The sequence below is a fragment of the Mesoplodon mirus genome (assembly GCF_964341445.2).
Source record: "Mesoplodon mirus genome assembly, chromosome: 7".
Taxonomy (NCBI): Eukaryota; Metazoa; Chordata; class Mammalia; order Artiodactyla; family Ziphiidae; genus Mesoplodon; species Mesoplodon mirus.
In genome coordinates this window covers 1,034,378-1,090,074 of record NC_138983.1, presented here as the reverse complement: position 1 = coordinate 1,090,074, position 55,697 = coordinate 1,034,378, and the positions used below count along the sequence as shown (strand labels likewise).

Sequence of the window (55,697 nt, the reverse complement as noted above, 5' to 3'; positions counted from 1 at the left end):
CTGCCCGGGCCCCACGCCCTCGGCCCATCACGAATCGCACAGGAGCTGCCCCCGACGAGCCTGGCAGCAGAGCTGGGTCCACCCAAGCTGCAGAAGCCCATGCGGGGTCCAGGCGGGCCGCGACACCAAGCAGAGGATGAGGGCACCCGGCGTCCGCTCTGATGGGTCAGGGAGCCCAAGTTCTGGGTGGGGTGGCACAGTGGGACCCCAGTCAGGGCCCTGAACTCAGGGCTGGACCTGGCTGACCAGCGGTGAGCCTTGCCTGGAGCAAGATGAGAGCACAGAGCCGCCCAGGGCTGAGAGGCAGCACCTGTTGGTCCCAGGGTCCCATGTCTCAGCCCCCCTCAGTGACTGTGGGGTTGTGGCCTCTGGAGGGAGGTGGGGTTGCAGCTTGTCCAGCATCGACTTCAATGATAACATAGAGAGTTGTTTCACCAGCAAAAGTGAGTTTATTCGGGAATAGCAGAGGAATTGCAGTTCAGTATCTGTGAACCATGGTGGCCCACAGGCACATCCAGAGAACAAGGAGGGGGATCTTGCTTTTATGGGGAAAAGGGGGAGCTGGGAGGGGCTGTGATAACCAGAGCCCATTGGAGGAGCTGGGGGTCCGGAGTAAGGAAGCTTCCTGTGGGCTGGGCTGCTGTGGGAGGAGAGAAGTTTCCTTCCTCCTGCTGGGTGGTCAGGTAGAGATACCTTCCTGTTGGGGGCGTGCAGGGGGACGTCTCTTCCTGTTTGGAGTAGTTGATGATGCACTGAGGGCGTGAGAGCTTCCCCTGCAGGCCTGTCCCGACTCCAACTTTAGCTCAGTTTCCTTAATTAATTCCACACCAGGCAGAGAGCGAGCCTGCAAAGAGCATATCTGGGCACTGCTCTCCAAAGTGAGCTCTAGTCTGTGACAGGTGAAAACACTTCACACACGTGAGCTCTGGTCTGTGGAGACGGACACTCATTTTACAGGTACCTTGGAAACATGCTTAGTTTTGTAAGAGGTACGTGGGTTTAAGGAAGCAGTCGTGCCCTGAGAATGACTGAGGTTTAGGAAATGCTGTTGTTTTACACGTGGGTTAACAAAGACTAAGGCTGGGGCATGACTTGGCCACAGCCCCCCACCCCCACCCCAGGAAATCAGACTGTGAGACACAGCAAGTTTACAGTTGACTCCAGTGGTGACCAAGGGGGGCAGCCAGACTCACCTGCAGTGTGTCTGTAACCTTGTCAGCCCTCCTGGACCATCTCCGGCCCAGTCCCAGGGTGGCCTGCCCTGACCAGACCTCGGTGACATGAGTAGGAAAGGCCACTAAAGAGCCCACAGGCCCCGCCTTCCCTGGGAGCTGAGGACCCCAGCCCATGGGGGACAATGTAAATCACTGTGGCTACCGTTCCCTGGGTGGGCAGGCGCACACAGAGCGCAGAGGCAGGTCACGTGATGCAGGAGGCCCCAAAAGCCCCCCGCCCCGCACACGCTCTCCAGGCTTCCTTGGCCCTGGCCAGCACCGCCTTTGCCTCCCCGGTGGAAGCCCCGCCCTCTCGTAGCTGCCCCCCGCCCATGTGGACACTCAAGCCGGGGCACCACCCCACTCTTGCCCCCAGCTCGTCCCACCCCATCCTGTGCTGACAGTGTTCCCTCTGGATGGGGCAGCAGAAGAGAAAGGCGGCAATTCCTGCCCTTGGTGGAGAGAGAAGCGAAGGTCAGATACACGGCAAGTTGACGTGTGACAAGTGCCTGAAGGAGGTGCCCCGCAGAGGCGCAGGGAGTGCTTCCCACACTGATGACCTCTGTGTCCCCCCGTGGGCCTCCCCTCATTGGCTCGTCCGGTCTTTCTGCAGCTGTGAACCAACTTCCTTATAAAACCCGCGTGTTTGAACCTTCGGATGACCCCTGACTCTGGCCAGTACTCCCACAGCCCAAGACTGACCCTGGGGGCCTCTTGCCTCCTGCCCCGCCTGTCCCTCCCGGGGGTCCAGCAGGGGTGTGGCTCTGGACAGCCGGGCCCACACATGGAGGGGAGAGCCGCCAGGACCAGGAAGTGTATGTGATGCTCGGTGTTTATTTTCAAAGACTGGGGCTGGGTGAGCAGAGGGGGTGCTGTGGGGTGCCGACCCCACCGGGGCCCGTCCCTTGGCCCTCGTAGCCTCAGGCCGGGGTCCAGACGTGGGCAGGTAGCCGGCCTTGCCTGGACAGGCCTCAGTCTGCGCTCAGCTGCAGGAGGTGTCACCAGCGGGCACCTGTGCGCCACGGGGCTTCGAGGGGCAGTGGGGGGCACACAGGCCCGCCGTGGGAGCAGCACAGTGGTGGGTGTGCAGTTTTCTCTGGGGCATCCCTCTGACACCAGGACGGGGGTGAGCCTGGGTGGAGTGGGTGCTTGTGTTTCAGATGAGGGTCAGGTCCCGAAGGCCAGGCAGGTGGCCAAAACAGGCAGGAGGGGCTCTGAGGGCAGCCCCCCCCTCACCTGGGGTCCTCCTCAAGCCGACCCTCACTACGCTGTCACCCTCCAGGGCCTGGGTTTCACCTGGGGCAGGTGTAAAGTGGGCGGGGACAGTGGTATCCACGGAAGGTGTGCGTGGGCTCCCGCGGTTTCCGTGGTTGGGTGGTGGGTGTTCTGGCTCCAGGTGGGGCAGGTAGGGTGGGCGTGCGGGGGGGGGGGTGCGTCAGACAGTGGTGGAACCATAGATCGGGAAGCTGGGGGTGCTGTCCTCGGGAGCCTGGGCCGAGGAGACGCAGGATGGGCCACAGCTGCACTCGTCCACGTGGGTGTAGGTGTGCTGGAAGGCCGTCCCGTTGGGACACTGCATGGTCACCACCTCCTGGTGGGCCCTGGTCTCCTGGCAGCAGAAGCACGGGCACTGCGTGGCCCGGGCCCCCGTGGAGTACCTGCAGATGCACGGCCCTCAGGACCTGCCCACTCAGCCACAACCGCCCGGACTGCCCGGCTCCTGGTTTCTCGGGGGTCGGGAGGCAGCGGCCCCGTGCCTGTTCCCTGAGTGCTCGGGGCTTCTCTGTACTGGCCCGGGCAGCACTCTCGGTCACTTTGAACCCCGACCTTCCCCAGCCAGGCCCCCTTTCTTTCCCAAAGCAACTCCTCTGACTTGCTGACCCCTCCTCCAGGAACCTGCCCGGGGCCCTCCAGCCAGGCCTGGACCCATCCTCCTGCCTCTTCCAGCCCGTCTGCTCACAGCTGGCTGCAGCCCGGGCATCGGGGGTGGGGCGGGGCTCTGCCAGCAGCTCTTCCCTGACAGTCTGGTCCCCCTGGGTTCTGTCCGTCCTGCACGTGGGCTCTGACCTTTGGGTGGCAGCCCTGGTGCCCTGCCCCACGTGGCCCTGCCAAGCTCTCCCAGGCCGGGCTCTGGGGGTCAGGGAAGGCCCCGGGGTTGGTGCAGCCCTGTTGGGGCGGCGCTTCTTTCCTTCCTGTAGCAAGCTGGGCCATCCAGCCCCAGCCCAGTGCCAGGTGTCCGGCCAGGGACACGGACACGTGGGGCACCGGGTGGTGTCCCCGTGTGTCCCGGGGGTGGGGGGAGGCGCGGGCCGCTCACCGGGACGCTCCCGGGCAGAAGCCCTCGCAGAAGGGGACGCTGACGGCGGCCTGGGTGGCGCAGCCCCGGTGTCGCAGGACCGTCATGCTGGCGCGTACCTGGCAGGAGTCTGGGCAGACGAAAGGCGGTGGAGGCGCATCTCTGAGGTCCCCGCCCGCGCCGCACCCCCACGTAACCTCCCGCTCAGGGTCGGGTTCTGGCGGCGGGATTGGCTTCGGGAGGAGTCAGTGGGCGGGGCGGGGCGGGGCTGGGGGGCGCGAAGGCGGGCGTCGACTTACCCACTTCCTCACAGGAGTAGCAGCAGCCGATTTTCTTAAGGATGCCCTGCGGGGGAAGGGGGACAGAGGGCGAGCTGGGGCAGGCGGGGCCTCCTGGGGTGGGTGTGGGCGGGGCTCCCCGGTGGGTGGGGCTCTGGGCGTGGGCGGGGCCTCCGGGGCGGTCCTGGGCCCCAGACACACACCCTGCAGCTGGACACGTCCGGGCACGCGACGGGCGTCGGGGTCAGCATAGGGGACCCGTTTTGAGCCTGGCAGTGGTACAACGTGCAGTTGTCCACGAGGCTGTTGACCCAGGTCTCGTTGGGCTGAAATAAAAGGGGGAGAGTGGGGGCCGGGTTGAGGATTATCTGGTGGGCCTAGAGGAGCTGGTGGGGAGGGTCTCTGGGGCGTGGGGGTTGAGACTGAGCCCCCCTTACCTGAACCAGCCGGCCGTCGGACGTGAGGCAAGCCGTCTGCACGCACTCCCCGCAGCACTGCCCGGCCACCCTCGAGTACTGGAAGCCCTGGGGGCGGGGGGGGGGGTCACGTCCCTCAGCCCCAGCCTGGCTCGTCAGCCCTCCTGCTCTCCTGCCCATATCCCAGGGGCCCAGGGCCTCCCTAGCAGCACCTTTCCTCTGTGAGGCAGTGTCCCTGCCCTGCCCCAGTGTCCCCTCTTAGCCTCACCCCTGCTTCCAGCACCTTCTGCACTTGTGCCCTCCAGGAACCTGATCCCAGCAGCCTGCAGGTCCTGCCCCTTGCCCAAGACCCCTTACACCATCCTCCTGCTTCACTCCCTCCCTTGGGAAGAAAAAAAACCCAGTGAAGCCTGAGCTGGAGACCCTTCCTGGACCCTAGGGTATGGTGACTGGGGGCTGCCCCAGGGGCCTGGGTCTGCCCAGGAGGCCGGCCTCACCTGGGGACAAGTGGTGTTGCAGGCATCCTCCTCACACTGCACGGTCGGGTCATGGGTGTCCACGGACAGGCAGGTGCACGTGTGGCAGGGAATGACCGCTGGGAAGGTTGCACCGACCTGCAGTGGAGAGGGTGAGGGGAGGTGACACTGAGGACCCTGAAGGGGCACCAGGGCCAGGACCTCTCCCCGTGTCGGTGAGGCCCACAGAGCAGTCTCTGTCCTCTTCACATGGGATTATGGATGTGCCCCCTGGCTGAGCACAGACCAGGGCAGGCAGGGGCCCCGGGCAGGCAGGAGGGGTGGGAGGGTGCAGTCCTGCCCCGAAGCTCTTGCTGGGAGAGCTAAGCTCCCAGAGGCTCTCTACAGAAGGTGCGTGTAAAGGGCCCAGAGCCTCGACTCACCTGCTGTCATGGCGAGAGGGGCTGGATAGGGCTGGGCGTGGGGAGACAAGGAGTGGACACGGGGCATCCCTCGGCGGATGTGCCAGGCCCGGACCCACTCTCCGCCCTCCCCCGACCGCCTAGCTGAGCCCTTACCCCGTAGACGGTGCCGTTGTAGGTGCACAGCTGAGGCCCTGGAAGGAAAGAGAGGGCTGAGGACCTGCCCAGGCAGCGGAAGGAAGTGTTCAGAGCCCCCGGCCCCACCCCCACCCCAGAGACTCACGGCAGCTGAAGGTGGGGCAGCAGCTGTCCTCCGCCTGGGTGCAGGCCAGCTCCTCTCCCGGCCTACATTTGGGTGGGCTCTGGGGGCACGTGCTTGTGTTGCAGACTGTGGGAAAGTTGGGGGGCTGCCTAGGGTGTCCCTGCCCTCTGCCCTCTGGCTATTCTGGTTCCCAGGGTAACATCTACCCACACTGGACCAAAGAGATCCCCCTTCCATGGGAGCTGACGGCTCTCTGTTGCCCTTCTGGGTCCCCACGCTTTGTCACCTCCCCGGTCTTCCCCAAGACCCTGGGTGGTACCAGGGCACACCAGAAGTCATCAGCTTCATTTTTAGGTGGAAAAATGAAGGCCCAAGAGGCCTCCCCACCTCGTGGTCCAGCCAAGTCCAGCTAGGACCCTGCAACCCTCCTCTGCCCTGCAGGCCTGCCGGCCAGGTGGCCTGTACCCAACACCGTCCTCTGCTGTCTCTCCGCTCCACCCGGCCCCCTGGGGTGCAGGCCTCACCACACAGAGTTTCCATGCAGCAAGGGTTGTCGGCCAGGGGCCTGGTCTGGGCCACGAAGCCGGCCCCGCCACATTCCTGTGGCTGGTCCCGGGCCTCGCACTGCACAGGGGCGCACTGCACCGACACGGAGCCTTCATCACACACGCAGGACTGGCAGTTGCTGATCCACCGCTCTCCGGGCTGGAACAGACCAGGTCGGGGTCCCCCAGGGCTCCTGGGTGGTGCCCGGCCTCTGGGGCTGCGTCCAGCAGCGGGTCAGGCCCCAGCCCTCAGCATGCGGGCTCCGCCCTCAGCCTCCCCCTCTCTGAAGCAGGCGTGTGACGGTGATGCAGCTCACGCTGGGGTGCCCACAACAGCCCCTCCCTGGCCCGGGTAGAGCTGCCGCCCTGAGATGGAGACCCCCTCCCTCCTTCTGCTCAAGCAAGGAGTCAGGCAGCTGTGGGCGGAACACTCACGAATTTGGGAAACCCATCTGGTCCCACGCAGGCTGGGAGGGAAGGATGGGGAGAAAGGGGGTCACTGGGAGTGCTGGGGTTGGGGCCCAGCAGGCCTGGCCACCCCCTCCCCCCAACAGAGGCCTCTTCTTCCTGCTGGGGACAGAAGCCCCCGGAGAACTCGAGGGTGGTGGTCACTTAGGAGGGGGCTCAGGAACGCTCAAGCCCACCCTGCACCGCTGGCAGAACTGGGTGGGACGGGCCCAGGCCAGGGTCTGCCCGCCCCGTGGCCCTCCCCATCCCGCTCTGCGGGGCTGGGGAGGGCCCAGGTGTGGGGTTGCTTACGGCACTCGGGCACACAGATGTCCGTGTGTGAGTTGAACAGGATGTGGCCGTCGGGACAGAAGCACCCCTCTGCCTGCCCCCCGCTCGCCGGGCTCTGGCTCCTGCAAGGCGACCAGGGCAGTCCAAGGAGGAGTGCAGTGGGCATGGTGGGGGGCTGGGGTCACTCCTGAAGTCCAGGGTCGGAGGTCAGGGCGGGGGAAGGGCACCCTGAGATCTGGGGCTTGGGGTCCCGGACCCTCTGTGGGTCTCCTCCTGGGTTCCCCCAGACCATTCAGGCAGGCCTGGGAGGCCTGCTGTCCCCACCGTCCTATCCCGTCCCTGTCTGCTGGGCTCACCTGGAGTCACAGGACTTGGGCTGCACGGGGCCACACGGCTTATACACCTTGGTGGGCGGGCAGGTGAGGTCTGCGAGCACACAGAAGGGTGTCAGGTGGGCCAAGGAAGCCAGGGCCCCCGGCGGCCACACCCGACTCACCACACAGCCCGCTGGTGGCGTTGCGCCAGTCGGGGCACACGCCCCGGGCACGGCAGAGCACAGAGTAGGCCTCCAGGCTCTGGCAGAGCACGTCAGGGCGGTCAGGGCGGCTGGGCCTGCAGCTGTCGCTGACACAGGTACTGAAGAACGGGCCGGGCGGGATGAGGCCGTGGCACCCGGCGAAGACCCTGCAGGCAGGGCCGGTCAGAGGCCAGGGTGGATGCCCTGGGGGGTGGCTGCCCCTGACCGCCCAGGCCGTGCAGAGGACTCACGGGCTCAGCATCAGCTCGCAGAGGGGTTCCGGGGGGCACGGAGTGGAGGTGGGTGTGCTGAGTGCCGGCGAGCTGGAGCTGGTGGTCGGGGGCAGGCCGGTCGGTGCCCAGCAGCCCTCCCCGCTGCTGTTGGGGACCAGCCAGTACCGGGCCATGTCCTGGCAGGTGGGGGCCGTGGTGCCGTCGGGCCGGCGACAGTCATCCCTGCGGTTGTTGGTGCAGGTGCCTGGGGAGGGCGGGGCAGGCGCATCACTGTGGGGGGGGGCACTGGACCATCCTCTTCTCCCCTTCCATCCCCCCGACTTCCCTGGCAGACAGTCAGCTATGAAACACTGCTTCCTGCCCGGAGCAGGTGGCAGGGGGAGCAGGTGGGAATCTGTGGCGGGGGCAGGTGGTCAAGAGCCAGGGCCGCCTGGGGGCGTGTGCCCGCAGCGCTGGTGCCCGGCCCCTCGCTCCCCCAGCAGGTGTCCTGCGGGTCCCTGCTTACCACACTGGCCCTCGGTGTTGTAGCTGAAGCGGCTGTAGGACAGCTGGACCTGGAAGACTCGCCCACTGAAGACGATGCTCACGCCGATGGCGGGAATCTTGAGGCTCATCGCCGTGGCCCCCGTCTCCGTCACGGTCAGGCCGTTCTTGCTGAAGCTCTGGCTCACCCGCGTTTGGCCAAACAGGATCTGGGACGTGACCGGAGAACCCGTGACTTGGGCCGAGGGGCACGGGCTGGCCTTTGGGGCTTTGCCTGTCAGACGCTGGGCCCCCTCCTCGGCATCTGCACCCCGAAGCGCAGATGCCCCCTCGGGCCTGGGTCACAGTCGGCGCATTTGGGTCCCAGGGTGCTCTTGGCCGCGGGCACCTCCCACGCTCCTTCCTTGCTCAGGAGTCACTGTGCTTGGGGCCCCAGGTCGCCGTGTGCCCTTTGCCTCCCCTGAGGCCCCATGGGAGCTGCCCTCTGCGCGGGGGAAATGCTCTCTGTGTGCACCAGGGCTCCTGGGCCTCTGCCGGCCCCTGCCTTCCCTAACCAGGTTGGGACGGGCCAGTGCCGCTCTGCTGCCTGCACTCACCAGGCTTTCCTCCTGCCCGTCGGCGCCAGGGGTGGTGGTGAGAATGATGTCCATGGTCTCATAGTGGACGCTGAGGGCGCGGGGGCAGCTGGCGGCGGCCTCACAGTAGTGGTTGTGTAGGAGGATGCTGAGGTTCCCGTGGCGCGGCTGGATCTCCCGCATGAGGACGTGGGTGCAGTTGTCCAGGAAAGAGTAGGAGGTGCCGTCGAAGGTCTCGTAGTGGGTGTCCCCCCAGCCGCTGCAGGAGCCTGGGGGGTGTGGACGGGCCTTACCCAGTGCCACCCAGAGCTGCCACCTTGGGGAGTCACTCAGCCCCCAGGGCCTCAGTCCTCTCGCTTATGACATGGGTATAGCAGGTTGGATGGGGGCCCCGAAGACGCATCCACCCAGAGCCTGCGAATGTGACCTCCTTTGGGAAAAGGGTCTTTGCAACTGTGATTAAGGATCACGGGGTGAGGTCATCCTGAGTTACCAGGGTGGCCCTAAATCCAATGACAGGTGTCCTTCTAAGAGACAGAAGAGACACGGCGAGGAAGCCGTGTGATGACTGGGGCAGAGGTGGGAGGGACGCGGCCACAGCCCGGGGTGCCTGAGGCCCCAAGTCTGGAAGGGGCGGACAGGACCCTCCTTTAAAGTTCTGGGGGGAGCTCAGTCCTGCAGACACCTTGATCTTGGATTTCTGGTCTCCAGGACTGGGAGAGAATCACTTTCTGTTGTTTTGAACCACTCAAGTTTGTGGTCCTTCATTTTAGCTGCCCCAGGCCCCCCGGGGGTTGTAAGATCGCCCGCTCCTACGTGCTGCTGCATGGGGAAATCTGCTCAGGACCCCTCAGGTTACGATCCCCTCCTCTCCCTGATCTCAGAAACCCCCGGCTTCCCTTCAAACCGCCAAGCCTGATGGGGGGGTGGGCTCAGCGATCCCGGGCATCGGGCATGGGGGACATGTGCGTGTCCCAAATGCCTGGCGGCGCATCCCCTCCCCCCCCCCCCGCCCCCAGCGGCAGGCTCTCACACTCGCACTCGTAGCTGTAGTCACAGGGCCCATCCCCGTTCTGCACTCTCACGGGCAGGTGCCCGTTCACGCAGACGACGTGGCCCATTGGCTTCGGCCCCAGCAGGGCGATACGGTTGTCACCCTCACACCGAGCCACCATGCAGTCCTCCAGGGTCCAGGACTCATTCACCTGGAGAGAAGGGCAGAGCGCTCAACAGGTGGGCTTGTGAGACCCCCCCCATCGCCGCTGCCTCAGGGCCCCCTCGGCCTGGGCAGGGCTGCCCCCGCCTCCTGGCCGGGCCGGTGCTAACCAGGCCCAGACCCCGCGTGCCTCCCTCCAGCCAAGCTAGCTGTGGAGCGGTCACCGAGGGGCTGGGGGTTGTGCCGTCACCCTGATGGGCACCCGAGGCCCTGTGCACACAGAAGGGCCTGGCGCTTCAGGGAGGAGGCGGGAGGCACACCTGTCGGGGAGGGATGGTGCGATTGCAGCCGGGAACTGGGGTGGATGGGGGAACAGAGGCCGAGGTCCCCGAGGGTGAGGAGGTGGGGCAGGTGCCCTGGAAGCGGTCGATGCCGCAGCGCTGGTTGCAGATGGCTAAGAAGTGGCAGCCTGCTCCGTCGGTCTCGTTGTAGATCATGTCCCCTACGAATACAGAGACACTGGGTCAGCCAGGGAGGGGGGACAGGAGGGCGTCCCCAGACAGGCAGGCACATGGACACGGCCCGCGGGACCCAGCGTCCAGGCTGCAGGTCTCCACTCACCTGGTAGGAAGAGCTTTCCGAAGGCGTGGCAAAGGCAGGCTGTGGTGGGGCTGGGAGAGGCGGTGGAGATAGAGAAGGTCCCTGGGCTGCCAGAGGTCACCCCGGACCAGGAAGGGGTGGTGGGTGGGGACCCGGGGGCGGTCGATGTGGGGGAAGTCAAAAGGGGACCCGTAGGAGAGACACTGGGCAAGCCTGGCTTGGTGGTCATGGGTGGGGACCCCGGGAAGGCAGAGGGACTAGGTGTGGAGACGCTCTCGGTGGTCCCAGGGGAGAAGGGACCTGTCACACTGGTGGAGGTGTAGACACTCTGCGTAGTCCCCGTAGAGGAGGGACCTGTCACACTGGTGGAGGCATAGACCCTCTTGGTGGTCCCCGTGGAGAAGGGACCTGTCACACTGGTAGAGGTGTAGACAGTCTGCGTAGTCCCCGTAGAGGAGGGACCTGTCACACTGGTGGAGGCATAGACCCTCTGGGTTGTCCCCGTGGAGAAGGAAGCTGTCACACTAGTGGGGGTGGAGTCCCTCTTGATCGTCCCTGGGGAGGAGAGGTGCGTCTGGGTGGTGACCTTCGATGACAGCCTGCCAGTGCTGGTGCTGATGGTGGAGGGTGAGGGGGCCGGCGTGGTGGACGTGGGACCGGCGGGGCTGGGGCAGTGGCTGTGGTCGCAGCAGAACACGCGGATCTGGTAGTTGAGGCACATTAGGCTACTCTGGTCTCGGTTCCGGCACACCAGGCCCTCCTCCAGCCGGCACTGCACCACCTGGCCCAGATCCTGCAGGGCCTTCTCAGGCAGGGCCTCGGCCCGACACTGCAGCTGCAGAGGCTGCTGGCAGATGGCCCCACCAGCCGCCTGGATATTAGCATAGGTCTCGAAGTCCCCCCCAGTGGCCCCTGGCATCGGGTAGCTCTGGTCCAGCCAGTCTGTCCAGGCACAGCGAGGCTGACAGGCTGTGGACGTGATATCTGAGGCTGTGGACCTGGTCTCTGGGGACGTGGTGACCGACAGCGTATGGGTCTTCTGCGAGGACACCGTGGCTGTGGAGGTGGCCATGGAGGAGCCGAGGGTGGTGCCTAGTGAGGAGGTGCTGGGCTCATGCGTGGGGGTGGAGAGGGAGGCTCTGGTGCCTGCCCCTGTGCTGGAGGTGGCCTGGCCTGTGCTGGGTGTGGTGATGGGGGGTCCAGGTTTGGTCTCGGAGGGCCTGGTGGGGAGCTCTGTGACCTGAGGAGAGGCCGTGGGGTGCAGGGAGCGGGTGTAGGTGGTAGCTCTAGTGTTGGGCGTCACGGGAGTGGGGAGCAGGGTGGTCCCGAAGGTGGTGTTGTGCACGTCCACACTTGAAGGGGCCGTGGTGGGGGCACCCGTCTGGGTCGTGGCAGAGGTCGAGGGCCATGGCACCGTGGCTGTGGAGCTGCTGGTGGCGGGCAGTGTGGTGGAGGTGAGGTGGGGGGTAGCCGTGGGGAGGCAGTGCCGGACATCATCGCAGCAGTACACACGGATGTTGTAGTTGAAGCACGTGGTGAACTGCCCCCTCTGGTCTTCGTTCCTGCAGACCAGCCCGACCTCCAGGCTGCAGCTGAGCACCTGCCCGATCTGATCGATGCTCACCTCGGGGTTGCTCTCCGCCCGGCATTCAATCTTCTGCGGCTGCTGACACATCTTGCCACCCGCGGCCCGGATGTTCTCATAGGTCTCCATGTCTCCGCCCCTGACCCCCGAGGTGGGGAAGTCCACATCAAACCACTCTGTCCATTGGCACTTGGGTTGACAACTGGTTGTGCCCTGGCTGGTGGTGGCCCCAGTGGTGGTCGTCGACCCTATGATTCCCATCATGCTGGTCTCAGGGTGCGAGGTGGACAGCGGGCCCGTGGAGGTGGTGCCCGTTGTGCCCACTGCTGTTCCCGTCAGCAGCTGAGACGTGGAGGTTTGCATCATCATCGATGTCGGGGTGGGCCCCCTTGAGGCTGTGTGGGTCGGGAGGACCGACGTGGCCGACACTGGGAGCGTGCCTGTGTGGCTGGGCCATGAGGATGTTACTTGGGCTGTCAGTCCCGTGGAAAGGGAAGGTGCTGGTGTGGCACTGCTGGCGGGGGACCTGGTCACTCCTGTGCTCCCTGGCCGTGTCGTGGACTGCGTGGCTGGTGACACAGCAGCGGTGGTGCTGGAGGCAGTGGGGGATGTGGGGGCTGTGGGGGCTGTGGCAGTGGATGCGGTGGCGGTGGAGGTGGTGGCAGTGGGGGCTGTGGCAGTGGAGGTGGCTGCAGTGGGGGCTGTGGCAGTGGAGGTGGCTGCAGTGGTGACTGTGGCGGTGGAGGTTGTGGCAGTGGTGGCTGTGGCAGTGACGGTGGAGGACGTGGGGGCTATGGGGGTGGGGACTGTAGCAGTGGATGTGGTGGCAGTGGAGGTGGTGACAGTGGGGGCTGTGGCAGTGGATGTGGTGGCAGTGGGGGCTGTGGCAGTGGAGGTGGTGGCAGTGGGGACTGTGGCAGTGGAGGTGGTGGCAGTGGGGACTGTGGCAGTGGAGGTGGCTGCAGTGGTGACTGTAGCGGTGGAGGTTGTGGCAGTGGTGGCTGTGGCAGTGACGGTGGAGGACGTGGGGGCTATGGGGGTGGGGACTGTAGCAGTGGATGTGGTGGCAGTGGAGGTGGTGACAGTGGGGGCTGTGGCAGTGGATGTGGTGGCAGTGGGGGCTGTGGCAGTGGATGTGGTGGCAGTGGGGGCTGTGGCAGTGGATGTGGTGGCAGTGGGGGCTGTGGCAGTGGAGGTGGTGGCAGTGGGGACTGTGGCAGTTGATGTGGTGGCAGTGGGGGCTGTAGAGGTGGCCACAGTGGTGACTGTAGCAGTGAATGTGGTGGCAGTGGAGGCTGTGGCAGTGGAGGTGGTGGCAGTGGGGGCTGTTGCAGTGGGTGTGGTGGCAGTGGGGGCTGTGGCAGTGGATGTGGTGGCAGTGGGGGCTGTAGAGGTGGCCACAGTGGTGACTGTGGCAGTGGATGCAGTGGCAGTGGGAGCTGCAGAGGTGGGAGTGGTGGCTGTGGCAGTGGATGTGGTGGCAGTGGGGGTGGTGGCAGTGGAGGTGGTGGCAGTGGGGGCTGTGGCAGTGGATGTGGTGGCAGTGGGAGCTGCAGAGGTGGGAGTGGTGGCTGTGGCAGTGGATGTGATGGCAGTGGGGGCGGTGGCAGTGGAGGTGGTGGCAGTGGGGGCTGTGGCAGTGGATGTGGTGGCAGTGGGAGCTGTAGAGGTGGCCACAGTGGTGACTGTGGCAGTGGATGCGGTGGCAGTGGGGGCTGTGGCAGTTGATGTGGTGGCAGTGGGGGCTGTAGAGGTGGCCACAGTGGTGACTGTGGCAGTGGATGCAGTGAAAGTGGGGGCTGTGGCAGTGGATGCGGTGGCAGTGGGAGCTGCAGAGGTGGGAGTGGTGGCTGTGGCAGTTGATGTGGTGGCAGTGGGGGCTGTAGAGGTGGCCACAGTGGTGACTGTGGCAGTGGATGCAGTGGAAGTGGGGGCTGTGGCAGTGGATGCGGTGGCAGTGGGAGCTGCAGAGGTGGGAGTGGTGGCTGTGGCAGTGGAGGTGGTGGCCGTGGAGGCGGTGGCAGTGGAGGTGGTGGCAGTGGGGGCTGTGGCAGTGGATGTGATGGCAGTGGGGGCAGTGGCAGTGGAGGTGGTGGCAGTGGGGGCTGTGGCAGTGGATTTGGTGGCAGTGGGAGCTGTAGACGTGGCCACAGTGGTGGCTGTGGCAGTGGAGGTTGTGGCCGTAGTGGATGTAGTGGCAGTGGCAGTGGAGGACGTCGGCTCCCCGCAGTGGCTGTACCCACAGCACAGCACGCGGATTTTGTAGTTGTAGCACATCTTGAACAGGCCCACCTGCTCGTCGTTCCTGCAGACCAGGCCGAAGCTGACGTCACAGTGCACGTGCTGATTCAGCTCCTCCAGCCTCATGTTGGGGAAGTTTTCGGCCTGGCACTCTATGCCCTGGGGCTGCTCGCACACGGCCCCTCCTGCACGCTTGATCTTGTCGTAGGACTCGACGTCCCCCCCGGACTCCTCGGACTTGGGGTAGTCCTCGTCAAACCACTCTGTCCACTGACAGCGGGGCTCACAGGTGGTGGTGGCAGTTGACCCCAGGGTTCCTGGCGTGCTGGTCTCAGGGTGCGAGGTGGACAGCGGGCCCGTGGAGGTGGTGCCCATTGTGCCCACTGCTGTTCCCGTCAGCAGCTGAGACGTGGATGTTTGCGTCGTCACTGACTCTGGGGTGGGCCCCCTTGAGGCTGTGTGAGTCGGGAGGACCAACGTGGGCCTCCCCGGGATGGTGGGCTCTGTGGACGCTGGGGGAGATGTGAGGAATCCCGTGGCAGATGTTGGGAGCGTGCCTGTGTGGCTGGGCCTTGAGGATGTCACTCGGACTGTCAGTCCCGTGGAAAGGGAAGGCGCTGGTGTGGCACTGCTGGCAGGGGACCTGGTCACCCCTGTGCTCCCCAGCCGTGTCGTGGACTGCGTGGTTGTTGGCACAGTGGTGGTGGTGCTGGAGGCAGTGGGGGACGTGGTGGCTGTGGCAGCAGAGGTGGCCACTGGGGCAGTGGCAGCAGTGGAGGTGGCTGCAGTGGTGACTGTAGCGGTGGAGGTTGTGGCAGTGGATGTGGTGGCAGTGGGAGCTGTAGAGGTGGCCAGAGTGGTGGCTGTGGCAGTGGAGGTGGTTGCCGTGGGGGCTGTGGCATTGGATGCAGTGGCAGTGGTGACTGTAGCAGTGGATGTGGTGGCAGTGGTGGCTGTGGCAGTGGATGCGGTGGCAGTGGTGACTGTAGCAGTGGATGCGGTGGCAGTGGTGGCTGTGGCAGTGGATGTGGTGGCATTTGGGGCTGTGGCAATGGATGCGGTGGTAGTGGGGGCTATGGCAGTTGATGTGGTGGCAGTGGGGGCTGTAGAGGTGGCCACAGTGGTGACTGTAGCAGTGGATGCGGTGGCAGTTGGGGCTGTGGCAATGGATGCGGTGGGAGTGGGGGCTATGGCAGTTGATGTGGTGGCAGTGGGGGCTGTAGAGGTGGCCACAGTGGTGACTGTAGCAGTGGATGCAGTGATAGTGGGGGCTGTGGCAGTGGATGCGGTGGCAGTGGGAGCTGCAGAGGTGGGAGTGGTGGCTGTGGCAGTGGATGTGATGGCAGTGGGGGCGGTGGCAGTGGAGGTGGTGGCAGTGGGGGCTGTGGCAGTGGATGCAGTGGCAGTGGGAGCTGCAGAGGTGGGAGTGGTGGCTGTGGCAGTGGATGTGATGGCAGTGGGGGCGGTGGCAGTGGAGGTGGTGGCAGTGGGGGCTGCAGAGGTGGGAGTGGTGGCTGTGGCAGTGGAGGTGGTGGCCGTGGGGGCGGTGGCAGTGGAGGTGGTGGCAGTGGGGGCTGTGGCAGTGGATGTGATGGCAGTGGGGGCAGTGGCAGTGGAGGTGGTGGCAGTGGGGGCTGTGGCAGTGGATGTGGTGGCAGTGGGAGCTGTAGACGTGGCCACAGTGGTGGCTGTGGCAGTGGAGGTTGTGGCCGTAGTGGCTGTGGCAGTGGATGTGGTGGCAGTGGCGGTGGAGGACGTCGGCTCCCCGCAGTGGCTGTACCCACAGCACAGCACGCGGATTTTGTAGTTGTAGCACATCTTGAACAGGCCCACCTGCTCGTCGTTCCTGCAGACCAGGCCGAAGCTGATGTCACAGTGCACGTGCTGATTCAGCTCCTCCAGCCTCACGTTGGGGAAGTTTTCGGCCTGGCACTCTATGCCCTGGGGCTGCTCGCACACGGCCCCTCCTGCACGCTTGATCTTGTCGTAGGACTCGACGTCCCCCCCGGACTCCTCGGACTTGGGGTAGTCCTCGTCAAACCACTCTGTCCACTGACAGCGGGGCTCACAGGTGGTGGTGGCCATTGACCCCAGGGTTACTGGCGTGCTGGTCTCAGGGTGCGAGGTGGACAGCGGGCCCGTGGAGGTGGTGCCCATTGTGCCCACTGCTGTTCCCGTCAGCAGCTGAGACGTGGATGTTTGCGTCGTCACTGACTCTGGGGTGGGCCCCCTTGAGGCTGTGTGAGTCGGGAGGACCAACGTGGGCCTCCCCGGGATGGTGGGCTCTGTGGACGCTGGGGGAGATATGAGGAATCCCGTGGCAGATGTTGGGAGCGTGCCTGTGTGGCTGGGCCTTGAGGATGTCACTCGGACTGTCAGTCCCGTGGAAAGGGAAGGCGCTGGTGTGGCACTGCTGGCAGGGGACCTGGTCACCCCTGTGCTCCCCAGCCGTGTCGTGGACTGCGTGGTTGTTGGCACAGTGGTGGTGGTGCTGGAGGCAGTGGGGGACGTGGTGGCTGTGGCAGCAGAGGTGGCCACTGGGGCAGTGGCAGCAGTGGAGGTGGCTGCAGTGGTGACTGTAGCGGTGGAGGTTGTGGCAGTGGATGTGGTGGCAGTGGGAGCTGTAGAGGTGGCCAGAGTGGTGGCTGTGGCAGTGGAGGTGGTTGCCGTGGGGGCTGTGGCATTGGATGCAGTGGCAGTGGTGACTGTAGCAGTGGATGCGGTGGCAGTGGTGGCTGTGGCAGTGGATGCGGTGGCAGTGGTGACTGTAGCAGTGGATGCGGTGGCAGTGGTGGCTGTGGCAGTGGATGTGGTGGCATTTGGGGCTGTGGCAATGGATGCGGTGGTAGTGGGGGCTATGGCAGTTGATGTGGTGGCAGTGGGGGCTGTAGAGGTGGCCACAGTGGTGACTGTAGCAGTGGATGTGGTGGCAGTGGAGGTTGTGGCAGTGGGGGCTGTGGCAGTGGAGGTGGTGACAGTGGGGGCTGTGGCAGTGGATGCAGTGGCAGTGGGGACTGTGGCAGTGGAGGTGGTGGCAGTGGGGGCTGTGGCAGTGGATGTGGTTGCAGTGGGGGCTGTAGAGGTGGCCACAGTGGTGACTGTAGCAGTGGATGCGGTGATAGTGGGGGCTGTGGCAGTAGATGCGGTGGCAGTGGGAACTGTAGAGATGGGAATGGTGGCTGTGGCAGTGGATGTGATGGCAGTGGGGGCTGTAGAGGTGGCCACGCTGGTGACTGTAGCCTTGGCTGTGGTGGCAGTGGAGGCTGTGGCAGTGGAGGTGGTGACAGTGGAGGCTGTGGCAGTGGAGGTGGTGGCCGTGGTGGCTGTGGCAGTGGAGGTGGTGGCAGTGGGGGCTGTGGCAGTGGATGCGGTGGCAGTGGGGGCTGTGGCAGTGGATGTGGTGGCAGTGGGGGCTGTGGCAGTGGATGTGGTGGCAGTGGGGGCAGTGGCAGTGGAGGTGGTGGCCGTGGGGGCTGTGGCAGTGGATGTGGTGGCAGTGGGAGCTGTAGACGTGGCCACAGTGGTGGCTGTGGCAGTGGAGGTTGTGGCCGTAGTGGCTGTGGCAGTGGATGTAGTGGCAGTGGCGGTGGAGGACGTCGGCTCCCCGCAGTGGCTGTACCCACAGCACAGCACGCGGATTTTGTAGTTGTAGCACATCTTGAACAGGCCCACCTGCTCGTCGTTCCTGCAGACCAGGCCGAAGCTGACGTCACAGTGCACGTGCTGATTCAGCTCCTCCAGCCTCACGTTGGGGAAGTTTTCGGCCTGGCACTCTATGCCCTGGGGCTGCTCGCACACGGCCCCTCCCGCACGCCTGATCTTGTCGTAGGACTCGACGTCCCCCCCGGCCTCCTCGGACTTGGGGTAGTCCTCGTCAAACCACTCTGTCCACTGACAGCGGGGCTCACAGGTGGTGGTGGCCGTTGACCCCAGGGTTCCTGGTGTGCTGGTCTCAGGGTGTGAGGTGGACAGCGGGCCCGTGGAGGTGGTGCCCATTGTGCCCACTGCTGTTCCCGTCAGCAGCTGAGACGTGGAGGTTTGCATCGTCACTGACTCCGGGGTGGGCCCCCTTGAGGCTGTGTGAGTCGGGAGGACCAACGTGGGCCTCCCCGGGATGGTGGGCTCTGTGGACGCTGGGGGAGATGTGAGGAACCCCGTGGCAGAAGTTGGGAGCGTGCCTGTGTGGCTGGGCCTTGAGGATGTCACTCGGACTGTCAGGCTCGTGGAAAGGGAAGGCGCTGGTGTGGCACTGCTGGCAGGGGACCTGGTCACCCCTGTGCTCCCCAGCCGTGTCGTGGACTGCGTGGTTGTTGGCACAGTGGTGGTGGTGCTGGAGGCAGTGGGGGACGTGGTGGCTGTGGCAGCAGAGGTGGCCACTGGGGCAGTGGCAGCAGTGGAGGTGGCTGCAGTGGTGACTGTAGCGGTGGAGGTTGTGGCAGTGGATGTGGTGGCAGTGGGAGCTGTAGAGGTGGCCAGAGTGGTGGCTGTGGCAGTGGAGGTGGTTGCCGTGGGGGCTGTGGCATTGGATGCAGTGGCAGTGGTGACTGTAGCAGTGGATGCGGTGGCAGTGGTGGCTGTGGCAGTGGATGCGGTGGCAGTGGTGACTGTAGCAGTGGATGCGGTGGCAGTGGTGGCTGTGGCAGTGGATGTGGTGGCATTTGGGGCTGTGGCAATGGATGCGGTGGTAGTGGGGGCTATGGCAGTTGATGTGGTGGCAGTGGGGGCTGTAGAGGTGGCCACAGTGGTGACTGTAGCAGTGGATGCGGTGGCAGTGGTGGCTGTGGCAGTGGAGAGTGTGGCAGTGGAGGTGGTGGCAGTGGGAGCTGTAGAGGTGGCCACAGTGGTGGCTGTGGCAGTGGAGGTGGTGGCCGTGGAGGCTGTGGCAGTGGACGTAGTGGCAGTGGGAGCTGTGGCAGTGGATGCGGTGGCAGTGGGAGCTGTAGAGGTGGCCACAGTGGTGGCTGTGGCAGTGGAGGTGGTGGCCGTGGAGGCTGTGGCAGTGGACGTAGTGGCAGTGGGGACTGTGGCATTGGAGGTGGTGGCAGTGGGGGCTGTGGCAGTGGATGTGGTGGCAGTGGGAGCTGTAGACGTGGCCACAGTGGTGGCTGTGGCAGTGGAGGTGGTGGCAGTGGGGGCTGTGGCAGTGGATGTGGTGGCAGTGGGAGCTGTAGACGTGGCCACAGTGGTGGCTGTGGCAGTGGAGGTTGTGGCCGTAGTGGCTGTGGCAGTGGATGTAGTGGCAGTGGCGGTGGAGGACGTCGGCTCCCCGCAGTGGCTGTACCCACAGCACAGCACGCGGATTTTGTAGTTGTAGCACATCTTGAACAGGCCCACCTGCTCGTCGTTCCTGCAGACCAGGCCGAAGCTGACGTCACAGTGCACGTGCTGATTCAGCTCCTCCAGCCTCACGTTGGGGAAGTTTTCGGCCTGGCACTCTATGCCCTGGGGCTGCTCGCACACGGCCCCTCCCGCACGCCTGATCTTGTCGTAGGACTCGACGTCCCCCCCGGCCTCCTCGGACTTGGGGTAGTCCTCGTCAAACCACTCTGTCCACTGACAGCGGGGCTCACAGGTGCTGGTGGCTGGGACCACAGAGCTGCTGCCCACTCGGGTCACGGTTGAGGTGGACTTGGTGGATGGGGTCTGTGAGGTGGAGGCTGGCGTGGACAGGAGGGTGGTTCCTCTGGTGGGTGTGGTCTGGGTGAAGGTGGGCAGGGGCTGGGAGGATGGCTGCTGGCTGGTGCCCGGGACCGGGCTGGTGCTGCAGGGCACGTAGTCACAGCAGAGGACCCTCAGCTCGTAGTTGTGGCAGAGCGGGGGGTTCTGCTCGCTGTTGAGGCAGGTCAGCCCGCGGGCCTGGCCACACTCCACCTTCTGGCCCAGCTTCTCCAAAGGCATATCTGGGAACTGCTGGGCCCGGCACTCGACATGCGCTGGGGCCGGGCAGAACTGGTAGCCCCTCTGCCTCAGGTTCTTAAAGGTCTCAAAGTCTCCCCCTTCCATGCCCAGCTCTGGACGTCCACTGTCATACCAGTTGGACCAGCGGCAGTGCTCCTGCACGCAAACGGTGGAGGGTGTGGCGACCGAGCCTGTGGGTGGAGTGCCGGGGTCCCCATCAGCCTCCTCTGCATCCTCTCCAGCCACGCCCAGAGGAGTGACTCATGTCCCCTTGCCCCAGCGTTGGCCCCGGGCCATCCTTTGCACCCAGGACACCTGTACCAGGTGCCCACTGGGTTCTCTCTTGGCACCCAGACCATCACCCGGGTCAGGGGCTCTGGTGAGTGAGGCAGGACCAGTGGTGTGTCTGCCAGGCTTACCTGTGGTGGAGGGCGGAACCGCAGTGCTGGTGAAGGTGAAGGGCGTTGTGGATGGGGTTCCGGGACACTCCTCGGCCTTTCGGATGATGGTTCCATTGTCTCTGCAGATGGCAATCAGGCAGGCGCCCAGCCCATCGGTCGTGTTGTAGATGACGTCCCCGTAGGCATAGGTTCTGCCCTCGTAGGTGCACGTACAGGCTGGAGACGGACAGGTACGGGGCTCATTCAGAGCCCCCAGCCCCCAGCCCTCAAACCAACAGGGCCCCGCTTACCCGCGGGGCTGTATGTGCACTGGAGGCCTCTGGAGGTGCAGTCGCTGGGAGGGGGAGAGAGAAGAGCTGAGGGCCAGCAGGGCCCAGGCCTTACTGTGCCCACCCGGCACCGCTTCATGTCCTCCTAGACCCCAACCCCGCTCCACCACTGGCTCACCAGCTCTGGCAGTTCTCTGCCGTGGGGACCCTGGTGCCAGCATCATAGTAGTTTCCATTCTCATCGTAGCAGCCCCCACACTGGGCCACGCACTTCATCTGGTCCTCATTGAAGAACGGCTTGCTGGGCGGGCACTTTGGGTAGCAGCCTGGGGCGGGCACAGGGCAGGGAGAAGACTCCCCTCTCAGGCCGGGTGGTGGGACTGCCCCGGCCGCCACCCGTCTCTGTCCCCCTGTCCCGAGGGTGGGCATGGGGAGGCAGGAGCTCCCTTGCCCCGTTGCCTGCACGCTGTGCTGCGGTGATGAGGCGTGGCCTCCCCCGAACAGCCTGCCCTCACCTTCCAGGCCTGGCAGGTCCATCAGGCAGTGGCCGCTGGGGTTCCGGCAGGTCCTCAGGCAGGGGGCCCCGCAGGGCTGGTAATGCCATTCACACTCCCCGTGGGGGTTGTAGTAGTCACAGAACAGGGCTGAGCAAGGGGGAGAGAGGCTATGGGCGCCCGCCAGGCCCCATCACCTGACTCCTCCCAGATCCGAGGGGTCTCAGGGCCTGGCCCCCCGAATTCCAGTTTCATTTCTCAGCCCTGCTCTCAGAACTCCTGTCCCCCGCTGAGCCATCCCATTTGGGGGCTACCTGTCTGTCTGGTTTGTACGCACATGAACGTGAGCACATGCATGTAGTACACACGTGTCACGTGTCCTTATGTGTGCATGCATGCCCGTCAGGCCCCAGAGCTGGTGCAGCTGCACCTCACGCCGCCACCATGGCCAGAGCCCGACTCACGGCAGATGTCCGGGGTCCGCCAGGACACGCACACACCCACTTCGCGGCAGGCCTGGGCGTAGGCGGCCACGGCCGTGCAGAAGCACTCGCAGTCGCCCCCCGAGTCACAGGCGCACGCGTCGCTCACGCAGGCCTCGTAGTACCTGGTGGAGTCGACCTGGGTGGGGGAGGTGTCTGCTCAGCGAGAAGAAGCCGGCCCCTGGGCAGCCGGCTCCCCATTTGCACGGCAAACCCCCATCTGCCATCTGCGACGCGCCCACCTGGGCACCCACCCCTGCCACTCCTCCCTCACCTCTGCCCGGCCACCTCACTTAGCTGTAGGCCAGCCCCCCCCGTGACCGTGCTGTGACCTGTCCTGACAAACGGGGTGCTGTCTCCTCAGGGTCACGGGGTGCCCCCCGCTCCTCCCTCCCAGATGGCAGAGCCCAGGGCAACTGTGTCGCGCATCTGCCACCACAGGCGGCACCATCCGAGGTGCAGACTGCTGTGTCAGGTTCACAGAGGACTTTCTGAGCCAGCGGGCAGGGCACCTGGGGTGCGGGCGGGGGCTGCGAGCCCGGCGGGACGCGAGGCCTCACTCAGACTGGCCAGCGTCAGCTGCGGACCAGTCCCACTACGCCGCCTGCTCGGCACCCGCGAGTCCCGGATCACGAGACCGAGTCGGTGAGTGGGCCCTGCGGTCCTTGTTCAGTAGCAGAAAGGGCTTCGGGGAAGGCTCTTAGGCCGTGGCGATCCTCCGCTTCTGTGGGGCCCGGCTGGGCTGGAGGCCCCCTGAGGTTTCTGCCCGTGCTGGGGGCTGGCGGCTCAGGGAATGTGGGGGAGGACCGGGAGGTGACATTGAGGTCCTTCCTGGGTGGCTCACAGCCCCGTTTCCAGGGGATGAGGCTGAGTGCCATCAGGGAAAGCAGAGCAGGACTGGGGACATGGGCACCTGCCTGGTGGGAGGTCCACACAGTGTGCCGTGTACAACGGTCAGGGTCAAGGCCATCTTCAGAGGACCAGCCTGGGCCAGACCCAGGTCCCACCAGGAGGGAAGGAGGCAGCCCCAGCACCCCCTTGGCCCACCTGAGAACGGCAGGCGCTGAAGGTGACGCTGTTGATGATGCTGCACTGCTTCTGGGCCCAGGACTTGCGGTACAGGTTGGCGGTGCAGGGGTCCTTGGGGGCCTGGGCGTCCGGGCAGGACGGGGAGAATTTCCAGCTGTTGCCGAACTCCAGCACATCGCCCACCACGGACTGGCTCCGCGTGGTGAAGTCGTTGAGGGCGTTGTCGTCAAAGTTCCCGCACAGCCCGCAGACCCTCCCCTGCAGATGGATGCAGAGATGGGCACAGGGTGGGGCTGCATGGGGTGGCCTGAGGGAGCAGCACAGAGCCTGGCCTGGGAGGCGTGACTGCAGGCCACCCTATTCCCCCAGGCAGCACCCAGTGAACTTTCAGGAAGGGAGGGTGCACAAGGGGTCCTGCAGTGGGCATGAAGGCAGGTGGGCAGGTGGATAGGCAGGTGGACAGGCGGATAGGTGGGCAAGTAGACAGGTAGAAAGGTAAGCAAGTGGACAGGCAGGTGGATAGGGGGGTGGGTAGGTAGACAGGTGGGCAGGTGGACAGTGGGGCAGATGGACAGGCAGGCAGGCTGGTGGGCAGGTGGACAGGTAGGTGGGCAGGTGGACAGGTGGACAGAAAACCAGGCAGACAGGCAGGCAGGCACCTGCTCCCCTATAGAACCTTAGCCCAGCGGGCATGGAACAGCGGAGTTCAGAGACCAGGGAGCAAGAGCGCTTTCCAACCAGGACTGACACGCCCACAGGACTGACATGCCCACAGGACTGACACGCCCACTGGTCAGTTTGGTCTCAACATGTTTCCCCTTCGGGAACCGGACATGGTGCACGGCCTCCCCAGCCCTCAGCAGTCCGTCAGCTGCCAGATTGCACTGCCGGGCCAGGTCTAGGAGTAAGAGCTCTGTCCCTCCCCAAGGGGGTCCCGCAGCCTGCCCACCCCCACCTTGTACTCCTGGTGCAGCCGAATAAACACGCTGGTCTTCCGGTCCCAGGACACGACCATGCCACTGCGGGTCTCGACGGCCAGGTAGATGCCCATGTAACGGATCCTGTAGGGCAGGTCTCCGCCTGGCCCCCTCTGCACCACCTTGTAGGAACCCTCGTGGAGGATCAGCTCATAGTTCTGCAGAGGGGCACAGGGGAGGTGACGGCTGCAGGCAGCTGAGGGGCCAGCTTTGGGGCCGGAGCCCCCTTCCCCCCGTGGCCCAGGACAGGGACTCTGTGGGTGCTCAGGGGCCCAATGCATGGGGCTGGCATTAGGAATGAGCCAGACTCCTGACACTGTCTGCAAACTTGAGGTGAGAGGCTGGGAGCCCGCAGAGGCTGTGTGGGAAGTTGGGAGCTGTGGGCAAGCAGAGTTGGGCAGAGGGCACAGGAGCTGCAGGAGACCACCCAGCCCCATCTCGGGCCTGCACCCCACTCTTCTGCCTTCCTCACACCTCTCCCCACCTTTGGGGCGGGTGGGAAATGGCCCCCAGTCAGCATCCCTGCTCTCTGCACTGTGAACTCTGACCACCCTCTGCTAGAAGTGGTCACCCCAGGTGTGGGGGGCTGAATGAAGGCCCCCCAAAAAGACACGTCGAGTTCTAACCCCCAGAATCTGCGAATGTGCCCTGATTTGGAAAAAGGGTCTTTGCAGCTGTGATGAAGTGAAGGATCTGGAGGTGAGACCATCGTGGATTTAGGGAGGGCCCAGATCCAGGGACGGGGGTTGCTACCAGGTCAGACAGGGGAAAAGAACACAGAGAAGGGGCTGTGTGAGGACAGAGCAGAGACCGGGGAGGACACGGCCACAAGCCAGGAGCCCCCAGAATCTGGATAAGGCAGGAAGGACCCTCGCCTGGAGCCTGTGGCGGGAGCCTGGCCTCAGAACCATGAGAGAATTAATTTCTCGGATTGCAAGTCCCTGGGATGTGGCTGTTACTGTGGCCCTGAGACCCGAGGCCACAGCTGGAGGTCCAGGGGCCCCGGCTGGGGCTCCAACAGGGCTGCAGAGGGAGGAAGACGGTTCCCAGGTGCCCCCACCTCCAGGAAGATCTTGATGGCCTTGGAGCAGGTGACGCCTGTGGTCCCGCAGGGGACGTTCTCAGTGACGATGCGGAAGTTCCCGTTGCTGGCATTGTTGCCCGCACAGTAGTCCTGGGAAGGGGAGGAGAGGGACGTGGTCACGGCCCCAGCGCCAGCTCGCTGGCCGGGGGGTGGGTGAGGGGCCGTGTACCTGGGCCAGCATGTGCTGGCCGAGGGAGGGGGCCGCATACCTGGGCCAGCGTGTACTCACAGCTCCCCTCAAAGCTGTAGCGCTCGCCGTCAAAGGTGATGAAGTGGCCGTCCCCGTAGGCCACGCAGGTGCCCAGGCAGGGCCGGCGGCTGCACTCCCACCTGCGGCCCCTGCAAGTGCTGGAGGGGAAGGGAGGTGATGCCCTGCTCAGGCCCCTGCAGGTGCTGCAGGGGAGGGGAGGCGATGCCCTGCTGCAGGGGGCCGGGCCAGGAGACCACCTCACCAGGCAGCCGCGGCAGAGCCCGTCACAACTGTGACAAGGACGAGGACACAGTGCCTCTTCCATAAAACAGGAACGCGGTGGTGCCCCTCCCCAGGCTGGAGGGGTTAAATGGAGCAGGGAGCTCGGGGCACACGGCATCCGACACCCCACCCCCCGGTTGGGCTCCTGTCTGCAGGCTCCCCTAACCCTTGGCGCCTGGGGTGCAGGGCCCACGGCCCTGGGGGCAGCTTCAACTGGCCCTGCTGTCTGCTGGGCAGAGAAGGCCAGTCCCTGGGCACCTTCCAGAGGACGAACGGGCCACCCGGGGCTTTCCAGGCCTCAGCTCCTCTCCCGCCTCCTGCCAAGGACATCCTGTCCGAGGCCCGCTCGGGCCGCCGTCCCCGTGGCCTCCGCCCACACCGCCCCCTCCGCGGCCCCTCCACACACCAGGTGTTACAGTCGACCCTGATGGTCTCCCCAGGCTTGTAGGCGGCCTCGTTGTGCAGGCAGGGGCAGTCGTCCTCGGCCACACAGCCCCCGCTCCCATCGGCCAACAGCCCCGCGGGGCAGACGCAGCCCGACACACAGTGCGTGCTGAACTGTGGACAGGCAGATGCCCATCAGCGGCTTGTCCGGCTCGGCTCGGGGACACCAAGGGGCAGGGGACGCTGCCCCCCCACCCCCGGGCCCGGGCAGCGCTGCCGTGCCCTCCCAGCTGACTCACACAGTCCACATCCAGCACGTGGCAGCTCCGCACACACTCGGCCCCGGGCGTGTCCGCGGAGGCGTTTTTACAGTCCAGGAACAGCATGGGGGCCACGCACCCTGAGGAGGAGACCACGCTGGGTGGGCCGCCCGGCCCAGCAGCAGCCCCTCCCCTTGGTTGTCGGGGGTTGGCGCGGGGCCCTGAGTGGGGGAGGCCCGGGTCGGGGTGGGGGGTAGAACCTGTGCTCCGCTCCACGGCTCCCAGGCAGCTCAGCTTCCCGCTCGCACATGAACTACAAGAGATGAGAACAATGGCCGGTCTGGGCAGCTGCCCGCTGCCCCACAGGCCTCACCCAGATCTCAGCCGGCTGGGCCCCCGGGCCTTGTCATGAGGGGAGGGAGGCGCCTGCTCCGGGGTGTGGTGAGGGCCCCAGATCCCCGCGAACGCACTGAGTGAATGAGCGGAGGTGCCAGGAAGGTACCTGGAGTCGGGCGGGAGGGGATGGGGGAGGCCAGGACAGGGGTGCACGCAGGTGGGCCCTCCAGGGCACACACCGTGCCCCCTACGGGCCCCAGACCCATGGAACACCTTCCCGGGCCAGAGGAGAGGTCCCTCTCAGAAGGGCTAAGGGGTGCACGGGGCTGAACTTCCCTCCCCAGGGAGTCCCCTGTGTTTTAAAGTCCCCTGAGGGAGGCACAGAGATCTTTGTGTGTGGAGCAGGCGGGGTGGGGGGCATGACATCGGGGAGGGGGTGACAGCGGGGAGGGCCCCTTACCACACCACACCGTTGTCGTGCAGGACCTCCCCTGGAGCCAGCACGGAGCCACGCGAGTAGCAGGGGCAGGCCTCCGCAGGCACGCAGCCACCGGTGTCGTCCAAGAAGGTGCCCGAGGGGCAGGTGCAGCCATCCACAGGCACGAAGGCCACGTCACAGGTGACATCGGCCTGGCTTAGAGAGCGGCAGGTGGGCTGGCAGCTGTCCACCACATAGGCGTAGATCTGGGTCTTGGGGCAGCTGCTCACGTACTTGTCTGGGGGCCAGCAGGTGACATACAGGTCAGTGGCAGGGCAGCCCGTCCAGCCCCGCCTGACCACGTCCGAGCTGGGGCTGGAGCGGCCCGAGACTTGGCTTCCCCTCTGGATGGGGTGGGGAGGCCTAAGGCTCTCGCTGAGGACAGGTGGTGGCATGCGCCCCAGGGTCTCCGGTCCCCCCACATCCCCACCCCGCGGCCCGTCAAGCCGGCTGGTGGACACTCACTGCACACGCCGTCCCGCCAGCCGCCGAGCAGCACACCCCGGGCGGCGCAGGCCCGCACGTAGGAGGACAGGGCCGCGCACATGCAGTCCTCGCTCTTCTCACAGTTGCACGTGTCAAACATGCAGTTCTGGGGGGGCATTGGGACGTCAGGGACCCCAGCCCACCAGGGACCCTTCTCTCTGTGTCCATCCTTCCTGGGACCCCTGTCTGGGCCGGGAGACAGGGCAGCGGGGCCTCCCGCGGGGAACTTGGTGTAAGGCCACGGTGGGGGGGCGGGCGGGAACATGCTGCTCTGAGGGATTGGAGAGGCCAGGCCAGGCTGCGACAGGGTCCAAGGGAGGGGCCTCTGTGGGACCAGGACCAGCTTGAGTTCTAGATCCGTCACGGGCTGAGCTGCATGTGGGGGGAGACTGAAGGCAGGAGATGTCTGGAGGTGAGTTGGATGGGAGGGTGCTGGCAGGGGGTGCAGCCCCCAAAGCGGGCCTGGGTCTTCCAGCTGTGGACACGCACTCCCAGGGGCTGGAGTCACATGCGTGTTAGGGCTTTGGCTTCCAGAGAAGCGGCCTGTGAGCCAACTGTCGGGTCGAGTTGTGTCCCCCCAAAGGATGTGTCCATGTCAGGACCCCAGGGCCTGTGAACATGGCCCTGTTGGAAACGGGGTCTTTGCAGATGTGACGAAGTTAGGGTGAAGTCATTAGGGTGGGCCTGGACCAACACACCTGGTGTCCTTATGGGAGAGCTTTGGACCCAGACATGCAAGGAGGAGGCCACGAGGCAGAGGCTGGGGTGATGCAGCCTCGTGGCCCCCAGAAGCTGGAGAGGCAGGAAGGACCCCCTGGGGACCCTGCCAGCACTGTGATTTTAACCTTCTGGCCCCAGGACCTGGGCAGTGGGTAGATGCTTCCGGCTGTCAGCACCCCCAGTCTGTGGCCCTTTGTTATGGCCACCCCAGGCAACGAACACACCAGCAGTGGCCATGTCCCTAGAGCGGGATGACCCTCGGCCACGGAGGTGAGGGCGGTGCTGAGAGAGGGAGCCTGGAGCGGGGCATGTCCTGCCCCCAGCACCCCACCCCACCCAGGGGCTGGCCGGCGGTCTCACCGAGTGGAAGGGCCCAGGGTTGATGACAGAGTGGCAGGACGAGAAGGCCCCGGCAGGGTCGGTCAGCAGGGAGCACCAGTGCTTGGCGTAGTTCTCTGGGGAGGGCAGGCACGGCGGACCGTCGTGGGCACAGCTCAGCGGTCACTGGCGTTCCTCCCACACCTCCTCCCCTGCACCTGCCCACCCTCCCAGCCTCCGCTCGGCATATGCAGGCCCTGTGGGGGCCCCTCCGCTGAGGAAACCGAACTGGAACTGGGGGCTCGCCAGCCGCGCCACGTGGGCCCTGCTCACAGGGCAGCGGGAGCCTCCCCGGGGGCGGGCCTGCAGGCTGTCGGTGACCCCGCACCCCGCCCTGCTCACCCCCAGCCCCGGCTGCCCCGGAGCCCAGGTGAGACAGACGGGCAGGTCCCAGGCCCGGCCGCAGGGTAACCCGAGCCCCCCCCCACCCCCAGGCTGGGGGTACCATTCTCCACGCTGAGGGAGCAGGGGTCCTCAAAGCTGTTCTTGACGTTGGGGCAGGCGGCCTGGGTCTTCCAGGTGTTGGCAAAGGCGGCGGCCGTGCCCTCCACCACGCCACTGATGGTCCGAAAGTCGTCGGCCTGGTTCTGGTTGAAGTTCCCGCACAGGCCTGGGGGCGGGGGTTGGGCATCAGCGGGCCGCCCAGCTCGGCCCAGGCTCCCGGGCGCCTGCGGGTCCTACAGGCACCACCACACCGTGGCCCTGCCAGAGAGCCCCATCCCAGGATGTTGGTTCCAAAACCATCTGCAGATGAGCCCTGGTGTGGGGGCGGGCAGCCCCCACATGAAGCCCGCTGTGAGGGCAGCGTGCCCTGCTCTCCATCCTCCCGGGCCGCCTTCCCATGCTGGGGTCCCTGTTGCGCCCGGGGAGCTGCTGACTCCCCAGTCCCCACCTCTGGCCTGACTGCCCCGCCCCCGCTCCCCCCCCACTGCCCCGCCCCCGGCCCCCCAAGCCCACCGCTGGCCTCACCACACATCTGGCCCTGGTAGGAGGGGTCCAGCCTGAGGAACACCTGCATGAGGGGCACCAGCTGCATCTGCAGCTGCAGCCCGAGGCCCGTCTGCACCAGGATGAAGAAGGATGACGGCCTGAAGACGGTGATGTTGGCTGCGGGTTGGGGGGGGCGGTCAGAGGCCGCCGTGCTGACCAGCCGAGCCTGAGCCGAGGGCTCCGGGGGCTGCCCGGCAGGAACCCCGGCCGCCCCTCCAGGGCCCGGGAGCTGGGCGGGGATTCACATGTGTGCTTGGGCCGTGACCACTGACGCTACCATGAGGCCAGGCACCGAGTGTGCGCCGCACGGGTCCCCCCAGAGTCACAGATGAGGCCCGTGACAGCCCCACCTTGCAGGTGGGAACCCAGCCCTGGGCCTTTCCGGGACTCCCAAGGCTACAAAGAACTAGCGAGGGACTCTGCTGGCTCGGTGCCGCCACCTAGAGGTCCCACCTGGCCGCCGCAGGGCCCGTTCCCTGGGGGCCACATACCCACTGACACGGGCAGCTGCGTGTAGATGGAGTTCACGAACACCCCGCCTTTGGCCTGGATCTGGATGGTCTGGCGAGAGGAGGCGGGGCCGCGGTCAGCGTGGGGTGGAGCCCGGCCGGCCAGCCCGCAGAGGGCCGCTGCCACCGCCCCCTCGCAGCCGGGCCCTCACCGTGTCCCCTCCGTTCAAGCTCAGCATCACTGTTCTGAGGCAGTTCTCGTTGTCCGTCAGGCCGCATTTCCGCAGCTCGGCCAGCACGGTGAGGGCGTTGCCTGCACATATCTGACGGGACAGAGCCCGCCCGTGTCCTGGGTCGGCCAGCCCCCAACCCGGGCAGGGAGGGGCTGTGTGTGTGTGGTGCCCTGTGCCCAGGAAGCCCCTGCAGGGTCGGGGGCCTCTGGCACCTAGTCACCTCTGGGCAGCTTGTCCAGACCTGGGAGCCCCTTGGCCCCCATGAGTGTGAGCTTCCTCTCAGAATGGAACCCCAGGGGACTTCACCGCTCGGATGGCCGTCATGGAACCCTTCCTGGGGCGGAGGAGGACGGAGGGTCCCGGGAGGGCCCCGCAGGCGGGGCTCACCTTGGTTAGGACATAGCTGCAGTCCCCGTGCACGTCGTAGAGTTTCTCATCATAGGTGGAGATGTGGGACCCGCCCTGGATGGAGCAGGTGCCCGGGCACGGGAGGTCCTGGCACTGCCATAGTCCCCCGGAGCAGGTGCTGGGTGGGGGGGTGGCCGTGACAGAGGGGCCATGGTGAGGGGTAGGTGAGCCCCATGTGGGGCAGGGGCAGGGCAGGGGCAGGGCCTGCCGGGGGACCTACCAGGAGCTGCAGCTGGTGTTGAAGGAGGCCCCCGGGGCGTAGGGGCGGCCGCCGTGCGTACAGGGGCACTGCCGCAGGGGCAGGCAGCCCGAGTGGGTGACGTCGTCCAGCACCGTGCCTGGGGAGCAGCGGGGTGGGGGGACACAAGCAGTCAGCGGAGGCTGGGATCAGACGTTGGAAACACAGTGACCAGATGGGGGCAAAGGCCCAGGTGGGGGGCGGGCCCCAAGGGCCCCGAGGACCTGCCTGGGGGGCAGAAGCAGCCGTCGACGCAGTGGTCCTCGCAGAGCTGGGAGCGCTCAGGGTTGGAGCAGGTGTCCACGCAGGGTGAGCCGCACTCCTGGTATTGCATGTTCAGGGGACACGTCTGGGCTGTGGGGAGGAGGACACAGGGCTTGGTCCCAGGAAGCCACCCTGCTCCCGCCTTCCGTGTGCCACCAGGGGTCCCCAAAGGGGCGCCTCTTGCCCCGTCTAGCCATCTTCTGAGTGAGGCGGGAGGGGAGAGGAGCGTGGGGCCCCGAGCCTCCGGGGGCAGCGCCCCCGCCCCCACCTGGGTTCAGGGGTGAGCCTGGCTCAGTGCGCCCAAGCCAGGTCCTCCCTCTGGGTCCCCGGGGGCCCGCAGGCCTTTCATATTCCCCTCTGATCTCCTGTCCATCCTCTCGCCGTGGGCCCCCCGACGGGCTCCACCTGCCCGGATCCCCAGCCAGGTGCCAGGTGTCCTGCCTGAGGGTCACCTCCCTCACACTCTCCCCAGGGACCCGGTGTGGGTGCAGGGCCTTGGGCTCCTCCCCAGTGCATGGGGGCACTCACGGCAGAGGTCAGGGCCCCTCCAGCTCTGCGGCTGTCCCCCAGCGTGGGCACACTGGCGAGAGTACTCCGCGAAGGTGGCACATGGGCAGGCGGGGCAGCGGCACAGGTCCTGGGTGCAGGTGGCCACGTACACCTCGGCATCCACCAGCCTGTGGCACGGAGCAAAGGCTGGGCCCAGCAGGGTGTGGCGACAGATGTCCTCCTGGTGAGACAGAGGCTGGACGCTCTGTCCTCTGTGCGGTATCAGTGGGGACCCCAACCCTGCAGCCCTTCCCCAGGCCAGGAAGCCCCCTTCCCCTGAGGTTCCAGCCAGCCAGCCACCTGCTTGCCCGTCATCCGTCACACATCCATCTTCTCATCCCTCCCTCCCTCCATCCACCCATCTATCCTTCCATTCCTCTGTCCATCTGTCCATCCACATATCCATCCATCCATCCCTCCAGCCAGCCAGCCAGCCATCCACCCACCCACCCATCCTTCTGCTCAACTACTGAGAGCTTGCTACTGCTCTGTGCGGAGCTCTGCTTGGTGACCCACGACCCTGGACTCCCTGCGCCCACCCCGGGCTCCAGGACACACCTGCCCACGGTGCGCGTGCCCAGGACGGGTGCAGACCCCATGCTGGAGGCGGCTCAGAGAAGGGGGAGGCGGAGGCGCCCACCGTCAGCCCCGGCAGGGTCAGTGCCGACCTGCCGATGACCGTCCCCCTTGTTTAGCCCCCACCCCTGACTAGCTTCAGGTCCTCATTTAAGGCTCGCGGATTCTGCTGGTTTCGGGGATCCTGGAGCTGCTAGGCCACTTCCAAAGGTGGGGTCCTCCCAGCGCATCGGAGGGGCTTTTGCTCTGGGCTTCCTGAGTGCCCCCCTCTTGGTGAGACTGTGTTTGGGGGGGCAAGTATTTGCAGGGGCTGCGGGCAGGCACTCACCCCATCTGTGCAGTTGTCAGCTGGGGAGGGCAGGGGGTCCTGGCACTGCTCCGTGGGCCCGTCCAGCTTCTGCAGGTTCCCAAACTGTAGAGGGGTCAGCCTGGCATCTGCAGAGAGGAGGCACTCCATGCAGGGGCCCGGAGGGGCGCTGGGGGCAGAGCTCCCGCCCATGCTCAGGACCCCCGAAGCTTCCCTCTGGGGCATCACTGGAAGCGTTGCCACCCCCCGATTTGCTCCCTGCCCAGCGCCCCGGCGAGGCCCCCACCCTGCGCCCCCAGCCTCCCTGGGACCGTACAGCCTGGGCTCGGCCACCTGCTGTGCACTCACTGTGGGCATGGAACTCGTTAATGGCCGGGAGCCCGTTGAAGTCTCCGCACAGGCCGCAGGTCTGGTTGGCATACCTGGGGTCCAGCTCCAGCTGGGGGCGGGGGAGGGGCAGCTCCAGCTTCTGCGGGCCCGGCAGGGCCCCCAGCCCCCATCCACCCAGCTCCCGCAGGGCTCCCCCTGGGTGGGGAGGGCGTCGGGGTGGGCAGCCTCACCAGGGCGCTGTCCTCTCCGTTCCACATGAAGGTCAGCATCAGCCGGATGTTGACCTTGACATAGGCACTGCTCTCCTCCACCAGGAGGCCGGCGCGGCTGTAGGGCAGCTTCTCCCTGGGGCAGAAAGTTCGGTGCTCCCACGGGTCCAGCGCCCTCCCCGCCAGCTCTGAGCCCAGCCCACCCTGGAGCCTGGCCCCTCCACGCCCGGGCAGGCTCACCGCCTCCCGTTGACCAGGATGGACCCATTGGAGACCTCCAGCACCAGCCCCTGCATCTTGAGGATGATGTGGGTGACTGTGGGCCTGGAGCCCACCAGGCCGCGACGGAGCTGGAGGTTGAAGTCCTCGTAGGCGGCACCGCAGTGCGCGGAGAAAACGTAGTTGCACAGCCCGGGGAAGCGGAAGATGTCGCCGTCGAAGGTCTTGTAGTGGAAGTCGCCCCACGTGCTGCACACCCGCCCGCGGTGCGCCGCGTTCAGGGCTGTGGGGAGTGCGCGGTGGGGGAGGGCAGCCTTCCCTGGGACCAGGCCCCCGGTTTCCGGCTGGGGAGCCGCCGCCCCCTTCCTCACTCCCCTCTGCTCCAGATTCTCCCATTCCCCTGACACCAGCACCCGGGTCAGCCCCCAGCAGAACCATCTACAGGGATGGCTCCCAGCCACGCCCAAGGCCCGGCTCCAGCCAAGCTCCAGCTTCCCGGCTGCCCACTCTGTCCCGGCTTTATCCCCAGGTCTGTGACCACCCCCTGAGGCTGGCAAACACCCCTGCCCCCGTGGGCAGTGGGCGGCGACCACTTACAGCTCATGGTGGGGAAGCCAGTGACTTGTGGGATGAAGGTCACACGCTGGGCTGCAGAGGGAGCCGGGTTACACCCGAACATGGCCGGGAAGGGACCAGCCAGGACACCCCTTCCCAGGACCCCCGTCCTCCTCACTGGCTACCCTGGGGCAGCAGGGAGCCGCAGGCCAACCCTCACCCAGCCGAGGGAGCCCAGGACTAACGCTGTCCCCTCCAGGACCCTACCTATCTGCCCAGGACCCGCTCCTGCCCAGGTCTGTGTGTTTCCCCAGTTGTGTGTGTGTGTGAGCATGTGGGTGTGTCCACACCTGCGAGTGAGTGGGTGGGCATTCATGTAAGCACAGACGTGTGTGTGTGAACATGTGTGTGCACACATGTGTGAGTGCATGTGAGCGTTTGAGCCTGTCTGCTCGGTGCCTTTGTTTTCTTAGGCCACCTCTGCTGTCCCGTCCTGTGGGCAGATGGGATCCGGGAGGGTCTTTATGTGACACGTAGCTAATGTGGCAAAGGGTCCACCCCCCACCCCTGCCCAGATCCCCTGCCGGCTCCGTGTGGGGCCCTTCCTACCACCGTCCACCCTCTCACCGTTCATGGTAGCCTCCTGACTCGCCCAGCTCTGTTCCATGCTGCCCTGGGTCTCTGTGGGAAAAGGGAACCGGAGTCCATGAGAAGCCTGACATCAGCCACCTGTCCCTTGGTCTCTAAGGGCTGCAGGATGGTGGCCATGAGAACAGCACCCGATGCCAGGATGGGAGCTTTGGCAGGGAGCTGACCCGCCCTCCCCGTCTGCACCGCATCTCACTGTGGCTCAGGGTAGAATGGAATCAGGAAAAGCTGTTGGCCTCACTGACCCCAGGTCACCCCAGGGAGAGCGTTTGGCCCCATCCACACACCCCTCAGAGAAGGACAAAGCCTGGCTTTGTTGGGGAGAAGGACACACACGGCTGGGGAGGCTCCTGGGCGTGACTTAGCAGAAACCCAAGACCAGAGCCAGCTCCACCTTAGAACTACCAGCCGTGGCAGGTGGGAGGCCTGGGGGCCCTGGTGCTGGCACGGCTCCCCAGGTCACCTGTGTGTCCCCCGCCACCAGGCACAGCCCTCCAGTGTCCAGGTGCCCCCACAATCTTGATGGACAGGACTGTGCCCCCCTCCAGGCCCCTCTGTCCCAGGCTCAGGCTGGGGCACCCTTTTCTCGGGCTGGCACCTCCGAATTCCTTCGTCACGTCTGTGGGGTTCTCCATGCTCGGCCCAAGCCTGCGCCTCTTCGGGAGTGGGAGGGGCAGCCCCAAGGGGTCCCCACGTCCCCGGGGGCGCTGGGGCTCGGCTCCGCAGCTACCATGCCAGCCTCCACTCCCTGTGCGACTTTCCCGTCAGGGACACCGACATGGGAACCACAGGGACTGGCCTGGAATTTCTCTTTCCTCTTAAGGGCCCTAGTGGACTGCGTTTCCCAGAAGCGTGGCTGCTCCCCTGTCTACCCTGACCCCAGACCTGCGGCCCTTCCCGCATGTGCCCGCTGTTGTACCCACCCCATGGTCGAGAAATCAGGGGTTTCACACGGACAGGCTCACATGGCACACCCTCCTTGGGCCAGGTGACCGCCCAGTGACCCTGGGTCCAGTGCTTGGCCAAGGAAGTGCCCACTGCTGACCTCCCCATCACGCTGCGGTCTGGGTGCACATCCCCCTGATGGGAACCCCACACACACACAGGGCCCAACCTCACCCACCCATAAGGGGGCTCCAGCCCAGGGGACACCCATTTGAGGCAGGAGATAGATAGGCTTCAAGCTAGACATTTATAGTCAGCCTCCTGTTTACATTTCCCGAGGCAGGAGGCAGGTGGGCTCCAGGCTAGATATTTACAACCAGCCTCCCGTCTGCACTTGGAGATGGAAATAACAACAGGAACAGGGTAAATAGCTTTACTTTGTTTCTGGTGGACGCTTTAAGATAACAGTCATGGCAGGGACAGAGAGGGGCTGACCCTTGTTTGAGGGTCACAAGAGGTCACATATTTCCCATCCCTGGGGCAAGGGAGACGCTGCACACACACGCAGAAAGGCTCCTTGGGGGTCAAAAAGGAGGGGGCGCCACCCCCTAATAGGTAATGCCAAGGCCTCCCATAGGCCTCCGGGCTGGGATCCATCTTGGCTAAATGTTGCCCACGCATGTTGGGGAGGGTCCTAGGGCGGTTCAGGGTGTGGAAAGGGAAACCGGATAATTGGCCAGAGGTAAACAAAGACCCAGAAGAACTGCCCTGTATGAATGACTTCAGGGCCTCTTTCCTGGGCTCCTCCTCATTGGGGGGGGCGCCCACGCCCTTTCTCTCGGGGGGAGGGGGCGGTTAGGATCAGGGCATCTCTGCCCTGCTTCTTAACTAAACAAGCTGTTTCTCTGTGAGCTCTCCCACGGCTTGTGCTGTGTCTCTAGTAATAAACTTTGTACCTGTTTTTACAGTTTTCGCCTCTTTGAGAAATGCATTTTTCAGTGGGGGCAAGGGCCAGGGGAACCTTGCTTCTAGCCTTGAGCCTCTGGTGGACTAGCGGCTAAGATTCCTGGTTTTCATCCAGGCTACCCAGGTCCACTTCCTGGGCAGGGAACTAAGGTCTTGCTTCAAGCCGCTGCTCACTGCTCCGTCTCCCGGCCCACGCCCGCCACAGCGCGCGTCTCCTTCTGACAGGAGCACAGACCCATCTCAGGGATTTGCCCCCAGCCAGAGAAGGGGGAGTGGGCTGACGGCGGGCCTGCTGGCCCGGGGCTGAGCGGGTCCACGGCTGGGCCAGGCAGGCTGGCCGGCCACCCAAACCGTGCGGGACACCCACTGGGAGCTCCTATGGAAATGCCCCCGCACCCAGCCCTGCTCACCCTCCAAGGAAGGCAGCTTGGGACAGGGGCTCTGGGAGACAACCCCCTCCCCTTCACCACCTCCCTTTCACAGATGGAGAGAGCCTCGGGCTGGTGCCCACCTGCCCAGACCCCCGAGCTTGGGGTGAGGTGCCGTAGAGGGGCTGCAGGAGCAGTCCGTGGGGCCCGGGGATGGGAGGTGTGGCCCCCGGCGGCCAGGGCTCCAGGCCAGCCCCGCTGGGTGTCACTGGCCGCCCCAGGCAGCATCTTTCGTGTTGACAGTAAGTGTTAGGGCTCACGGTGCTTCCCTGGCTTGGAGTGCCACAGGGCCAGACAGGCGGCAGTCAGGTGAGGAGGATGAGCAAGGCCGCAGGGCAGTTACGGCTCCAGGAGCAGGGCCAGCGTTCGGACTGGGCTGCCGTGACGGCCGTGACCCCGGGCCAGCCCTGGAGGGCGGAGTGTGGAAGATGCAACCCTGCTGCTCCCCCTGCCATCAGGCACCTGTGCCGTCTCCTGCCCGCTCTGCTCTGGGGGCCTCACGGGAACCAGAGAGAACCCCCAGCCCAGGCTCCTCACCCACAGCACCCCCCGTCCCATCCCGGAGGCTGAGACCCTCAGTTTCCCCAGGGGGACCTAACTTCTCCCAACGCAGGCTGGGCGCCCTCGGGGGGGCCTGGAGTCTGGGGCATGCAGGGCCCCACGGAGGACACGCTGTGCCCTGCGGGGGCCGACGAGATGGAGTCAGGGGCTTAGGCCTTACCTGCCTTCTGCACCAAGGGCAGGACCACGAGGGCCCACGCCAGGGCCCGGCACCCGCTCTGGGCACCCATCCTGAGGGCCGGCACGGCGGTGGGCAGGTGGCGAGGAGGGAGTGGGGCACGATGCTCGCTCCCCTGGGGGCCCTGGGGCTTATATAGCAGGAAGGCTTGGCCCCGTGCCCAGCTCCTGGGCCACGCAGGGTGCTGTCCTCTCCCCACGGCAGCCACGTATGTTTGCTCTTGGGGAGGGGCTGTGGCACACAAGAGCCTAGAGGAGGAAGGATCTGCGGCTCTGGGCCCCAGAGGTGCAGGACCCCTCCCCCACGCCCCAGCCCGCCGCTTCTGAGAGTCAGGAGAGAAAGCGTGGATGGAGCCGGAGGGTGGTGCTGGCAAAGCCCCCACAAAGCAGGGCCGCCTCGGCCTGCCTGGGTCCCGCCTTGCTGCAGCCCCGCGCCCTCGATAGGATGGGGCTGGGGTGGGGTGCGGTGTGTGGGCAGCAGGCGGGCTCAGACCCCGGGGCAGCACCTCCCGGGAGCCTGGCTGAGGCGGTCAAGGGGGATTGGAGGGGAAGAGGCAGCCGTTGGGGAGCTGCCCAGAGGTGCTCACCACCCCCGTCCCTGAGGGATGAGCAGGGGGCTGCGAGGCCATTGCTCAGCCTGGCGGGGGGGGTGGGGTGGGCGGGGCTCCTGCTCACTGCGGGGTGCGCATGCCGTGTATGGAGGGGGGTACCGGTCTGCAGGCTCCTGGGGGTCCCAGAGCTCCCAACTGTGCCAGCAGGACCCTGCCAAGCCTCTGGGCTCCTCTCTGTCACCAAGGTCGAACTCAAGGGGAAACCGAGGCCCTGAGGATGGACGCCCCGGCACGCACGCCGGGACTGGCCAAGGCAGGGCCAGGGGCTCCCAGCCTGGGTCCTGTTTGACCCTCGCCTCATGCCCAAGGCCGGCTGGTTAACCCCAGGGAAGGGGCACAGAGGGATCCCAGACCCACCTGGGGTCCCCAGCCAACGGCAGGCTGAACAGGGACCCATGTACACAGTGATGTGCCCCCGGGGGCCCCCACAGGGCTGACAGGGGACACTGGGGGACCGGAGATCTCTAAACCCCAAGACCGGGGATCTCTGCCCCAAGCGGGAGCCACGAAGGCCTGCTCCCCCGACGGGTATGGCAGGTTTTGGGGGGGCCCTGGTCAGTGCAGCCCCCCAGCCACACTCCTCCTCCCCCCATTCCCTCCTCTGGCCACTGGGCGTCCTCACCCCAAACCTGCTGTGTCTGAGCACAGGACGGCTGAGGGGCGGGGTGCACAGGACCGGGCTGTGATCCGTCAGCTGGGCGGTCGGCAGCTTCCAGGTTTTCGTGGTTAACAAGCCCAGAGCACCTGGTACCCACTCCCCCCAGCCCTGCCCTCCGCCTTTGTTTTTCTGATAAGTCCACTGAAGTGGAATTTCTGGGGCAAAGGGAAAATGAACGTCTTTTACCGACGTCATCCCCCCAGCTTGGCCAATGGCCCCACAGGTCCTGCGTCTCCTTTTGGTTCCTGGTGCCTTTGGGGCGTTTCCGGCACCGGCAGCAGCATGGGGGCTCCTGCGGACCTGGGCCCTGGGTCTCAGCTCGGGCTCAGACCCCACTCACTGCCCGCTCCTGGGACCCCAGGGCAGGCGCTCAGGCTGCCCTCCAGCTGCCCCTCCCCCATCCTCAGTGTCACCTCCCGGGCTGGGGTTCGTGATCTCCAAAGTTCTCTTTCACAGCCAACCCAGTTGTCCCCTCTGCAGAGGGCACAGCTGGAGGGGCCTCTGGGGGAGGGCTGGGTGGGGCCCCTTGCAGGACAGGCCTGGAGGGTGCGCTGGAACCCCTCCCTCCACCTTCTTATCCCCCGCCCTCCCGAGCTCTCAGGCTGTGCCTGTGCCTGGCCTTCCTGCCCTTGCTCCAGGCCAACGGCTGGTGCTCGAGGCTGTGGCACCTGGTGCCTCATGTGGGTGGGGAGTGCACACAGCCCGGACCCCTGACTCCACCTGAAGGAAGGAAGGAAGCAGGGAACCTGGCCCCCCAGCCTGAGCCCCCGTGCCCGCCTTCTCCCCACTCCCCGAAGGCTCAGCTCTCCATCTGTGCCCCTGGTCCAGAGCCGAGCTGGGCGCCTTCAAGGCTGGCACATCCCTCCGCCCGCCCTGGGTGGCCAGCACCACACAGCCATCAGAGGGGCCCCGCCAGCCCCAGTCCCCATGAAGGTCGGCCCCTCGCTCCGCACCCCCCAGCACCACGTGTGAGCAGCCTGGGCGCCTCGGCCCTCGAGGACGTTATCTCTTCAAGCTTCAAGGTTATCGTCTGCCCCCCACCACCACCACCAGCACCCTGGAAGGAGCACTCCATGTGGCAGGGGCCTGGCCCATCTGTTCACAGCTGGCACACAGTAGGCACTCAGTCAATGCCCCGGAAGACTGAGGGGGAGGACGGCTGTGCCGTGGCCCAACGCTGCCCTTTCCCCCCCGGAGCACCATCCTCGGGCAGGGCTGGCCGTGGGGGCCGCCAGGGTCGCAGGATTGAGACATCCCGGATGTGGACGCCAAGCCCAGCCTGTTTGCTCAGTGAGTGTACGTCTTCACAGTTGAGAGAGCCGAGGACAGAAGAAGAAGGAAGCGCAGCACAAGGCTGCTGGGAAGGAGAGCCCAGGCCAGGCCTCCTGGGGCTTGGGGAGGCCGCAGGGACGTGCCAGGGACCTGCCCCGCCTGGGGCGCACCCTGTCCCGCGCTCAGCCTGCAGAGCCCACAGGCGGACGTGGTCCCACCCCCCAGAAAAGACCCCCCACACACAGAGCCCGGAGCTGGGCTGCCCCGGCCAGTTCCTCGGCCCTGTTGGAAGCCCCTGGAGGAGTCATCACGGAGCGTTGGGTGCCCTTCTCAGCTCACCCCTCCCTGCCCACCGGCCTCTCACCACAGCAGTGCGGAGTCAGGGCCATGGGCACTGGGGTGCATCAAGCCTCAGGCATTTATTGAGTGCTGGCTGTTTGCCCAGCTCCACACTGGACACCATGGAGGGTCCAGGAGTACGAGGTATGGCCCTGGGGGCGTCAGAGGCCTGGCTGGCTCTAGGCCTGCTCAGAGCCCGGCCTCTGGCTGTCTGGGGATGCAGGCCTTCTGCACCTGCTGCCTCTGCAGGGAGTGGAAACCTCCACTTGGCAGATGGGGTGCCCCCCGCCCTGGTCCATTCCCCGGGGAGTGTGGGGGAGGGGGGATCAGGCTCCACCGGGGCATCCTCGTTCCCAGAGCGGCCACCACGGTGAGAAAGGCTGTGCCCACTCCCCTAACCCTGCCCCAGGGCTGCAAGAATGTGGAGACCCTCCCCCAGGAAGCCCCTACCCTGTGTGAAGACCAAGACCCCCCACCCCCACCCAGCATCTTCTTCTATTTCCTGGTCTTCACACAACCCCTTTCCTTGCCCGTTTCCTCTCTCCCTCCCTCTCACCCTCCTTCCCTCCTTCCTTTCTGCCTCTAGCAAATTCTGATGAGCCCCAAGCCCTGGGGATTTGATGTGGCCAAGGAGAAGAGAGGTCCCCTTTGGAGCTCACAGCTCACTGGCCATATAAGGGAGCAGTGAGAGCTTTGAAGGAACCAAAGCTCGCTGTGGGGCTAGGGTGACACTGAGCTGAAGGAAGGGGAAGAGGCAGCCTTTAGCAAATTAGGGAACAGCAGGTGCAAAGGGCCTGGGGCAGGGATCAACATGGCTCCTTGGAGGGTCTGAAGGCACCTGGTGCGGCTGGTACTGGCACACCTGCAAGAGGGGAGCTGACTGTGGCGTGGGCAAGGCTGGACCAGGGGAGGAGTCAGGGTTTACTTTGAATTTGGGGGGTACAGTTTACTGGAGCATTTAAAGCAGGGAAACCATAGGGGATTTTTTTTTGATCTGTGTAGAGAAATGTGTATAACTTAAAGTTTACCATCTTAAGTGCACACCAACTGGCATTAGGTACATTCACGGTGTGGTGCAACCATCACCACCATCATCTCTAGAACGTTTTCTATCATCCCAAAGAGACTCTACCCATCAAACAACTCTCCCTCCCCCCTCCCCTCCCCCAGGTCCTGGCCCAGTCCTTCCTACTTTCTGTCTCTGTGAATTTGACTATTCTAGGTCCTCGTGTAAGTGGAATCATACGGTGTTTGTTCTCTTGTGACTGGATTATTCACTCTGCACAATGTCTGTAAGGTTCATCCACATGGTAGCCTGTGTCAGAATTTCCTTTTTTTAAGGCTGAATAATACTCCATTGTATGAATATACTACGTTTTGTTTATCCATTCATCCTTTGATGGACATTTAGGTTGTTTTCACCTTTTGGCTATTGTGAATAAGGCTGTGACATCATCAACATGACGGTGTAAATATCTGAGTCCCTGCTTTCAATTCTTTTGGGTACATACCTAGGAGTAGAATCGCTAGATCATATCATAAATCTATGTTTAACTTTTTGAGGAATCACCAAACAGCAGAAGCATTTTATGTTCCCAGCAACAGTGCACAGAGTTTCCAGTTTTTCCACTTCCTTGCCAGTACTTTAGATCCCCTCCTTTTTAATAATAGCCACATCCTAACAGGTATGAAGTGGTATCTCACCATGGTCTTGATTTGCATTTCTCTAATGGCTATTGATGTTGAGCATCTGTTCCCGTGCTAATTAGCTGTTTGCATATCTTCTTTGGAAAAATGTCTATTCAAGTCCTTTGCTCATTTTTGAGCTGGGTTGTTTGTTTGTTTTTGTTGTTGAGTTTTAGGAGTTCTTTTTTTTAATTAATTTATTTGGCTGTGTTGGGTCTTCGTTTCTGTGCGAGGGCTTTCTCTAGTTGCAGCGAGCAGGGGCCACTCCTCATCGTGGTGCGCGGGCCTCTCACAGTCGCGGCCTCTCTTGTTGTGTAGCACAGGCTCCAGACGCACAGGCTCAGTAGTTGTGGCTCACGGGCCCAGTTGCTCTGCGGCCTGTGGGATCTTCCCAGACCAGGGCTCGAACCCATGTCCCCTGCATCGGCAGGCGGAAGGAGTTCTTAATATCCTGAATATTAATCCCTAATCAGATACATGATTTACAAATATTTTCTCCATTCTGTGTTTGTCTTCTCACTCTCTCTTTTTTTTTTTTTTTTTTTTTTTGTGGTACGCGGGCCTCTCACTGTTGTGGCCTCTCCCGTTGCGGAGCACAGGCTCTGGACGCGCAGGCTCAGCAGCCATGACCCACGGGCCCAGCCGCACCATGGCATGTGGGATCTTCCCGGATTGGGGCACGAACCTGTGTCCCCTGCATCAGCAGGCGGACTCTCAACCACTGCATCACCAGGGAAGCATATCTTCTCACTCTCTTGATAATGTCCTTTGATGCAGAAAGGTTTTAGTTTTGATGTAGTCCAATTTATCAATTTTCTTTTGTTGCCTGTGCTTTTAGGGTCATATCCAAAAATCATTGCCAAATACAACATTACAAGGATTTTTCCCTAATTTTCTTCTAAGAGTTTCATAGTTTTAGCCCTTACATTTAGGTCTTCGATCTATTTTGAGCTAATTTTCATATATGGTGTCAGACAAGAGTCCAACTTCACTCTTTTGCTTGTGGATATCAAGTTTTCCCAGCACCATTTGTTGAAAAGGCTCCTTTCCCCTATTGAATGGTCTTAGCACACTTGTCAAAAACCAACTGACTGTGTGTGCCAGGGCTTATTTCTGCACCATCTGTTCTATTCCATTGGTCTACATGTCTGTCTTTATTACAGTACCACAGTGTTTTGAGTACTGCAGCTTTGTAATAAGTTTTGAAATCAGGAAGAATGAGTCTTCCAACTTTGTTCTTCTTTTTCAAGAGTAATTTGACTATTCCCTTGAGATTCCACACGAATTTCTGTATGGATTTTTCTATTTCTGCAAAAACACCATTGGGATTTTGATAAGGATTACATAAAATCTGTATATCTCTTTGGGTAATATTGTTATCTTATCAGAATTAAGTCTTCAAATCCATGGATATGAGATATCTTTCTATTTATTTATGTATTCTTTAATTTCCTTCAGCAATGTTTTGTAATTTTTAAAATAAATTTATTTAATTTATTTATTTTTGGCTGCATTGGGTCTTTGTTGCTGCGCATGGGCTTTCTCTAGTTGCGGCGAGCGGGGGCTACTCTTTGTTGCAGTGTGCAGGCTTCTCATTGTGGTGGCTTCTCTTGCTGTGGAGCACAGGCTCTAGGCACATGGGTTTCAGTAGTTGTGGCTCTCAGGTTCTAGAGTGCAGGCTCAGTAGTTGTGGCACACGGGCTTAGTTGCTCCACGGCATGTGGGATCTTCCCAGACCAGGGCTTGAACCTGGGTCCCCTGCATCAGCAGGAGGATTCTTAACCACTGTGCCATGAGGGAAGTCCCAATGTTTCATAATTTTCATTGTACAAGTCTTTTGCCTCCTTGCTTAACTTTAATTCTAAGTATTTTATTATTTTTGATGCTACTGTGAATGGAATTATTTTCTTAATTTCCTCTATGGGTTGTTCCTCGCTAGTGTATAGCAACTTGCTGAATTCATTCATTAGCTCTCTCTTAGTCCATTTGGGCTGCTATAACAAAATGCCACAGACTACGTTGCTTATGAACAACAGAAATTTATTTCTCACAGTTCTGGAGACTGGAATTCAGCCAGCATGATTGGGTTCTGGTGAAAGCCCTCTTCCTGGTTTCAGACTACCCACTTCTTGCAAAGTCAGCAGGGGCTAGTGATCTCTCTGGAACTGCTTTTATAAGGCACTAATCAAAAAAAAAATAAGGCACTAATCCCATTCATGGGAGCTCCACTCTCATGACTTAAGCACCTCCCAAATGTCCCACCTCCTAATACCGTCACCTTTGAGGGTTAGAATATCAACATATGGATTTTGGAGGGAAACACACCATAGCAAGCTTGAATAGTTTTTGGTAGAATTTTCAGAAATTTCTACATATAAGATTATGTCATTTGTGACCAGGGATAGTTTATTTTCCAATCTGGGTGCCTTTTATTTCTTTTTCTTGCCTAATTGCTTTGGCTAGAACTTCTAATACTGTGTTGAATAGAAGCGATGAACGTATGCATCATTGTCTTGTTCATGATTTTAAAGGAAAAGCTTTTATCTTTCACCATTAAGTATGACATTAGCTGTGGGCTTTTCATATATGGCCTTTATTATATTGAGATAGTGTCCTTCTAGTCTTAGTTTGTTGAGTTTCTAATCATGAAAAGATTGAAATTTGGCAAATTCTTTTTCTGCATTAATTGAGATGTGGGTTTTTTCCCTTTTCAATCTATTAATGTGGTGATTGGTTGATTTTTGTATGTTGAACATCCTTGCATTCCTGGAATAAAACTCACTTGATCATGGTGTAGAAACCTTTTAATATATTTCTGAATTTGTTTGCTAGTATTTTGTTGAGGATTTTTGCATAACTATTCATAAGGGATATTGGTACATAGTTCTCTTTATTTGGACCGAACATAGTTTCTTTTGTTGGTTTTTTTGAGGTTTTTGATTACTGATTTGATCTCCTTCCTAGTTAAAGGTCTATTCAGTTTGTCTGTTTCTTCATGAGTAAGTTTTGTTAGACTCTGTGTTTCTAGGCATTTGTCCATTTCTTCTAGGTTATCAAATTTGTTGGCATGCAATTCTTCATACTATTCCCTTTAATCATATTTTTAGTATTATTTGTATTATATTTATTTCTTTGTGATTCTAAGCATTTGTGATTTTAGTTTTTAATATACTATATTGCCCTCGTTAGATTATACCTTCATATTCATAGAACAATATAAACTAATGCCAGTAATAATAATATTGTGGTACAGGGTCTTCCCTGGTGGCGCAGTGGTTGAGAATCCGCCTGCCGATGCAGGGGACACGGGTTCATGCCCCGGTGCGGGAGGATCCCACATGCCGCAGAGCGGCTGGGCCCGTGATCCATGGCCGCTGAGCCTGTGCGTCCAGAGCCTGTGCTCCGCAATGGGAGAGGCCACAACAGTGAGAGGCCTGCGTACCGCAAAAAACAAAACAAAACAAAACAACAACAAAAAATACTAATAATATTGTGGTACAAAAGATCCTGAAGCCTTTTTTTTTCAACTGTTTTGAGCAACCATACATGGTATTATATTTTATTTTATTCTATTATTTTAATTTTTTATTTAAATATAGTTGATACACAATATACAATTTACAGGTGTACAAATAGTGATTTACCATTTTTAAAGGTTATGCTTCATTTATAGTTATTGTAAACTATTGGCCATATTCCCCATGTTGTACAATATATCCTCATGGCTTCTTTGTTTTATACATAATAGTTTGTCCCTCTCAATCCCCTCCCCTGTGTTGCCCTCCCCGCTTCCTCCTCCCCACTGGTAACCAGAGCCTTTTCTCCACAACTATGAGTCTGTTGTTGTTGTATCCACTAGTCTGTTGTAGTGTTTGGATTCCACATATAAGTGATGTCATACAGTATTTGTCTGTCTCTGTCTGACTTATTTCACTTAGTATAATACCCTCCAAGTCCATCCATATTGTTGCAAACCTTTAATCACATTTATTTCTATAAAATTGACAGTAATGCCCCTTTCATTTCTGATTCTAAATTTTGATTCTCCTTCCTTTTTTTTCTTAGTTCATTTAGTTAAAGGTTTGTCAATTTTGTTATCTTGTCAAAGAACCACCTTTTGGTTTTGTTGGCTCTCTTTGTTGTTTTTCTATTCTCTATTTTATTTATCTCTGCTCTAACCTTTATTTTTTCCTTCCTTCTGCTAGATTTGAGTTTAGTTTTCTCTTCTTTTTCTAGTTCTTTAAGGTGTAAAGTTAGGTTATTGGTTTGAGATCTTTTTTCTTTTTTAATGTAGGTTTTACAGCTATAAATTTTCTTCTTAGCACTGCCTTTACTGAATCTCCTGTTTTGGTATGTTGTGTTATTGTTTTCATTCATCTCTAAGGATTTTCTCATTTCTTCTTTGACCTAATAGTTGTTTAAGAGTGGGTTGTTTACGTTCCATGTATTTGTGAATTTTACAACTTTCCTTCCATTATTGATTTGTAGCTTCATTCCGTTATGGTTAGAAAAGATACTTTGTATGATATTAATCTTTTAACCTTTACTAAAGCTTGTTTTAGAGCATAACTATTAGTTTATTCTGCAGAATATCCCATGTGCACTTGAGAAAATGTGTATCCTACAGTTGATAGGTGGAGTGTTCTGTATATATGTGTTAGGCATAGTTGGTTTATAGTCTTGTTCAAGTCCTCTGTTTCATTATTGATCTTCTGTCTTGTTGTTCTATACATTATTGAAAGTGTGGTATTGAATTATCCAACTATTATTAGTAGTTTTATTATCTAGCTCTCCTTTCAAGTTGGCCAATGTTTGCATCATATATTTTGGGACTATACATTTTGGTGCATATATGTTTACGATTGTTATATATTGTTGAATTTTTTCTTTTATCAATAAATAATATCCTTCTTTGTCTCTTATAAACTTTCTTTAAAAAAACTTAAAGTCTATTTTGTCTGATATTAGTGTAGCCACCCCAGCTCTCTTTTGGTTGCTATTTGCATGAAATATCTTTTTCTATCCTTTCACTTTCAACCTATTTGTGTCTTTAGTTCTAAAATGAATCTCTTGTGGACAGCATATAGTTGGATTGTTGTTGTTGTTTTTAATCAATTCTGCCTTGTGAAAGGAAAGTTTAAATCGATTTACATTTAAAGTGATTACTGATAAGGATGGACTTACTTCTGCCATTTTGCTATTTGTTTTCTATATGTCTTCTAGCTCTTTTGTTCCTCATTTCCTCCATTACTGCCTTCTTTTGTGTTTAGTTGATTTGTTGTAGTGACAAATTTTGATTCCTTTCTCATTTTCTTTTGTATACATTATGTAGATATTTTCTTTGTGGTTATCATGGGATTACATATAACACCATAAAGTTAAAACCGTCTAATTTGAATTGACACCAGTTTAGTTTCAATTGCATACAAAGCTCTAATCCCATATAGTTCCTTCCCCTCCTAAAGTTATTGTTGTAACAGATTAAATCTTTATGCCTTGTGTGCTAATAACATAGGTTTGCAAATATTTTTATGAATTTATCTTTTAACTCATAGAAAATGAAATGTAGAGTTACAAACAAAAATTACAATAATACTGGCTTTTATATTTGCCCACATATTTAGCTTTATTGGATATCTTTGTTTTCTTATAGAGCTTTGCTTTACTGTCTAGTCTTTTCATTTCAACCTGAAGGGCTTCTTTTAGCATTTCTTATACAGTAGGTTTAGTTTTTGTTTATCTGGAAATGTCTTAATTTTGCTCTCACTTTCGAAGGGCAGCTTTGCCAGATAAAGAATTCTTGGTTGATTGTTTTTTCTTTCACCACTTCAGATGTATCATCCAGTGCCTTAATGGCTTCCAAGATTTCTGATGATAAATCAGCTGATAATCTTATTGAGAATGAATTCTCTTTTCTCTTGGTACTTTTGAGGTTTTCTTCTTTGACTTTCAACAGTTTAGTTATAATGTATGTCAATGTGGACCTCTTTGAGTTTATCCTACCTGGAGTTTGTTGAGCTTCTTAGAAGTTTTCAGCCATTATTTCTTCACATAATATTTTCGCCCCTTTCTCTTCTCTGCAGGGACTCTCATCATGCATATGTTGGCCCACCTGATGATGCCTGACAAGTCCTTTAGACTCTATTCACTTTTCTTCATTCTTTTTTTCCTGCTCCCCAACTTTGATAATTTCAATTGTTCTGTCTTCAAGTTCATTGAGTCTTTCTTCTGCTTGCTCAAGTCTGCTACTGAGCCCCTCTAGTGAACTTTCCATTTCAGTCACTGTATTTTTCAGCTCCAGAATTTCTATTTTTTAAAATAATTTCTATCTTTCTGTTAATATTCTCATTTTGTATATGCATCATTTCCCTGATTTCCTTTGGTTTTTGTCCATGTTTTACTTTAGCTCTTTGAGCACACTTAAGGCAGTAGTTTTAAATTCTTTGTCTAGTGAGACTGATGTCTCGACCTCCTTATGGATGATTTCTATAAATTTATTTTGCTCCTTTGAATGGGCCATATTTTCTTGTTCTTTGTAAGCCTTGTGATTTTTTGTTGAAAATTGAGAGGTAACTCTGGAAATCAGATTCTCCCCTTCCCAGTGTTTGCTATTCTTTTTCTTTTCTTTCTTTCTTTTTTTGTTGTTGAAGGTTGTAGCGGCCTATTTGTTTTGAGACTTTTCCAAAGTCTTAATTTTTACAAAGACTATTCCTTGTTGTGTGTGATCACTGAATCTTTGCTGGTTTAGCTTGTGTTCAGCTGGTGTTTGGGCAGAGTTTCCTTGAGTAGCAGAAGCTTTCCCAGTCTTCACAGCCTGGCTCTGTCCTTCAACACTTAGGAAGGCTTGCTCTGAGCCTGGGGACCAGCCCAAGATGAAATCTTGCCTGGGCATGAGTGTGTCTTTCTGAATTCCTTCATGTGCATGGCTGCTTTTGAATGCCCGAATTTCTCAAAACGTCCTCCTTCAACTGCTCCAGGCCTTAGATGGTCCATTATATATCTCCAACTGTAATCTCTTGCCCCAGGAGTCTGTGGGTCTGTAGTCACTTCGCAGCTTTTATGAGCAGTGTCTGCCACTTTTGCCACTTGAATTCCAGGTTAAGCAAAACAGAGATGCGTGCCTTGCATCATTCCTTCGTGAATCCACCAGATGTTCACAGTAATTTGCAAATATGGTATTCTCTGCTCCTTCTGGCTTGGGATGGGGGAGGGGAATGGAACTGGGCTGGCAACTCAAGACCAAAACTGCCACTGCACTGGGGATGGGCAAGGGTGAGTGAAAATGCCACAGAACTTTCCTATCCTTCTGAAGATGGCCTTTTCTGGATTGGACATTGGCTTGGTTGCTGTTAACCTCTGACTATCTTCTAGAGCTCTGAAGACAGTTATTCCAGACAGTTTCTCCTTGTCCTTTTCAATGTTTCTGTGGAAAACGAGACCTTAGAGCTTCCCAGCCCACCACAGAGTCATTCTGAAAATACAAGTTCATGAGGCTAAATGAATATAAATGAATAAATGAAAAATAAATAAATGGAAGAAAAGAGAAAGCTCTTCTTACTGAAGAATGCAGGTAAGAAGAGTGGATGTGATTAGAAAAGCATCAGTGGGTGCTAACACTAAAGGGAGTGGGATCCTTACATGGTCCCAAGCCTCTCCCACAAGACCCTTATTAATTCCAAGGGGGGAAATGGCTACTTTCCAGTGGAAAAGCTGACAGACCCACCCTGAGCCAAAGTGAACTCCCGGTGGTGGATCCAACCGACATCACATGCCTCCAGGTATAAGGAACCGAGAAGGACACAGCTTCACTCCTGCTGAGTGTGTGATCCAACCTCGACACAAGGAAGCCACAGACAGACCCAGATTTGGGGGTGCTGCACCACATAACTGGCCCACACTACTCAAAAAGGGCATGGTCAAGAAGCCCAGAGAAAGGCTGGGGACAGATTCCAGGTTATAGGTGACCAAGAAGGCTGCACTCATGTGACATGTGGTCCTGGGCCAGACCCCAGACTGGGAGGAATGGACACCAGCAGGACAAGCAAGGGGTGTAGCAGCCTGAGGATGGCAGGTGGTGCTGCATCTTCACAGACCCTGCCCTATTTCGGGGAGACACACCCCCATCTATTTAGGATGAAGGGGCAATCTTCTTAAACTCCAGTGATACAGAGAAAATATGTAGACACAGAGAGAGGGGAGGGCAGGCACGGCACAGCCCAAGAGTAAACAGTACAGCAAAGGGAGCAATTACAAACCCTGGAGAATCTGGGCTAAAGGCAGACAGGATCTCTTTATACTATTTCTGCAACTTATCCATAAATTGGAAATTGTATCCAAAAGTTCTTCAGAAAGCTCCATGCTGGCTATGATTTGGGGAATGGACTAGAGGGAGGCCATTGGGGGACCACTGCACCTGTACATGGCAGGAACACAGTGGTGAGGTAGGGGAGGGCCAAAGGGAAAGGGGGGAAGGGGGAGGGGGAGGAAATAAGGGAGAGTGGAGGAGGGGCAGGCACCCTATCTTCTGGGCAGAGCCAGCCTAAGCAGGGGCCCCATGACGTGGCAGGTCCCCAGGCAGGTGCAAGAGGTGCCTCCCTGTCCTCTTCTCCTCCCTCCCTCTCCACCCCTTCTCCCCCTCCTCTTCCCCAGCCCTGTTGTGAATCTCCTGGAGAAGCAGCACTCCCATACAGGGCCAAGGTCTTGGGGAGGGTCACGGGACCCCCCGAGGGGGCAGAGCCTGGGCGAGGGGGCAGGCATGACCCAGTATGGGCAGGCAGATGTGGACAGAGGAGAAGGTTGGGCCCCTGGGCCCACGTTTGCTCAGGATTAAGACAGCATGAGGGAGAATAAACAGTAGCGGGTGGGGTGTCCTGGCCACCAGCAGAGGTGACCAGGTGTCAGTGGGCAGCGTGCCCTGCTCCCTCCAGGAACCCCAGTGTTGACTCGGCACCACAGGCTGGCAGAGGGGCCCGACGCAGCCCCACACAGCCCAGGGCCACACCCCCCAGCCAGTACTGAGGGGCGCCTGGCCCTGAGGCTACGCAGGCTGGTCATCCACATCCAAACCCCGCCTGCTGCCCTCTCCCACCGGCCTCAAGGCCTCAGCGGTGACCAGTGACTGGAGAGGGCAGCCGGGGGACACACCACCGTCCTGGGCCATGCCGCCCTCGTCTGGGCTCAGGCCCCGGGGTGGGAGAGGCCCAGCCCTCCTGGGGGTCCCAGGCCCAGGCCTGATCTCTGACCTCTGGAGGCCCCGACTTCACTCTGCTGCGTTTTCTTGGGGAGGCTGAAGGGGTTCTCTCGTGTCTGGGTATCTTGTTCGTGTTCTGTCAGGGCCCCCGCCTAGCCCCATGTCTGGGATGTGGCCGATGCAGCAAGTGGAGTACACCCCAGCGATGGGTGAGTTTGAACTCTGGACTGTAACAGGAGGGCGGGGAGGATGGCTAACAGCAGCGGTCCTGGGGGCCAGGAAAGGCCTTGAGGCGCAAGCTGGACTAGCGGGCTGGGGAGAGGGTTGGATGGAGGCTTCTTGGGAGCACCAGCCAGGGGAGGAGGTGTTAGAGCTGCCTCGCCATGTCTGCCCCCACATCTGCCCAGCAGAGCTGCTGCCAGGCCCCTCAGAACTCAGGACCACTCGGGATGGATCTCACTGGCCAGCAGGATCATGGGACCCACAGGGGGCAGCAGTGGCCGGAGCGCTCTGCCCATAGCCCCCTGCCCCAGCCCCCTTCCCTGGGAGGCTGCCTGGCCTCTGCAAGAGGGGTTTCTGCCAGCAGAGCAGTCCCTGCCCTCCGTCCCCAGGGCTCTGGTGTCCATGTCTGCAGGTCTGGCCAGGGACTGTGTGAGTGACGCGCACACCCCGGTGCAACGTGAGCAGAGACGCAGGTGCCATGGCCAGACAGACGCCGTCTCCCTGATGCCTAGGGTTGGGGGTGTGGCCGCCGCCCCAGGGGCAGCTTCTGCAGGGGCCCTGGGAGGAGATGGGGGCCGGGGGGAGCTCCTGGTGGTTTCCTGGGCCCCACCAAGCATGGCTTAGCCTGGAGCAGCAGGACCGGGTCCCTGCTGGTTTCACACACACTGAACCGTCCCCTCGTGGAACCATGGAGGCTCAGCCGTCAGCTGAGGACAGAGTGTGGATGCAGCCAGCAGGAAACAGAGACCCCACCCCAGGGACGGAACTCCAGGCCCCACTTCCTGGGGCTGGAGGCTAAGGGTCAGGAGGGGGTCCAGGAAAGGACGGGTCTGGAGACAGGGCATGAAGTCCCTCCACCCAAGGGCTCAGCCTGTGGCCTGCGAGGTTGAGTCTAGGGTCCACGAGGCCAGGCCACCCCTCCCACCTGGGGGTCAGTCTCCAGACACCCAGGCTGCCATGGGGCTGCTGGCTCTGTGGACGCTGTGTGCCCCCGGGGCTGGCTTCCCTGGTGGAAGCAGGAAGGGCTGGGGCCCAGGGCGGGGAAGGGCCCCCGGGAGGGGCTGGGCGGGAAGTGGGGGGGGGCCACCTCATGTCCCCGGGGATTTCTTGCCCCTCACGGCCTCCAGTGGGCTGGGTGCCTTGCTCAGAAAGGTCTCCTGAAGTGGGCAGCACCCGCTGACAGGCTGTGTCCCTGGAGGGCACCCTACCTGCTCCTTCATTTCATGGGGGTGGGGGGCTGTGGCACTCACAGGACAGGGTGGCCCTGAGCTTGGCATGGGTGCTGGTGTCCCCTCAGGACCTGTCAACCTGGGAGTGAGGGCACCGAGTTCCCTGAGCCCTGCGGGGGCTGGGGGCGCCCAGGCTGTTTGTCTTGGTGGAGGGGTGGTTCCCATCCAGCTGCGTCAGCTCTGACCTGCCCTGGCGACCCTCCTGCCCAGCCCCCCGGGCAGCCCCCTGCTCGGCAGCTGGACACCCCCGGGGTGGATGCTGCGTTGCGGGGGTGTCCTGAGTCCCAGGCTGATCACTGATCGCACAGAGCACCCCCTGCTGTCAGGAACACACCTAATCATGCCCCTCACCCGAGTTCTGGGCTGGCTTCCCACCTTCGGTTTTGTTTGCAGCTCTAGGCGTCTTCCACGTCCCTCTGTCCGTCCTTGCTTGGCTCTGGGAACCATGCTCTTTGGAACCTCAGTCATAAACACATTTTCTTCTGGAAGCCAGGACGCAGGGGCTTTACAGTGGTAACACGATGATGTTTTATTTTTATTCTATTCTGTAAAGAAATAAAACCCTGGTGTGCCTCTCTATAGGTGGGTTCTATGAGCCGTGAGAAAGCCACGGATGCAGACAGCGACCCCAGCTGTGTCACCCTGTCCACGGACCACGGTGAAGGGGAACCACAGAGTTGATGTCAGCAAAGCCCAGGGTTGTTGCCAGCATCTGGTGTTTTATGTCTTGCAGAAGGGATCTCTCCCCACTTCCCATCACAGAACCATCTCCCACAGCTTCCCTGGGGCTGCGGGGTCCTCACCTGTGAGGTCTTGAGCCTCCTGGAGTCCAGAGCAGAGGAGACCTACCTCCCGCCTCCCTCCCCCCGCCTCCCCTCCCTTTCTTTTCTATCTGCACCCACTCCCTTGACAATCTCCCGAGGTGAAGAGCCGAAGCTCTGACTTCTCCCATCTTTGCCTCCCGGTGAGGGCAGTCTCCAGCCCTGGCCCCCCCACTCACATGTCCACCTACCACCCTGACCTCTCCACCGGGCGTCTAATGGCCAAACACAGTGTGACCCCACCAAGCTCCTACCCACCCCAATGCCCTTCCCCAGCCACCCCATCTTTCCCCGGCCCCCGATGGAGGGTGCTGTCTATTCACCCACACTCCACAGCCGGTCCATCGCCGAACAGTCACCTTCACCACTGACCTACCTCCCAGCTCAGACCCCACCTAGTCTCCTGCTTCTTCCCTCAGCCCGTGTGTCTGTCCTCACCCTGCAGTGGGGCCTGAAGGACGAGGCAGGGCTCTACAACCTCTGCCCAGTCCCCCAGGGCCCCTTCACTCAGTGCTAAGGCCTGGTTCTGGCTGACCCTGAGGCCCACTCCGCCTGGCCCGGCTGCCCTCCAGCCCCCTCTCCTCGCGCACCTGGGGCACACCCGTGTCCCTGCAGCTCCGATCTCCAACCCCGCCAGGCCCTGCCGGGGCAGCTCTCCCAGACATGCCCGGGCTCCCTCCTTCCCTCCCTCCCTCCCTCCCATGACGGCCACTGAGCGGGACCCCACCAGCAGGAAGAGGTTCTCTGCTTTACTCCCCCGTGGCACTAACGTGTGGCCTCATTCCCAGTGATCTGTCCACTCTGCCCGCCATCGCCCGGCTCGTGCTGTGCGTGGCTCTGCGCATGGCCCGGTCGGTCCCTGAATGCGGCTCGCGCTGGATCCCGGGCTGCCACGTGGCACAGCTCCTGGCGCAGCCCTGGCCCCAAGGTGGCTGCGGTACTTCCCGCGCCGGCGGGCAGTGCCTCGGCTCTTTGTCAGTTGATCCGGATATCTGAGGACCTTTCACGTCCATGCAGATTCTGCAGTGAGTTTGCTGACTTCCTCTGAAGACCGGGCCGCGAGGCTGTCTGGGCCATGCTCACAGAGACGCCTGTGATGGCCCGGGCCCCACGTGTCCCCGCGGGGTTGGCTGTGAATCGCCAATCCGCTGCCCAGGGCCCAGGTCAAATAGGTCAGAGCTGTGACCTGCATGTGCCCAGGACTAGGCCAGCCGCTGGCGCCCCAGCTCTGGCCTCAGACCAAGCAGCCCTCTCCAGTGGTTCGGGCCTGAGTGGGAGTCCAAGTGTCCCTGGATGGGGTGGGTGTGCTGGGGGCAGAGGTCAGGAGAGCGCTGCAATCCGACCTGCTCACCCCAGTCACAGGCTCCCCAGTGTCCTGTGTCCCTGTCCATCTCCTTCCCCATATCCAGGAGCCCCAAGCGCCCTTTATCTGGGCAGAAGCTGCCCCCAATCAGGTCCCCCCAGCATGAGGGTGGACGCACCTTCCCCATCTGCCTGGGGCAGGACCCAGAAATGAAGGGATGGCCCTGCCAAGGCCAGACTCCACGGGGGCCAAAGGAGGTGGGGCGTGAGCCGCAGAGGCCAGCCCTGGCCCCGGGACCTCTTCTGGCCATGTGTCCCCAGGCCCGTGGTGACAAATCATCCCCCCCTCCCCTCCCAGCATCCAGCAGGTGGGGGCCCCAAGCACAGCCTGGAGGAGCTGCCCTGCAGGCAGAGCCGTGGACGCCTCGGTGGGCCAAACCCAGCTCTGTTGCTCTTCCTGGCACCACATGGCCAGGGCTGTGGGTCTGGGGTGGCAGCAGGGACCCATTATCTGGTTACTCTTGCTGCCTGGTCACAGTTCCACACAGGGGAGGGGTTGTGCACTCCTGGGGGAGTGGAGGGTTAATCACTGTGTTGGCGTCTGTCCCAGCCAGAGAGGAAGAGGGGGCTCCCTCCGACACCCGATCCCCTCCAGGGGCAGTGGCGCTGATTAGGGTGCCACCTGCGGCTACAGGGCCAGCCAGTCACTGGGGCAGCAGCTCCCAGAGCCAGAGGGCCGGGAACTTCCTGCTCCCAAGGAGGGCGTCCCATGGGGGTGGCAGTGACTTCCCTGCCTGGACCTCGTTGCCACGTCCATCCACCTCCCACTCAGGCCGTCTCCTGGGCCCAAGGGGTCGTGGGGTCATGGCTGCGGGAGCCCCTCGGCCCCTACCTGGTCTCTGACAGGAGAGGTCAGGCTGTGAGGTCAGCTCCACTGCCCACACGGCCGGCCGGAGCAAACAGCCGGGTCAGGCGGGCCGTGGGGAGCTGGACCAGGGCGCCGGGCACTTGGCGCTCAGGACAGGGCAGACAGGGGTGGGAGTGGGCAATGCCGGCCAGAGGGGTGTAAACTGTAAAGGGCGGTCCTCGCCCTCATCCAGGGTCCTCACGGCCCTGCGGACCTCAAGGGGCGGCCCAGCCTCAGAGGATGTAAGCCGCCTCCCTGGACCCCTGAGACCCCTGACTCTGCTTCCTGAGCCCCTGGCCCAGCC

At 61.2% G+C, this 55,697-nt stretch overlaps 1 protein-coding gene across 1 annotated transcript; it reads right to left on the bottom strand.

The window, feature by feature from the left end:
• Positions 1–534: 534 nt before the first annotated feature.
• MUC5B (mucin 5B, oligomeric mucus/gel-forming) lies at positions 535–34,209 on the bottom strand. Its single transcript, XM_082628131.1, has 49 exons — positions 32,739–34,209; positions 32,527–32,617; positions 32,200–32,306; positions 31,275–31,476; positions 30,711–30,836; positions 30,465–30,582; positions 30,224–30,362; positions 29,816–29,926; positions 29,646–29,715; positions 29,134–29,271; positions 28,610–28,774; positions 28,147–28,241; positions 27,046–27,172; positions 26,563–26,818; positions 26,027–26,079; positions 25,806–25,906; positions 25,529–25,680; positions 24,860–24,998; positions 24,627–24,740; positions 23,545–23,724; positions 22,608–22,847; positions 21,543–21,699; positions 21,100–21,228; positions 20,763–20,910; positions 20,606–20,649; positions 20,334–20,531; positions 17,528–20,105; positions 16,277–16,970; positions 14,068–16,200; positions 12,988–14,008; positions 10,212–12,446; positions 9,911–10,092; positions 9,468–9,639; positions 8,456–8,703; positions 7,882–8,068; positions 7,395–7,620; positions 7,123–7,310; positions 6,983–7,052; positions 6,648–6,748; positions 6,324–6,355; positions 5,868–6,048; positions 5,365–5,469; positions 5,238–5,275; positions 4,702–4,818; positions 4,226–4,312; positions 3,992–4,114; positions 3,810–3,855; positions 3,532–3,640; positions 535–2,872 (listed from the first exon to the last, which is right to left on the bottom strand). Exons 1-49 carry the CDS (start codon positions 33,372–33,374, stop codon positions 2,650–2,652), a joined length of 15,132 nt encoding a protein of 5,043 aa, XP_082484257.1. The 5' UTR covers positions 33,375–34,209; the 3' UTR covers positions 535–2,649.
• Positions 34,210–55,697: the final 21,488 nt, after the last annotated feature.

Coding starts and splice junctions, on each gene's coding strand:
- MUC5B (XM_082628131.1), bottom strand. CDS start 33,374: ATGGTTCTGCTGGGGGCTGACCCGGGTGCTGGTGTCAGGGGAATGGGA. Junction 26,819..27,045: donor CTGGCGGGACGGCGTGTGCA/GTGAGTGTCCAC, acceptor GCTGGCCCCCAG/ACAAGTACGTGAGCAGCTGC. Junction 2,873..3,531: donor TTCTGCCCGGGAGCGTCCCG/GTGAGCGGCCCG, acceptor GTGCATCTGCAG/GTACTCCACGGGGGCCCGGG.